Source organism: Lytechinus pictus, chromosome 3, assembly GCF_037042905.1.
Source record: "Lytechinus pictus isolate F3 Inbred chromosome 3, Lp3.0, whole genome shotgun sequence".
Lineage (NCBI taxonomy): Eukaryota > Metazoa > Echinodermata > Echinoidea > Temnopleuroida > Toxopneustidae > Lytechinus > Lytechinus pictus.
In genome coordinates this window covers 7174920-7231843 of record NC_087247.1, presented here as the reverse complement: position 1 = coordinate 7231843, position 56924 = coordinate 7174920, and the positions used below count along the sequence as shown (strand labels likewise).

Here is a 56924-nt window from a genome sequence, read left to right as displayed (position 1 = left end):
CATGCACTTTGGCCAGTGTTTTCAATCCTTCACTGACACCAGAATTATACCAGCTCGAAAATAAATACCAAATGGTTTCCTAAAACAATTTATGACCAGTTTGTCTCAAATATTTAACAGGGGCCGCGGAACCAGGGGGAGGGGCTTCAGCCCCCACTTTTTTTTTCCAAAACTGTGTACAAAAACGTATAATTGGTCATCCGATTGTGTGATTTTTTGTATGATCAGCCCTTCCCCACTCCCCCCCCCCCCCCCACTTTCAAAACCGTTTCATGGCCCCTGGTATAAACTCCAGTGGAAGCAAAGAAAGAATTCAGTTTGTCATTTGAAAGGTGATTTACAGAAATCTATAATGAATAAGTTAGGAAATTGTAATTGATCATGCATACTAATTTTCTTGCGTTCTACACTCTGAAGTAATTTTATAGTCAAATTATTTTATTTCTAAACTCTTATCATGATAAAAAATAATGTTGTACCCATGATTTAAAGTGATTGGTTAACATTGTTTTTACTTAAAAAAAATCTGAGCTAGAAGGTCACACTTGTCACCTGTGTCTGTGATATGTTACAAAAATGAATCCCAGAAAAAATTGCGTTTGAAAATAATTATTTAGTGCTTCAAAAATTGAAATATAAAGTGACCGAAAACACCATCTTAATTTCATCCCATACACTTATGTGTACTATTTAGGCGTCTATTAGACACCCATTTACAAAATCGGGGTTTGCCTTGTATGTAGTTTTAGCTTTTCATTCTCAATAATGGTTGTTTTCAGGGTTTATATTAGTTCTAATACATGCACTTGTACACATGTTTCATCTTGGTTTGAGAATTTTTTAAATCGGCTACTCACAATACCTTTAATTGACTAAACATTGGCAAGAAGATTTGTAATTTATGTAAAGTCTTGATCCATTCATGCATTAATAATGGTTCTGATATTTACCTTTGACAATCGAAAAGCATTGAATAAACATCTTTGAAAAAAAAAGAACACGTATAACCTCTATAGTACATTGTGTATCTATATACCATGGACCCACGGTCCATGCATCTACTTATCCCTGTGTATATGAAAAAAAAAACGGCGTTTTATCTCTTCTTTTCCATGAAATAAAAAGACCTCTAACCCATAAAATTTGTAAATATAAAGTTTTGGTAGGCTGATTTTTTAAAAGTAACAAGCCCTGACTATTTCTATTTATCTACTCTTTGTGAACCAAACGAGAGATTTTCTCTTAATTTTGGAGGTCCTGTAGAAAGGGGTACCTTTTGTTGGTACACGTTTTGGTGAAATTGCCGATTGGTCAATGTTCTCATCCCACATGGTCTAATCCTTATTCGTCTATATACAACCAGTTTGTCTACTAACTATGTGGTATACTTGCTATTTATTCTATTTACCATTTTGTCTAATTTCCAGTTAGGTTACATCGATTTTGTTTTTGATCTACTATAGGTCTAACACCACTTAGTCGATTACGTTTATGAACAACATTTTCAATTGATAAGTAAGATTTGATAACATAGCGCCTAAACGAAGTGAAAATTGGACCAACTAAGCATTTAAAAGTGAGAATTAGATCAAGCTGATATCATAGATCAAACGGCAATAAGACCAAATTGATGGTAGACCAAATGCCCATGTGGTATACAAATAACTGAAAAGGGTAGACCAAAATGCTTGTATATTTACCTAAACCATGGACGTTTTATTTTGATTATTATACTGATTATTGGTCCTAAATAATTTAATTGGTTTGCATAATTCTGGAGCGGATTCATTGGTTATTGATGGGGGGGGGGGGGGTGAGACGATCTAATTTTTTCTCTCAATTGAATAGAGTGTTACATGAGAAACATGACGTATACGTCTATTATCAATGTGTTTCCTTCTTCTCTATTCAGTTTTCTTTCTCAATTTTCTTCACTTTTTTCACTACTATAAAGTCATGGGGGGTAGACACTGCCCCTTTGTGGCGCCGCCCCTGTAGGTATCAATTTGTTTCTTTTAATTATTATCAAAGGAAAGAGATGAATAATTCGGATATCGACACAAGTTCAGGTCAAATATAATAACATAAAGGGTCATTATTTTTAGTTCCGACGTTTTCAGTTGATATAGAAGAGAACGGGCATTCATATAGAGTATGTTATTGTCTATTCTATGATCAGAATACTAGTAGTCCGATCAACAAGGTTATTCGATTGAGAACGAGTAGAAATAAACAATATTCTCAAATAATAACAACGCGATGCGATGAAGTATGCAGGTAGCATTATGGCGTATTGCGGTTTACTGCAATTAAGTTCAACCGATTTCATCCTATATTTTTATGATTGAAATCTTCTATCGAATACAAAACTACCTGTCACTCGAGAAGACCTTCGTTTAAATCGAAATCTAAATTTGTTTACAAAATAATGTAATATTGACAAAACGTAGAAAATTCATGTGATAAGAGGGACTAAAATTTTGTTCATTTGGGCAGATAAGAGAACACAATAATAATAATGATAATAATAATAATAATACTAATAATAATAATAATAATAATACTAATAATAATACTAATAATAATACTAATAATAATAATAATAATAATAATAATACTACTAATAATAATACTAATAAAGATTGATGCACAGTCATGAACCATGAACTATTGGTGTATGTAGTATGTATATAATCATGTATGTATGTTTCGACTTGATTTTATTACCAATTTTGAATTCGTTTTGGAAACATAACTTGTTGCTATGTCTGGTCAAATCAATATATAAATTAAAAAATCTACCTATGTTGTCTAAAGCTATTATAATATCTTCGTGAGCGTTTCTAAGACGAATTATTTCATCACTCTCTAATTATTATTTTAGGCCAAAATATAACTCTCCTGATCCTTCTCACCCAGTAATCCTCAATTTATAACCCATTAATCAGTGGTTACCCTTAAAGGGATGGACCAGACTGGAGATATTTATATCTCAATAAATAGAGTAAAGTTCACAAAGCAAATTGCTGAAAATTTGATCAAAATCGGATAACAAATAATAAATTTATTGAATTTTAAAGATTTGCATTATTCGGCTGGTTAAACAGTTAGGCATGTCTTTATGAATATTCATTAGGTGGGCTGATGATGTCATATCCCCACTTGTTGTTTTGTATTTTATTATATGAAATTAGGTTTATTCCAATTTTTTTTACCAAGAACTAAAACAATTGGATTGACAACTGATTAAGTGCATTAGTTATTTACTGCCGCAACTTTTTTCTTCATAATGGATACACATCAGTTACACATGTATGAACAAATGAAACATTTATGATTTCATGTAATAACATAAGAAAAAAAGAAAATGTGGATGTGACATCATCAGCCCACCTAATGAATATTCATGACGGTGTGCATATAACTGTAAAATATTGATAAACTTAAAAATTCAATAACTTTGTTATAATTACATGTATATATGTTATCCGATTTTGATCTAATTTTCAGCATTTTGCTCTGTGAATTTTTATTTATTTAGATATAAATATTTTCGGCCAGGACCATCCCTTTAAACGAACCCCTTTACACATGATCCATTCTGATATCAGAAGCGGAGTGTTAGATATAAATATTTTCGGCCCGGACCATCCCTTTAAACGAACCCCTTTACACATGATCCATTCTGATATCAGAAGCGGAGTGTTAGATATAAATATTTTCGGCCCGGACCATCCCTTTAAACGAACCCCTTTCCACATGATCCATTCTGATATCAGAAGCGGAGTGAGCCAACATTTTTTAGAGGACCAGGCAGAGCGTATGGAACAACTAAGTTTCTGGTTTTAAAAAAAAAAAAAAAAAAAAAGAGAAAAAGGAGAACAAATCTGCGAGCGAGTAAAGCGATATTTTTGATAAAAATTTCAATTTTATGATTTTATCTGATATAATATTCAGAAACATATCATATTTCACCCTTTCCCCTTCCTTTTCTTCATTTGTTTCCTTTTTCCTTGGTCGTAACATTTTTTGGGGCCCATGGCCCCCAAGCCACCCCCATTCATACGCCATTTGAGTGACATATATATACCCTCATGAGTGCATACAGGAAATATGACAGGAACAGTGAAGAAAAGAGACAGATCAATACACAGCCCACGTGACATAAAACTAAGACGTTGAAATGAAAACGAAACATTACAAAAAACATATTAAAATCGAAACTTGCTTTAGCGACCAACTTCAGGTCTGTAGGAGAATCACCTATCCATAAAGACCACAACTTTGGTTTCCCTATTATGTTTCCCCACTGAAATAAATTTTACAAAATATCTGCCCAGGAAGACCAATCACGAATGATGAAGGCAATTTCATCGTCTCTCTTTGAGTGGTCTTGATAAAATAAAAGCAGATTTTACTGTATATGCAATCATCGTAAACAACAGTTGAAATCAAAATCACACTCACTTAAAAGCGAATGTGAAAGGGAGGCAGGACATCGTGTCGGTGAGTCGACAATGATTTTTTTTTCCAGATAATAGCCCAGTTTGATATAAATATCAGCGCGTTTAACAAGTATGCTGTCTCTTAATTGGCTTTTGAAGAATAAAAAGAGAAATAAAAAAAATAACTGAAAATAGAACGAACCCCATAGATAAATGTGTTGACCGTAATGCCAACCCCAAAGACCTTCTCTAAAATATTGATACTTTTTAAACTAATTTTTTCTTGACATCCTTTATTTTTTTTTGAGAAATTGTCAGATATATACCAGCAAGCAACGTTTAAAGGATGGATTCGATTTCACATAATGTTGCATAGATAAAACCATACCATAGATTATAAAAAGGAATCGAAATTATCATGAATTGATTTGGGGACATAGAGAGTGGCGAGATAAGGCCCCCACAAAAGTTGTTGAGGCTGATTCCCCCCCCCCCTAACTCATCCAGTGACGTAAATGAAAAGGGGGTATCTTATTGGGTATATAATAGAGCACGTAATATAAAAATGTTAATAATAATGCGCAGAAAACAAGGTGAAATAAGAATTATATAGCTACATCATTTTAAGCAAATAAATTCGGTGATCTAGAAAACCGGATATCTTCTAATAATTACCCTTCTCCGTTTGAGAAAGACCAAGTGACGAAATAATAGTTCCACTGTAATTGAAATAATGATTTTCATCATTGCATTCGCTCGCTCGTAATTATTTAGTTAATGACCATACAATGGTAAATTTCCATATGGAACTATTCAATAAAAAGGTATACATTTCTCCAAAACTAACTCTTTTTTAATGTATATATTTTAGGCTTGCTCGCTCTACTCTCTCTCAAACGTAAAATATGAACTATCATAATTGCAAGTGACCCAAACCATTATCTTGTAATAATGACGACCCTCTATAGCACATTGTTTGAAATTTATTTTTGTGTGCAAGCAAGGGGGGGGGGTGTCTAAGCCTCAGCATGATGCATAACTATTGTCGGTACCATTGTCATAATTTTGTCCGCAAAGTTAGGTTCTTCACCCCCACCCCTACATCAAATAGTTCAGCGTTGCCCGGGCAACCGTCCCTTGAAAATAAGAATCCTTAAGATTTGAAAAACTTATTTAGAATCCATGGACTCTGCATATAGCCAATTCCACCCCTGACTGCGAAGGTCAAATTATCAATTTGGATATTTCCCACTTTCCCTTAAAATGTGCCTCCAAACACGAACTTCCACTGGGCCAAGAGGAAGGATGTATAAGAGTTCTCTCTTCAAATTTTATTTGAAATAACGTCAATTTCCTATATATACATTCAACCATAGGACGTTTGAACCCCTTGATCCCCATGTAATTAAACAATATGAGTCACTTAGTAAGTATAAGACTTTTTTTTTTATTAAAGAACAATATAAATGATTTCTAAAAACGATAGTTTGGTCAAGTTGCTATAGGATGTAGAAGCATTTAGGCCAGAGGCATTTTCGTAATTCAACATACTTATTACAAAAATGGATTGTTGTCATGAATAAATACGAATAACATACTTTTCTTTTCAATTTAAAAGAAAACAGTTCCAATGTGTTCTATGTATCTTTTTTTATTCGTCTGTTATGATAATAATTATGTTGTTTTAGATCAGGAATTTGAATGAGAAACGTATTTGATATAGAATTATAGGCTTCCGTTGAGTAATAGTCGAGCACATTGCTTAATCGAATTACATTTATCACCTGTTTATCGATAGGCAATAACTTTGAACCTTTTGTTAATACCTTGCACAAAATATTTATACGAAGAGGCATTCCAATCAAGTACTTATTACTTCATCAGCAAATTAAAAATGAGCGGTTTGTTTAGCCAGATACCTACATAATTGTAAACCGGCTTGCCGGCCCCAGCCCCCCCCCAAAAAAATCAATTTACAAATGATAAAACGTTTATTAAAGAAATTGGCTACAATACAAATCACCTGCGCAGTTAAAAATACACTAGTTGAATGTGGTTTTAGAAGAAAAAAAATCAGAATATGGATCATCAAAGAGGCTTAAAGAATTAAGATTAATTGCTTGCAGTCCTGATGAGTCAAACGAAATATCTGGCAAGTTGTGCTGACCCCTACTGGAAATACCTGTCATTAGCTATAAGCAACCATGTCACATTTAATCAAATCATCGGGAACTCACCCGCAAGCCAACGAGAATTGGAATGTAAAGAAATTTACAGTGAAAAACTCTTTAAAAATCAATATTTGACCAAAATGTTGTAAGAATAAGAACATTAAAACATTTCAGACTAATGTTGCTCTACAGGCGATCTGTAATACTACCTCTCAATAGGACCTCTCTCTCTACATTGGGAAATATGCCAACTTTTTTTTCCTAAAAACTATAAAGCGTTTTTCATAAACAATACTGAGGCCTGCGATACAAATATAGATTTGTTAAATTGTGGGATTATAGACGCGTCATCTAAGTGCCTATATAAGCCTCGACCATATACAAACTGATTTATAGATTGTATGCATGAACATGTCGAGAGGTATTTTACTTCCATATTTTATATGGGATTTACTTCATTTTAATTCAACACGGTTAACAAATAGCAAAAGAGGGGAAAAAAAGGGGGAAACATAACAAAGAGCAGAGCAACGCAAAGTGAAGCAAAAAATAAGAAATTAGGCCTTTACCAAAAACAAAAGACGAAAGAAACCACAACGTAGATATCCAAACGAAAAAAAGGACAATACCAAAGGTAATACAAAAGGAAACACAATAATGAACCCAGAGATTTATACGATGCAAACAATGATATAATTTTACAAACTTCATCATGCTATAATATATATAAAATATGACTATTTTTAGAACCGGGATTATGATCAGTTGGTCGATTGTGATGTTTGTATACGAATACAAAATCTATGAAACATCGGATGTCGTCTGCAGGCACAGACCCTGATTGATCAGGAAGTGTGTCTCCACGCAAAGACTAGCACATACAAAACTTGCTGTTTCAACACAAGGCATGAGTAGGCTTCACATTCAGACCCTTAACTCGAGTGAAGGGTTTGCACAGCAGACTACATCGGATGTAAGATAATGAGTTGACCCCATAATCTCGAGAACCCCATGGAAGAACAGCGGTATTTTATCAATACCGCTGAAATGGGCCATCCTCCATATGATCTGTATGTTATGTTAAATTGAGCATGTATATATTTTATCTTTTTATGGAAATAAAAACAAACAAACAAACAAACAATCATATCTTTACTGCGGAAAGTGTATAAAAAAATAAACAGGCAGTAAGGGTATATTAGGCCTATTATTTTAATAACGAATTCCAGAAGCGAAATGTAGTTTTCCTGAAAACCTTTTGTAACGTCTCGTCTGAGAACGGAGGGGGGGGTCGAAACTCGAAAGTATCCCATTATCACATGTTTTAACCTTTTGAGTAAATCCACAATAACAAAATATGAATACTGCTTTGTGGAGTAGTTCACAAATTCCAGCGAAAATGTGATTCGTCCTAATTAATCGGACTTCATTAACTGACCATCCCCCTCCAAGAAACAAAATGCATAGATAAAATTGTTTCCTTCTTTTAACATTTGACATTCTTTTTCATAAACTTACCTTCATATATTCTCGCCCACATTCTTCCGATTGAGGTCCAGAACTTTTTCCCGATTTCGGGCTTAAACTTTTTGCTGAGATCCGGGCTGAGTTTCAAGGAAACTTGCCGGTTGAACTTGGGCATCGTCAATCGTTTAGATAGCCGATTCGTCGGCATTTTGCTGTCTGTATTATTATTCATCTTGAATGAGAAAATCGAGCTTTTCTTTCAGGAAGTCAACACAACGAGACAAAGTCATCCAAATTTAAAGCTCTCTTTCCACTAGAATACACAATGGCTGACATTTTGTCACAGTAAAATTTACAATCATATCTCCCGATTGTGACATTGTTGATTTATAACAAATACGGTTAAATATTAATAGAAACTTAGATATGACACGTGAAGACTAATGGAGATTGTTGTCTATCAACATTCGCTGGTAGTGGTTATAGAAATGTGACCAAAGACCTGTACAGTATCACATCACTCCTTTGAACGTAATCTATGTGATTCACTTATTTTTTTTCTGTCTTGAAATTTCCGGCTGGGGATCTTGAAAAGATTACGCAACCACGACAGCAGATCACAGAGGGACCCCCGATTTGGCAACGGGGCCGGTAATGACGAGGGATCGTGAAGGCTGACCAGATATTGCCGAATCAGGCAGAGGTTATAATCCCAGTGATCTCGGAATCAAGAGACATTCACAATCGTATCCATAGGGTTTAACATGGTTCAAGTGTAATCTCATCATAAGCCCATTAGTCGGTGATTATCGGGTGTGCCACGGATCACGTGATAATTTTCTTGATAAAAGTCTGTCGTCTGCTAGAAACCTTCGGCACTCCCTATATATGCGACGTGCTGTGACTTCAGAAGAACTTTAGTTCATTCAGTACACCGACGTATATAATGATAATATTTTTTTTGTCAAGTACTTATATGAATTTTATGATTAGTATCTAAAAGCTCTTCTTTCTAGACAAGGTGACGTTAATATATAGCAAACCATTTCCTGAAAATGAGTTCCACGATTGAGTCTATTCTCTTCTTTCAAATTGGTGGTATGTCCATACGAAGATCAGATAGAAAATCTCGAGTTTCAGGGTGTTCTCTGAAGCGCAAATTATATAGCATTGCCTTGGAGTCCGGGCTTGGAGTATCGTGAACTAGCTCTCACTATTATCACGATGATCTTGAAATGTTATTGAATTCAATTTTCTGTCACCAGACTTTGCTGTTAGCTAACCTCTGAACTACGTACACCTCTCCAAAAAATTGTTTTCGTAAAGAAGATTGTTTGACTGTAGGTTGATATAGACGTAGGCGTGTAGTAGACCTAGGTTGATTTTTGTGTAAATAGTATGCTAGAACGAACCTGCATGAGCGATTGTAAACACAAACACAGAACACATGCAGAACCTGATCACTCCGAAAGGAATCCCATAATGACAGTTTGAGCATTCCAAAGGTATTTCATGGTTTTGCTATCCGATAACAGAAATAACCAACTGGAACGCGGTCAAAAAGGTGAACTCTTATGGATTTTTTATGCACAATCCTCCAGTTGCGCTCATAAAAATATCAAGGGTGAAGTCAAGTCCACATGCAAGTTTTATGTCTCGATACTGTGGGTTTTATTTTAGTATATCCTCTGATGGTGATTTAGTCAGAATGAGTAGGAAGCCAATTACACTGATGTGGGCTCATTTTAGGTGTATACACTTGAAAACTCTCTGAACTCCATGGGGGCCTCCTGAGCGTTCATGTTGAAGTTTCGCTTAAAATAAGGATCATCGCTGAAGTGGGTGTTAATCCAGGATCATGGTTAACTGGTTGTACCCTAAACATTCACGTCATTCCATATCTTCTGGCGGCACGCCTCGATCTGAAGTTAAGTACTCTGTGTACTCAAAAGACGCCGCATGAACATAATATCATAACTTTCAAATTATATATGAACACAATGTTTCCTTGCAGATTGCGTATTCATGTATTATGGTACACATTGATTATATACAGTGCATTCCGAAGCTGATAATAATATGTAGTTAACAATTATTGTTGGTACAGCTTGCTCGCTTGAGTGATTTTGTAAATACGTTTTTTGATCCATTAGACGATCGGGGTGCAAGATCACATACCCTCCTCTTCTCCTCTCTTGTTAGGGTTTGTATTCGAATCTTCTCAACCGTTTCTTGACTTTGTCAAACCCAAGAGACCTGGGATATTATTAACTTCTGGAATGTGTATGCGTAGGATGGCCTAAATTAACCAAGACCAAACTCATAACAAAAATAAAGTCAACGGTGTAGATAATACATGGCGCATGATTATAGAGGGGGGGGGGGGAGGCTTGGAGCAGTGCCCCAGATGTAATTCACCACGGGTTTCTTCAGTATGTCAATTCGATACCATGAGGAGTAGGGGTAGTGCCCCAAAGAAATTCAGTAGTTTCTTTTAATATGAATTATATTGATTATGTTGATAGCTTTTCAGCTGAATAACCTAAAAATAGCAAAATTCTTGTTTTTTTACAGACTGTTGTACTTTTATAATGTAACTACATTTTACCTTCTACTTCCTCTAATAGAAACGATGATGATGTAGCCGATATTTTGATGGGCGTGATAACCCAAATCGTGTTCTAATATCATTTTTCTTTTAAAATTCGCCGCGATTCTTATATATTTTTTTGTTTGTTTTATCTATCTATCTATCTATCTATCTATATATATATACATCTCTCTCTCTCCCTCTCTATCTATCTAATATCTACCTTTTTATCTCTCTCTCTTTCTATCTATCTATCTATCTATCTATCTATCTATCTATCTATCTATCTATCTATCTATCTATCTATCTATCTATCTATCTATCTATCCCTGATTAATTTATACTTTACATTTTTTTTGCTTTTGTTTCATTGTCATTGAAAGGTAGGTCGTCTATATTTGGTATTACATAATATATTTTGGAAATATTATGGTATCCTGTATGGATTATACAGAATAAATCAAGAAAATAAAACAAATTAACATTTTCTACAAACAAATAGGAATGATGTTTGGCCTATAACTAAGTTAAATATGTGAACATATTTCTATCAGCCCTGCATAAAGATTCTAATGGAACTTGTAACAGAAAATAATTATGATGCTCAGATATATTTTATCACTGTGATACATGGCGTCATGGTGGCGGCGGTAACATGGAATTTTGAATGGGGGGGGGGGGGCAAGACAAATGAAGTGGCATATTTTTTTCTCAATTTAATTGTAGAGGGGGGATTATGAAATTCGGAATATCTGTTTTGACACTCTTTTCCTTTTTCTCACCACTCCTTTTTTTCAAAACTCGAAAAGTTAGATATGTTTATACAACCACAGTCGCTCATATCTATTCTGTGATTGGGGAAGGAAAGAGAAAAAGTGGAAAAAGTCAGGGGGCTAGTTGATGTACAAAATATGATAACTGATCCTTTTCCACGAAACCCTCGATTTCCAATAAGCTCTTGCTACGCCCCTATAAGCTATCCTGATTTAATTATGGTAAGGAATATCATCTACAGCACCCCTCACTTTTAGGCAAACTCTTGCCACCACCCCCATATGCAACCCTGATTGATAATACTAAAAAATACGCCCCTCAATCTCATCAAGGTCTTGATACACCCCCACATGCTACCTTATTGGAAAAAACTGGAAATCCTAAGGAATCATCTACGCCCCTAAATTTCCAGCAAGTTCGAGCTACACCCCGACTTCCAAGACCTCCTCTAGCCAAGTTCGCCACACTACAGCGAATGTTTACAAGGTATTATTTGTATCGAATTAGAACTAAAAGACAAACACTCAAATCACCCAATTATTAAATTGCTTGAATTGAAGTTCAAAGTGCAACAGATTTCCCTGGGATAACGTGGGTGTGTTAACATTTTGTCAAAAGGTAAACAAAATTACACCACGATAACATTCTGGTGGAATTCCAACTTGATGTAATCCAACTTTATCTAAGCCTCACCCCAGATAGTCCAACTATCGTGAAACCCGACTATGAAGACCATCCAAAGGAGACCAAAAAGTGATCTATACAGGTGGTATTTATGGACATGTTCCTATTAAATAAATGTTCAATTGGGAAATAATGTTTTAGAGAAAACAAATTTTTGGTCCTCAAATACAAGTACTCCTTCTATAATACTGGCAGTGACTAGAAGCCCTTTTAGCCATATAATTTGAATATCTTACTCGGCAGATTATGCTTCCCAAGAAGAAATGTTATTTGGTAGAAATGCCGGTCACAAACCCACCCTTTTCTGATATTAAATTGGGGTTTATGATCTACATTACGGATGCAACCATCTTTAAAAACAAACACTTATTAAAGCCTGATTTGCACCTTAAATGTTTTCCGACAAAACTGGGGAAAACCAGACAAAAGTGCTACTAAACAATTTGATCATGAGACAGTTATTAGAGAAAGTGCATGCAGGTATTAAATAATATAATTGTACTTTTTACAGTTAAACCAAATTATGGGCAGATCAAAGGGCTTTTGGCTACAGTGAGGTAAAATACAGGGCTATTAATACTAAAGAGATACGATACCTGAAATAATAAACAAGTTTTTTTTTTCCAAATAAGAGCAAAAGTAGTAAAATAAGACACCACAAGACAGTTAAAGACAAAAGTCATACAATCATCCACAACATTTATTCAACCATTGAATTCTTGGTAGTAGCTCGATCAATAAAGAAGACACAAAATATGAAACATACACGGTATGAAGATTATCACCAAAATTGTACAAATCAATTTGATGCATGATGAAAATGTTTTACTGTAATTTTTATTTTCATTTCTTTTTTACTTATATGAAAGGAATAATTTCTTAATGTTTCTCGTTAAAGCCTGAATAGTCTTTGGAAAATCTAAACATTATTCATTTTCAAAACTCAAATTAACGGTCCCATAAAATGAAAGAACGTGCATGTAAAACGCATATTGTGTGAAAGATATGACCTCCAAGTCTGATATTTAAGGAATAAAATATTTTAATTAATAAATGGTGAGAAAAATACATATTTTTTTGGAGATGAGAACATTATGATACAATTATTGTATAATACAGCTTTCTGATATGTAATCTCTCAATTTCAGTCGAAATGTCTTTATTCATAAAGCGAAAAAACATTACTGAGAGAGTTTGCTAAATCTGAATCTGAACCAACAAATTCAAGTTGATGAAAGATGATAAAACGGCCACTCCACTTTTGTAGGATTGAAATGGAAAAATTACAGTTAGATATAACTACTGAAACTTTAATTACACTTTAGACTGGTTTGAAATGTAGTCAACAAAATTTTCTATAATCTTTATGCAAAAGAATCACACTACTTGTGTCAAATATTAAACTTACCCAACCCTTTGAATATCAACATTTAACTTTCAGGAGTTTGGTATAAGAATGATGGAACTTGTACGCAATCTGGCTACTGCTTAGTTGTAAATGTCTTTAAAAGGATTATAAAACTCATTAAATCAAACTTTCCTTTACTAAAAATGAACATAATCATACATATGACCAGTTGGGTTTTTCATAAAGCTGTTTGTAGGTTAAGAGCGACTTTAAGAACGACTGGTGATCCTTTCCGGTGGTGAATGGTATATTCATTGGCGATGGTTTAGCGCGTAAAGTCACTCTTAACTTACGAACAGCTTTATGAAACGGCACCCAGGCACATCAATGAATAATAATACATTTATCATTCTATAGGATCTCGCAATATGATCATACTTAGGCGTCTCAAAACTGATTTAAAACTTTTCAAATTTCACAAATTATGTTGTAAATGTTCATTAAAGTGATAGATAGAGCTATATGCAAATCAGAAAAGTTTACTCTATATGCAAAATAACCATTCCACATAAAGAATGAAATATGAAATGCATATTTTCCTGTAAAAAAACCCAAGAACGATTCATCAAACAATACAGTGATTGACTAATAGTCTAATGTTATGCATGTTATACTTCTTAAACAAGATTGTTTCCAATGTCTTAGAAGCTGACCCACCTTAATCAGTGATATAATATTTACGTTTATAGCGCTTCATAGGTTGGTTTATAAGCGCTTTACATTGGTATTATTATTACCCCAGTCATAGGATCCATCACTGGGTGGAGAGTGACAGACGTGGATAAGTGCCTTGCCAAAGGAAATTAGCGTCGGGTGAGATTCGAACCCTCGACCCTTGGTTTAAGAGTCAAGTGACTGAACCACTACACCACGACACCTCCACAAATATATGTGTACAAGTATACAAACTCGGGGTCCTGTTACTTTATAAACGATACAATTGATTATATAATCATTTGTTATCTCATGTCACAAACCATAATACAAAATATCTATCATAACAATGGCGACTGGTGATAAATTCTGAAACCACTTCCAGTGTCAAAAGGTCTACAGGATGGAAAAGTCCACAGGACCCTGTTTGCAATAAGGCCCCCATTCCACAGAAGGGAGACCTTTGAAGTTTTACAGCAGTCTCAAAGGTCACTGAAATTTGTCATCTCTGTGGAATGGCTCCGAAAGACTCAGAAAGACTGATTGATACTTCTTGTCTAACTGGGCTCGGACTAGTCCTATAGAGATCTTTCACTGGTCTTTCAGAGATCTTTTATGCAACAAGTGATCTTTCAGAATTCTTTCCATGGGATTTTTTCCTGGTCTTTCAATGATCTCTCACGAGTCTTACAGTGATCTCCGCAAAAATCTTGAGACTGCTGAAAGATCATGAAAAGACATAAGAACTTTGAAAGTTCATAGAAAGACCACTTAAAGACCATTTTCCTGAAATACTGTTTTGAACCGTTTAAAAAAGCTTTGGGACTCACGAGGACCATGAAGACCACTGAAAGATCCATCAGGAATAGTGAAAGACCTGAGATCTTTGAAAGTTGATTGAAAGACCTTTGAAAGATCAAGCTTCATGCTCTTACAGCAGTCTTTCAGAGGTCTTGCTCTCTGTGGAATGGGGTTTAAAGATCATGGAAAGACTAATAAAAACTTTGAAAGCTGATCAAGAGACTGCTGAAAGGCCATGAGACCATTTTTCTGAAAGACTGTTTTGACCTGTTTCAAAAAGTTTTGGAGATCATGGAGACCACAAAGACCACTGAAAGATCAATCAGGAACTGTAAAAGACCTCAGAGATCTTTGAAAGTTCATTGAAGGACCCGTGAAAAGCCAATTAAGATTCATGGTCTTACAGCAGTCTTTCAGAAGTCTTGCTCTCTGTGGAATGGTCGTATTATTTGCAAATTGGAAGTGGCCAGTCAAGATGAAGATCATTGTTGCATGCCCGAATTGCTAAACATCAATTTCTAGACAAAAATCAATAAATATATGATTTACAAAATGACCTCACTGTTTCATCTTCCTCTCCTTCATTCCATCTCTTCTAAACCAAATTGGCCCTTTTATGATTTACCACTTGGAGAACCATTACACTTTTTATCAGGATACCAATCTGAACCAGTCATAACCAGCTGAAACCAGTTGAGACATCCAGTTCATTGTCCATATAAAGATTATAAGCGTGACTTGGAGTCGGACTTAAGATTCCCATTTGTGTGCGGGATAAAAGGCACCACTGCATTGGTCAAATCATGCTAAGAGGATGGGCACAACTGCCTATTAATCAACAAGATGCACATTACAAACCATGCACACATCAGCATTTAAGCATGACCATGGTTTACCAATTAATTGCTGCACTAGAGACTTCCCAACGTGACAATGGCATATAAACTTCTGGCTTTCCATCTCTACGTCCAAGTATATCAATATAAGTACATGTATATGTAATACCCATTCATAATATCAGCACCATAACAAAATATTTTTAAGAAACCATGGTTGCTGATGCTTCAGATGGATCTATGAATTCTGAATCTATCATATTTAAAATAACAGAAAGACAAGCCATATATAATATATGTAAAAGCAAGATGTGTAATTAACTGATAAAGTGACCATTTTATGAAACAAAGTAGTCAGTGATTTTCACTGTCAACCGTTATAAGCTTTTCAAATCCTTGCATCCACATGGCCCACAACGGAAGTCAGTGAAAATAACTGATTACTTGCTTTAGGAAATACTCCACAAGTTTGAAACCTCCTTTAAATTAGTATTCCTCTTGAGTTTATGTAAGTTCAATGTTGGTGGAATCCGGCAGAATCAGAGCTGCTAGATTGCCTATCCCCAACAACATCGCAGCTAGGATCATTGGTGCTGCAAAGTAGACATCTGTAAGAAAGCGAAACAGTAGTGTTCCAAGATGGCTTCTATATCCTGTTCACCATTGACATGAAACCCAGTGAGGTACTCCTGGAAGAGAAACAGGAGAATAGAGGGATAAAACTTGTTTTGCCTGGTTCTGTTCACAGGTGATGGATTTGCCAAAGAGCGATACCTTGAATATTTGCATCCCATCCCTTAGATACGGGAACTTCCTGAAAAGATCTGTCTGCACTTCGTGCTTCGTGTGAAGGGGTGATATATATACTCTCAAATTATCATGTCTTGAATGATTGGGAACTGGACATGCAAAAAGGTTGATAATGTTATGGAATTACCAAAAGGTATTCCCCTTTAGCAGTCAACAAGAAAGAGCTAGGCAATAAACTACCACATAAAGCAACATACCTCCAACATGTAGGATAGAGTTCGATGTTGACGACATGGAATGGTGCCATGCATGCCTGACATGATGAGTACATGTGTTCTTCTTTTTAGGAACCAAATGAAGAGCAAACTGATGCCGGAGATGATCACACTATAAGCTAGGAAAAAAGAAAGAAAGAAAACAAATAAATCATCAATGTGTGTCAAAAACTAGTGATTGTTTAGACTTGTTTTGTCTGGAGTCTAGGGGGAGGGGGTAAGGTAAAATTTTGCATCATTTCACTATTATATACGGTACAGTATTTTCCCTATTGAACTGTCCTTGTTTAAAATCCCAAATGTAAAGGTTGTGTGTTTGGAAGACCTCTACTGTATGGCTTGCTAAGTTGCTCTATATCTTTTAATAAAATTTTTTAAAACAAAACACCCTTCATTATTTGACCATTATTTTTCTTCGCAAACCTTAATATTCAAACCAAGTGATCTCAGTGGAATGAAGAATATTTATAAAAGTCACCCAATATGCATGAAATTCAAACAATTGTTCCATTAAACTTACTAGATAATTGTTGGCTTTGTCTCCCTTGTTGTTCCAACGGTAGATCTTCTTCAAAATTTCAAAAAGAACAGACATAACACAATCAAAATTAATGCCCATCAAGACACCACCAATACTTGTAGCTTTTCAAAACCAGACAGACCCTGTAACACAAAGAAGACACAATTGAGCAGAACTCGAAAGTCTAAGGCAACCCATGTATAAAAACTGTTCAATCAATTGCAAATATCAATTGCATCCCTGCAATGTTACACCCCTCATAAAGTTACTCATGCCTGACAATGTGAGCCTATTTTTTTTACTGACATATCAACAAGGCACACGTGCAGGCCTACCAAAAATTACCTTAGCATCTTAGTTTTGCCACTGTCTTAAATTGTTCTGAGAACGTTAATCAAAACAAGAATCAGGCTATAACTTTGATTTATTTATTTACCAATATTCACGTTTACCGGTTATGAAACAAATTACATAACAGTTTCAGGACTACTTTCAAGAAAGAATACTCTACTCTCAAATCTCCACTTTCTCGCCTATCAATTTCTTCTCTTCTCCTATCCACTGTTTCTACAACACTTCACATGGTGTACCGTAAACCACATCAGCGATAGTTACACATACATCTATTTTTAAAAATACCATTGTAAATGGGACCAGAAAATAACACAAGTGCTAGTCGAGCCTGGCCCCACAAATATTACAAAATGCACATCGAAGAAAGAAAAAGACAAATTAAATTGCAATATACTCATTGTAAATTAAATTGGTTCAAAGGACACTTACCTTAAGAAAGTACTTAGGACTATCTGGCATCCATAGGAAAGTTATGATCGATGATGCAGATGGTATGCAATAAAATGCCACAAAGATCCCCAAGCTCTCGTAGCTAAAACAATCATCGTTGTGGAAACCAATAGCCCTGTGTATGATCACGTGAGGGCAGCAGCCATGATGTTGCCACACTTCCAGAAGGCACAGACAGTACTTATCTTTCCTCTGTGCCTGGCTGGTTGAAACTCACCAGCATAAGAAAAGATGAGGGGCATGTTTCCACCAAGCCTGGATGTTAAAGAAACAATGCCAAAATAGATTCTTGAATCACAAATTAATGAGGGATAGCTATGAATCTTACGAAGAAAATGGAAATAAATCACATAATGGCCTTGTTTATTGAGGAGCAAGTCATTAATGGTAAACTTCACTTTTAAAGTTTGTCAATATGAATATATTGATATTGATGACAAACATTTTTACATTAAATTCACAGCATAGTCATTTTACAATATCATAGAGTTTAATGATAAGCTGAGATTTAACATAGATATACTGTAAGTACATCAAGAAAAGCATATATGCCGCACTTCTATGGATTAAATATCTAGGTGTCCGTTACCCAATATATGTGCCGTGTAAGAATTTCATGAACAAAAAGAGCCAGAAATTCTGAAAGAAACTTGAAATGAGACCAAATAAAGCACTGATGGCCAAATAGAAGATGAGAAACCGACGTCACCCCAAGCATCCGCAAAGCAACCACAGACGTATCTTCCTAATGATATACCTGCATGAAAATAAAATCAAAGAAATCGAGACTTATTTGTCCAATGTACACATACATACAACAAATTATCAAGATATTTGTTGTTACAGTTTCATGAGAATAAAGACAAGAACACAGTTTTCAATTGAAAAAAAGGAAAAAGATACAAGCTCTTAGGAATCTTTTGAAAATATTTATATCCTCTTTATATCATTCATACACATGAAATAAACTTTTGATACATTATGTTTAACACATCTACAGGCTATCAGTCACAAAGCTTGCAAATTTCCCAAATCTATTATTTTCATTTAAAGGATGGGGAGGTAGATTAAGTTCCAGGCAACATAACTGACACAAGTCAGCAAAAAAAAAAAAAAATTCTAAACCATATGAAACAAATATTGACAAATTAATTTCATTAGTGGTTTTCTGGTCCATACATCAGTTATGTTTAATATCTCATCATAATAGTAATTTACACTCAATTGTAGACTGCAATGGAGCACATCTTGGAATTACGCTTTACATTGGCTGATTTCAAGCTCGGTGTTTGACCTTTTGTTTGGTGTTAGTAAGCTGCTCCTGGGGAGAATCTTACTTCTAGGTGTTTAAGGTGTTGGTGTTAAGAAAGGCAAGCTAAATTATGTTTCTAACACTAACACCAGAACCAACACCGATCTTGAACTCACCTATAATGTTGCTGAAAAAATAATGATCAAAAGGCTATCAAATTTCAAATTACCTGCTGCCTCAATTGCATCATTCAAACTTCCCATACATTTCTTTGTATTATCTGAAAAGACAAAAAAAAATAACAATACCAAAGTTATCACACACATAAGAATTTGTTCCTTTAAAGGGATTGTCCGGGCTGAAAATATGTATATCTAAATAAATTAAGTAAAATTCACAAAGCAAAATGCTGAAAATTTCATCAAAATTTGATAACAAATAACAAAGTTATTGAATTTTAAAGTTAAAGTTTATCAATATTTTGTGAAAACAGTTATATGCACATCATCATGAATATTCATTAGGTGGGCTGATGATGTCACATCTCCACTTTCCTTTTTCTTATGTTATTACATGAAATCATAATTGTTTCATTTTTTCATACATGTGTAAATGATATGTCTCCATTATGATGAAATAAGTTGCGGCAATAAATAACTAATGCACTTAATCAGTTGTCAATCCAATTGTTTTGGTTCTTGGTAGAAAAATTCTGAATAAACCTAATTTCATATAATAAAATACAAAATAACAAGTGGGGATATGACATCATCAGCCCACCTAATAAATATTTATAAAGACATGCCTATAATGCAAATGTTTATAATTCAATATCTTCGTTATTCGTTATCAGATTTTGATCAAATTTTCAGCATTTTGCTCTGTGAATTTTACTCTATTTATTGAGATATAAATATATCCAGCCTGGACCATCCCTTTATAACTTGAAATTATAACTGACTTGAGGGGATGTTTAATCAACTCATTTAAACACGGATAAGATTCTTTTTGGTCAAGCAAACATTTTGAAATTGTCTGACATCCACGCCCGCTCTGTGCTTGTTAGACTTTTATTAAACTCCAATTCAGGATTCGGAATCGCGAGAAAGGGGTAATAATATATAATGTGGTTTCCCTACTGGAAGAATTGCTAGTCTACTTCGAGACAATTCAAATACAATAATGATAAATTATGAATTATAGACTCAAAAGTATTCATAGCAATAAAGCAAATATTTTAACGTTGCACCATAATTTTGGGTACGATGATAATAGTTTCCACCTAATAATTAATACTTTATTTCAAAATATATATTTACCTTTTCATGGATACATAAATCGAAAGTCTTGTACGCGAAATATACGGATGCCAAATGTTTACATTGAGCGATCGCGATCTCTAACGAGCCGGACCCTGAACAGTGTATTTGAGGAGATGATTAAGCAGTTTTGTGTCGTTGAATTCATTTCAGAAATGATGTTTTGAACTGTATATTGATTTATGGAACTCTTGTCCGATTTTAGCCAATTTGTTGCTGTTGGCCTATCTGCATCTCGCGACCAGTGAAAGAAAAACAAAACTCACACAAGCGCAGTTGCGTTGGACTTGACTGAGGGCGGGGAGATCACCGCGGGCAAGGCTAGCGCTAGGACGAACAGACCATTTACAGGTGCTATGGCTCGGGCCAGTCTGGCCTGGGGAAGCTAAGCCAAGCAGGATCGACTGGTCAACATCTCCATGTGCCGGCAATAGCAACAACTGCTTTTTCCGGAACCTTAGCCTTAGGTGAAACTCCAGCTTCACAATTTTTCGAAGAGCCAAATGTTATCATTCAACAATCTACATAGTACATGATTTACTATCTATATCTTAGTTTAAAGAGGAAATGTAAGTCAATATTTAAACTTATATTAATTAGTAATTGAGAGAAACCAAGTACATGCATGCAACACTTGCTACAGCCCTGGGGGGGGGGGGGGTACTCAGTATATAATGCGTGATGGGTATGTGCCGCGGAGGGGACCCCCATTTTTACACTCAAATTTCCATTCCAAGGCATAGCATTTTTAATATCTTATTGACAAAAAGAACAAAGAAAGCTGCTCCGAAGCATAGTGTAACAGTAAATTTTGCTAGGTTTATTTATTTAATCTGTACTCTTACATTTGGCTTTCCATACTCATCTCATCCTTCTTTCCATCCTCATAATCCACATACATTGTCATGATCTCATCTTTCATTCCATCTCCACAATACATCTCACATAGCAACACAGGTTCATTGCATTTCATTCTTTCATTCAGTTTCCCCTCACCTCAGTCATGCTTTTTGGTTTTCCATTAGCTTTCCACTCCACATGGTCTTATTGTTTAATTCTCATTAGGATTCAGTTTAACTCATGATCACCCCTCTCTATTCTCTGATTGGTTCCTATTTTTAAATAGGGTTAGTTCATTTTATAGTTCATACCATTTTCCTTTTATTTGATTTGTTGATTTCTATGATTATCCAATGTGGGTACATTGGCAGAACTTCCCAGAAGATTAGATTGGAAAGTAAAGTCAGTGCTGATCTGGACTTCATCGTGTTAAGTTCTAATTTATTGTGTTCACCCTATCTTCAATTTAATAATTTTAGTTTAATTAAAGTAAGGAGAGCTTTGGAGATTGAATTTACAGGAGAGCAAAGGAGACTGAGTGTACAAACGGTCATGTTACAATAGCATTTTCTTCTTATCGAGAAAAAAGAAGGAAGAAATCTATTCCACAGCTTTGCATATTTTTCGTTATATGCCGTTCCGGCCGCATTGATTCGCTACAGTGAGCTGCAATTTTGGTGGAAAGCGGCTGCAGAGCAGAGTGCTGTCCGACCATCGCCTCTGCGCGAGCACACCTGGTGCCCGTGCCGCCGGGCTAGCTGCATACACGCCCGTTCCATAGGGATGCATATGCACTCACACGCAGGCGACCCGTTTTACAAACATTTGTAGTTCAGAAGCCTTCCGAGGACCCTCCTTTTTACAATAAGCCTGCTCCAAAGCCCCCGTTTTTGTCTCGCCCATGGCACATACCTACCACCTTTTTGGTCGAGTACCCCCCCCCCCCCCCCGCCTCGGGGCTACAGCCACCCAAATTGAAGAGAAAATATGAATTAAATTAGTTTATACATCATGAATTTATAGAATATGACACTTCAATGTTAGAGTTTAAACTAAAAACTTGTCGCTTTCTTTCTTTTTCTTGTGAAAAAAGAAGAAAAACTGCCCCCCTTGCTGGAAAATCCTCGATCTATGACTGGGTCTATATTTTTATTTCTTTTTTATTTCCTTTTCATTTTGACAGATTAAGAGTTACATTGTAAGTTCGGCCAACTGCTTACTTACCAGTTCCAGTGATAGAGTTAAATTACATGTACATGTATTTTAGTGACAAAACTCAGCAAGATGTCAGCTGAACATAATAAATCTGTGCCTTACACAAGATTAGAGGTCGATGATGATGTTGATCAAGATGAAGTTAACTGCAATGAAACAAGTAAGTTCTATGGATTTTTTTGTTAATTCAACTCCAAATATAGCACCTACTGGCATAATATATCAAGGTCCATATGTTTGATTGGAAGCAGTCGTAAGAAACTAATATTCAAGTCAAGCCCTATATAGATAACAAAAAATAATAATCTATTTCATTTTATTTCTACTTTTGCCACCAAATTGTAAAAAACTAAGTAATGAAAAAACAAAACTTCTGGAAACTACATACATGTAATCAAACCAACATACTATGCTCTATCTATATTTGGTGTATGATCGAAGTTGCACGAATTGCTTTCAGTGGGTTTGTGAGATAGGAATATTCACTTAGTAAAGATTTCAATACATGTGACACTTTTAATGGGTCTTTTTTTTCACAAGTTCCTTGACATTGAATGTGACTTGTGATTTTCCCAAATTTATTGCTGATTTACACAAAGAATAAGATTACATATATGGTACTCTTTTATTAAAAAAAAAATACTGACATTCTTTCAGCTTTTTGCTTTCAAGAACACACCCATATTGGATCCACACAAATTCCTCAAGTTTGGTTTCATGGCTTCTGAAATTGGTTATTGATGTTGAAAGGTCAGCAACCTTAGCCCACCCCCCCCCCCTCCTTTCCTTGCCCCCTCCAGTTAATTTTTTTTGTATCATGATAGCACATGATGTGTTACTTACATCAAGAGTTCATGTTCCAGACAGTAATTTTGTGTCATATCAAAGAATAAAATTTCTTCATTTAAAAGGGTTAAAGTCAATACCATTACCAATTTCCAATCAGATAGAAAAAGTAGACCTACATGTCCATGATATTTACCGTGTGATAGTATTAGAATTTAGAGAAAGACACATTATTTTGCATCATGATATTGTTATTAACAATAATTCAAATACTATGTATTGCTATATATGTAACAATGATTACAATTATATTAACAATGGAGTGTTGGTATGTATGTCGGTGAGATTTGGTAATGAATTCCATTCAATTCAATACAATGTATTGCTTTTATTCCCAAGAGTCCAAAGTCTGCTTGTCGGAAAGGCCTTTGATATCAGTTTTGTAACATATACAGTAGAAGCAAAGACAAGATCAGCAATATATCCATTGACAGTCATTCTCTTTTTCTTACAAATGGTTCATTCATGGGCAGTTTCAGGATTTCCTAAAGGAAGGGGCAAGCAAATTTAGTTATAAGACAAAAGAGAAATAGTCAGGGGTCACCACTGCTTTCAGATGAAAATATTTCCATTGATAAATTTTCTGCTAAGCAAAAAAAAAATCTTCACAAAGGGAGGGGGGGGGCATGTCCCAACTTTGCCCCCCATTTGTTCATTTTGATAGCCTACTAGCTTTTCTCTTTTTCCTGTTTGATTGAAAATTCATTTGATGAATCATTAAGCATTATTTAGAGTGGGGCACAGCATGACAGTCTACGACTGGTTCAGTTTTCTTACTTTACATTTTCAAAATCTAAGAATCATCTCTTTGTGTTATCATTACCTGTCAAATACAGATTCTCGGGCTGCACAGTATTTTAATGATTTGCTTTTTCAATTTTTTACAATTTCTGATGGGTGATATATCTTGGACCCATTTAATATCTGTCATGAAGTTCCATTGTCTCAATATTTTGATATTATCATTTCGTGCAGTCCTAGTACATTCGCATGTCTTCTGATATCTGCAGGTTCCCTCGTACAGCATGGCACGGGAGGTGGAGACTCGGCCAAAATAAAAAATGGCATGTATTTTGTTTTCCTTCTCCAATATATCTTTGAAATTGCCAAAATCAAAACTCATCTCAAAATAGTTCATTTTCTTGTTTTTGCTGTGTCTTTCTATACTCATTATTCCCCATGTAGCCTTAATTGTGTTCATCTATATTCATCACATCTAGATGTATGTAGACCATCATCTTAAATCCTTTTGATACAGCACCTTTTTTTTTCATTTCTACTTATTTTCACCTTGATCTCAAATTTACTGGTCATTACCTTAAATCTCAGTATCATGAGGGACTAAATTTGCATGATTATTACTTGAATGAGGCAAATATACAATATAAAAGTGTATTTTGTCAGTCTAAATGATTAACTTGACACAAGGTATGTCAAAGTGGCCTAGTTACGGTTAAAATGTACTAGGGTCCAAAATAATTGTATTCCCACTTAATCATACCCAAGCGCAAGTTTTAAGTATATTTCCACGCCGTGCATGATGTGCGCCTGTACTGTATACACTTTATGTCAAAATTAGCCAGGATTACTGTAGGCCTATAGGTAATGATAATATTGACTGAAGTTAAATGTCGGGAGATACCACATTATATTCCCTGTTTTATTTGAATTCAATTTCAACATAAAAACATGTGATAGACAATGCATTTAACAAAAACTATACATTTATATCATGCATCACTGGAGTACCCCACATGAAACAACATCATTTTGAATTTGAAATAATGATATTCTTGATTAAATGCTTCTCAGAATGAATATTTTTCTTCATTTGACTTTGTAACATGCCTTCCAGATGAAACATTTAAAGGTAACTATTATTTTGTAGAAAATTTTACAAAACAAATCAGTGAGCAACAACAACTTGTTAATGTTACTGTTGCGAATCACAAATATGTGGCAACAACTTTTTACATTTTAATTGGTAACCAATGTATGAACTAGTAATTAGTTTGCACATAGATGCATTATTTTTTTTTCTCATGCCAATACATGGACTCTTTCAAAGGATTAACTGTAAACATACAAACACATCTCTGTATTGTATGATATGAACCATACCATACTAAGCACCTGACTGTGGTTGAGATCCATAATATATTATTAATTATACCATCATATGACCAGATTAAATATCTGAGCTGATATGAATGGGTGCTCAAAGGGTACTTGAAGCACAGATTATAAATATGGGTCACTTCCTCAGTATGCATAAATTATGAAAACATGCAGTTGAACTGTAAGGTGAACAAACTAGCCCAAATGGTAAAGTACAACACTTGAGGCTCTACTGTACAATTATATTTCAGTTTCCTTATCGCACTTTTGGTCAGTTTCCATGGTGTTGGTCAATAAAGTGCCTGTGATCATAACATCTCATTGATAATTTGAATAGTCTTTACTTTTTAAAAGGCATGCTATAAAATTGATATGACTGATCAATATCAATTGATATATATAATTGATATAAAGTATGATAAAAGATGTTTCAACCATACAAATATGAGCTTTTGAATTAATATAAATATATATCATACTTTACACACTAGATTTGAAAATATGAGTTTAGGCATGTTCAATTCATGCATATCATGTATTATGCAGAATCCACTGCACTATTCATATAAATAGGGCCTACAAGTTTGGGGTTGGCTCCTCTGTTTATTGGTCCATTTGCACTCCCCCAATTAGTTATATCAAGAGGAGAGACCTGCAGGTCACAAGGTGGTTTCAAACCGCCTCGATCACAAGAATCCCCGTTAAATTACCAGAACCTTTTTCAGGCTAAAAAATACCTGTTATTTATTTCTGCATTCACACCGCCCCGAAACATACCCTTCGGGATAAGTTCCTGAAGTTACGAGGATGCGCAGTATGGTCTGATAAGCAGGTAAGGTGCAAGATTCTGAAATTGCTAGCTCAGCAGCCACCCATGGTGCCCATGCCCAACTACACGCTGAGCTAAAAGTTCTCGTAATTTGCTTTCACACTGCCAAAATACCTGCGACCTTGGAATAATCCCTGCGAAAGTTCTCGTAATTTTGACAAATACCTACTTTTTAGCGGGTATTTTCTTTCGGGGAGATTACCCGTAATTTGCTTTCACACTACCAAAATACAGTCTGGAACTGACAAACTTCGAGGCGGTCTGAAACCATGCACCTACAGTGATTCTGTTTGCTTTGTGGGTTCCAGGCACAATGAATTTATAATGATAATAGATGCTCACTTTGTAATAGATAAATTGAACTAAATTCACTCAATAACTTAAGCTTTGAACACTATTTTTTTTGTGAATCTTGTCTGTGTGAACCTACATGCAGGCCAATGTTTTCCTTAATATTCTTATCTGTACCTTTATGCTCCTCATTTTTCTCTAATATATTCCAAGTGCTCTGTGTTCAGAGACCCTTAATGATATTCATCATTTCCACTGCTATCTGTTTATCTCATTTTATTTCATTTTTTTAGGTTGATAAAGTATCACTTGTTATCAAGTAGTAGTCCTTTTTACTGGAAATTTTGTATTTGTTGGTGGGAGACACATTCATATATTTAGAAATTAGAATTAGGTTATGTCATGAACGCATTCATGAAAGATGTGCAAAGTTCATAATTAATGCTCGCCAAACTTGCAGGGGATTGGAAGTGCCCCCCCCCCCCCATGTCCATGGAATGCAGGGCAGGATATGTTTACCAAAAGTTTGATATTTTTTAAAATTATGTTTACCTAACTGAAAAAAAGTAAAAAGAAAACAAAAGTAATGACCTTTCCAAGCCCCTGCACAAGTATTGCTAACTTTCGGATCATAAAATGCAATTGTAAGGTTTTGCCACTGTTTATCTCCAATTGAATGATCACATAAAAAACAACTACATGAAAGCTGGTATAACATACAAGATTTTTCATCCACGCATGAGTGAGTAAAAATATTTTGAAGAAAGGAAACAAAAAAGTCACTTGGTGGGCGGAATCTGAGTTTTAAAAAGAAAATCATATTTTTAGAAAGTTCAATATCTGCTCTTTAATTTGATACCTCAATTACAGAAAACGGTCGAGAAATAACAAAGTTCTGTTTATTTGAAAGAAGGCTTGAATTCCAGTAAGTTCATAAAGTGAAGAGGTTTTACAGGATAGCTTTTGGACTAACTCAACACGTTTTGTTGACGATCAGCCATGCAGAAAGTCTTTTGTTAACTGTGCGATAGCTTCGTTGGGAAACCAGTGAAAGCATGTATGTTTCATGAAATTATGGAAATACAAGCATTGTTTCGAGGGAACATAAATTTTCTTATTTCTTAACCATTTTCTGCGATTCAGCTATCAAATCAAAGAGCAGATATTGAACTTTTGAGGCATGTGATTTTCTTTTTGGAATTCTGATACCCCCCCGCCAAATGACTTTTTGCTATCCTTTCTTCAAATTGTTTTTACTCACTCATGCGTGGATGAAAAATCTTGTATGTTATACCAGCTGAAAGAGGACAATCTATGCTTTACAATGATACGTCTTTTGTCTATTATATTTGTGATTAAGTTATGATAAATAATCTCTAAACCTCGGTTTCGTTTTTTTGTGGGACGCATTGTATAGGCCTTTCATGAGAACTCGGCCTCAAAAGGATTACTATATAGGTACTCACACACCAACTCACCAAACCTGGGTTGCCAAATAATGAGATAACTGCTCAGTGTGAATGGGAATGATAACGGTTTATCCCTGTATGTTGCAAAAACAAGCTCCTGAACATACCATAGAATTTGAAAGGAAATTTTTAATGACAGCTCAGAGGTGGGAAAAGGTAGCCCCTGTATTTTCCCTTTCCCCTCCCCCCTACATACATGTGTGCTACTGCTGTACAAACTAAGTTGACATTCTCAAACAAATATTCATTTTTATCACCCTTTATAGAACTGCACTGGCTACATATGAAAAGTGATTATATTTTATTAGCAGGGAAGTCAAATGCACAAATCTACCGCTGCCATATACGAGTAATTTATTTCTACCCAGGCTGCAATACATGTGTATGTCTATATATTTTTACTCGCGGGCCCGTTGCATAAAAGTTACTACTATGGTAACTTTGCCATCCGATGATAACTACCGTGGTTATGCTGATCACCAACCAATCAAAATCTAGGATTCCATACAAGTCACCATTGGATTGCAAAGTTACCATAATGGTAAATTTTATGCAACAGGGCCCAGGAGTAGAAATATATAGACATACACATATATTGCCGCCTGGCCCTGCAACTGCTTCAATGCATGTACAGTACAATTCTGACCATTTGGGCATTGTATCCAGGGGCGGATCCAGGATTTTCCAAAAGGGGGGGCACATTTTTCTGACGAAAAATTTGACAAGCAAAAAAAAAAAAAAAGGTCTTCACTTTCAAAGGGGGGTCACACCTCTGTTTTAATGGCATTTTCACATTACAAATCTTAATTTTGCTTCTCAAAGGGGGGGGGGGCACGGATCCGCCACTGATTGTATCATAAAAAGATACCATAAGAATGACTGTATTTCAAATTGAGTGTCATTTTTACATGCTGTGCAATTGATTTACCTTCAGGCTAAATTGCGCCATCCGTATTTAATAGCTAGTTTTTAAATCATTACTGATGTTGTCATATTATATTGTTTTATCTTGACTTTGTATTTTGTTCTGACAGGATATACAAAAGATGGAGAGGCGACCTACAGTGATGCTGTTGAAGCAGCAGGTAATAACAATAATAGTAATATGTCCATTTATATAGCGCAGTTACTATGTGCATATAATCAACTGTGCTTTTGATACTTGGTATCATATTATTACCCTAGCTGTAGCTGACCCACCGTATTAATAGGCGCTAAAGCGTTCAAGGAATAAACCCTTCCAGGTACCCATTTACCTCACCTGGGTCAAGTGCAGCACAATGTGGATAAATTTCTTGCCGAAGGAAATTACGCCATGGCTGGGATTCGAACCCACGACCCTCTCTTTTAAAATCTGGAGACTAATCCACTGGACCACAAGGCTCCACGAATATATTTATATCGATTTTATTTTCTGCCTGGCTTGAAATATTTTTTATCAAATAGAAGGGTAGAAGAATGAGTAGATTAAAAATGGCATGAGTATAAGTACATGTAAATGAATCAAGTGGTTAAATTCTGATCTTTATCTTTCCCACAGAAATCATGCAAACAATCTATAAGAGATGCCTTTTTTTTACTAATAATCCATGGATGTGCATGATACATGATTGAAACATTAAACAAAATACCGTTCACTAATACTATTTTATCTATTTTGTTTAAATTTTATTTTGATCAAACCACTGTATCAACGTACCCAGGGATATATATATTTTTTTTTTTATAGCAAAGTTGAATTATTGAAGATAATAATAATAGCTGGATTTATATTGATAGCACTTTTTGCCTGAGGATACAAAGCGCTTGCTATTATTACCCCGGCTTAAGCTCAAGCTACCATCACCGGTGCTCAGTGCATGCAAGGAATTAATCCTGCCGCATACCCATTCACCTCACCTGGGTTGAGTGCAGCACAATGTGGATAAATTTCTTGCTGAAGGAAAAAACGCCATGGCTAGGATTCGAACCAACGACCCTCTGTTTGAAAAGCGAGAGTCAGAACCACTAGACCACGACGCACCCACATAATAGATGCCTATATGTTGCATTCAGTCTCAGAATGTCTCATATCCTGTTCCTGATAGTTTATGGATGTGTTTAACATATTTTTCAAAAATTGATTTCATGTGGTGTAATTAGTTACCAATGCCTTTAATGATAATTTTCTTGTTACTATTAAAGCTGTTTGCTGATTCTACAGCGTATCTCTATTTTGTTCCATGTAGGTTTTGGAAAGTTCCATGCCCTGTTACTGATAGTCTGTGGCTGGGCTAACATGAGCGATGCAGTGGAGATTCTCAGTGTATCCTTCCTCCTACCCAATGCTTCGGTGGACATGAACATCAACAGTGTAGAGAAAGGAGCTCTCACGTCCATCATCTTCGTAGGTCAGTATACAGCCTTTTCTTTTCATGTCTTTGTGCACTGCAGGTGGTTGCCCAAGCAATTATACTTCAGGGTCATCCGTCTGTCCGTCCCATTTTTGTTCTCGCTGTGTACTTTGGATCTGGTTTGACTGACCAACTTATCCTTTAGGGTTAGGGGTGCTAGGGGTTTCAGAATGCATGTCTAATAAGATATGGGGATTTATTTGTATTCAATACTCTACTTGAGAAACTATTGAATGCAATATCCAGAAACATAACATGATCTTCACACTCAGTCTTTGGAAGTAATTCAGCCTTTTTTATTGCAATACTCGTAGACCCAGTGCCCTTAATATATAATAATATATATAAATAGCGATTGTTTGTTTGGTTGAATTTAGTGATTGATTATACTCAACATTCAATGCATCAATCCCAGAAACCAGCCCTAAATTAGATCGCTAAGCTTTATATTACATCTCCTGGGCCCCGTCTTACAAAGAGTTACGATTGATCAGATCAATCTCAAGTATATGGAAATCCATCAATGTCATAATTTTTTCTTTAGGAAATTTGCTCAATGTCCTTTGAAAACAAAGAGAAGCATACTGAATTGTCAAGAAAACAGTAAATATATGAATTTACGTCATTTCTAGAAAATATTTTGAACAAACATGTATTTTAGATGTTTACGTTGCTGGCTTTCCATAGTTGCGAGTGATTAGATCAATCGTAATTCTTTGTAAGACAGGGCCCAGGATTGCATGCATCACCATGATAATTGTAACCTCAGATCGCACCATTCTGACTGTCCACTGTATTTGTGATTTTGCAGGTATGTTAGTAGGAGGCTACCTGTGGGGCTCCTTGGCTGATATCCGAGGACGACGTCAGATCCTCATCTACTCCTTGACCTGTAATGCTTTCTTCGGTGCTGCTTCAAGCGTCTGTCAAAACTTCTGGCTCTTCCTCGTCATGAGATTCCTCAGTGGTGTCGGGTGAGAAACTCCTACTTCTTTTTCGAAATCTACCTCTTGTAACTCTGCAGAAATTTCAACTTTTGATCTCAACACACGAGAAAATTTACCTCAGAATTTTCTGCTACCCTCTGCTGCCTGTGTGACCTTATTTGACCTTTCTGATATAACGGCCAATTATCATGTTCATGTTTCACCAGGAGCTGAGAGTTACTTTCATAGAGTTGTGCTTAAATACTAATGTGTACACGTGTATCGAACACATGACTTTATTGATGGACTATGAAGTATTCCGGAAGTCCAACTTTTGTGGCAGTAGTCCACTTCCTCTGAGCATAACCTGACTAGTGCGGTGATGCATTTTATGCCACATGCAACTTTGAATTTAAGAGCAAATTTTAGTCGGACATAAATCTCTATGAAACACCCTGTAGGTCATAGACATTTAGAGGCTTGTATCAGCCTATCCTATCGAGAGAAGACTGTAATTTGTTAAGATCAAAGATTGAATTCCAAATATCTTCACCTAACACAAATGAACTTTCATGATTGTAACATGTATGATAGTTTAATTTTCAGGGAAGCAGAGAAATACAAGAAAAAGAATGATGAAAGAATAAAAGAAGTTTGTTATTGATTATTTACAACTATTTGATATGTATATATAGACTGACAGTATAAACTGTCTTTCTGTTTGCTTTATGTAATGAAATTTAATGTAATGAAAAGCTGTACAAAAGTATTTAGAGCATTTCTTTTGAATTGCTTCCTTTGCATCAGTGTCGGTGGATCTATCCCTGTCATCTTCTCCTACTTTGGAGAGTTCCAACCCAACAACCATCGGGGCAAGATGATCAGTGGCCTCTCCACTTTCTGGATGGGAGGCAACATCCTGACTGCTGCCCTCGCTTGGGCTATCATACCCAGGGATATCGGTTACCACAACGACGATGGCTTTAGCTACGAGAGTTGGAGGATCTTCGTGGCAGTTTGTTGCGTACCCGCTGCGTCATCGGTCATCACATTCATGATCATGCCAGAGAGCCCAAAGTATTTGCTGGAGGTAATTAATTTTTCCTTCAATTTGTTTGTTTTTTATATATGTGCTGATATCCTGACATAACGTTCATTAAAAATGATTCACATGTGATGATATTATATGCCATTCACTATCATTCAGTAAAAGTGTTCTCAGCAATTGAACTAAAAGTTAGTTTCAGAGATGCGATGTACAATATTCTATTTTGTATACTACTACAGCAAGGAAATGAGGAGAAAGCCCTTGCCATTATGAGGAAGATCTATTCTTGGAATCATAAAGGAGCCAAGCCCAGCGATTATCCAGTAAGTTATACTCCTATTTCATATTTGCATGATTTTAGTGATCAGATAAATGTTACCATATTGAATTGTCTGAATATAATTCAATTTGACAGAGATAGAATTTTTAACTGATTTTCCAAAAATGTATTTCAGGTAACTCACCTCATACCATCAGGTACAAACAAAAGACAGCTCTATGCAGAAGATGGTACCAAGTTATCCTTGTGGAAACAGTTTCTCGCTCTCTATCAAGCGACAAAACAACTCTTTAAGAAACCATTGACTGGAATCACCATAGCTATGCTTGTCATTATATTCAATCTTTCATTTGGGTAAGTAGTGCATTTTCTGCCAGAGAATGACTGGTGCAAAATCTTGTTTTTATTATAAAAATCTATGGTTGTCAAGTGAATGTAAAGTGAATTTGCAGAAATGGGAAAATAAAGAAATAGATGAATAGTTATATTAATATGTTTGTGAATGAATGAATGATAAATAGATCAATGAATAAATGATGAATCAGATTAAATGAAATAAATTGTAGTGAAGAATGAATTAAAAACTATTTATTGATTGTTTTTGTTATATGTGAACCTTTTGTGAAGTGCCAGGAGTGCCATATTTGACAGTCTTGAGCTCTTTACAAGGACATACTGTTATCATCATTTGTCCATCCACATATAATATGTCATATATGTAATAGCGATGCAACATGGTACTTCACTCTGTATTCCTCTTTGAGGAATGTTAAATGTAGAATGTAGATTTACCCAAGTTGTTTGTAATGTTTCAAGTATGATATGGTGGCAGCGGTGGGATCAAACCCATTGTCATCAAATTATTTGTCACATAATACCTCCTGTATGGCAATTATTATCCAATATTTTGCTATTTATGTATTCTTACTCCATTCCAGGTATTACGGTTTGTTCATGTGGTTTCCCGAGCTATTCAAGAGAGTAGAGTATGGTGGTTCGGCATGCAGTACTTTTAATGAATCGACCAACATTACCGAACCAAGTGATCGTATATACGTGGATGGGTTCTACACAGCCCTATCCAACCTACCTGGAAATCTCTTGACAATAGTTCTCATGGATAGACTGAGTAGAAAACTCCTTATAAGTGAGTGCAATGTGGACTATTTTCCATGTATATTACCTTTCTTACGTTTATGGACAAGATGAAAAAATGCAGAATTAATAAATACGTGGAAGCGCCGTGGTGTAGCGGTTCTGACTCTCGCCTAGTAATCAGAGGGTCGTGTGTTCGAATCCCACCATGGCCTAGCGCCCTTTGGCAAGGCGTCAATCCACACTTTGCCACTCTCACCCAGGTGCTCATTGGGTACCGGTAGGAAACAACCGTCATTGTGGTTGGTTTAGCAAGTGTGCGCCTAACAGGCGGCTTGAAATGCTATGAATCCAGTGACTGGGTAATAATAATTGTGAAGCGCTTTGAACAGTCGTAGATTGATAAAGCGCTATATAAATGCCAATTATTATTATTATTAAATGATAATATGTCATGCGAATATGGATCAATAGAGAAGTTTACTCAAGTGTCATGGAATGAATAAAAGCTCACGCATTAAATTATTGCTAATGTACGAGGTTGAATGACTTAAAGCAGTTGGCCCATAAGGTAAGAAAAGCTGAATGTTCTCTTACTCATAGACAGGCACCATTGTCTTCCAAAGGATATGTTGATGGAAAGTATAGGGAAGCAGACTCAAAATGAAAGCCATAGGCAGTGTAGACGGGCTTAAACTGCAAAAGTGTAATATAATTGCAGAGGAATGCTAGATATATGACAATACATTGCTGTCATCTCTTAATTACAAGAAAATACTTGGGGTGCACACAAGGCAGTTCCCTTTGAAATGAATTGTAGCAAGTAATCATGGGGCTCATTGTATGATTGATTTCATTCATGTTAGTGTGTGTGGTCAATCCTAAAAATCAGCTCCATGACCCCGATGTCTTTCCATGGGAAGACATTGCCTCTCTCAACCAAGGTGAGGTGTGTGATTACCAGGCCCTAACAAATAGCCTAGTGATTAATCCTACAACTAAATTTTCCACTTGTTTACGTTGATCATTATGTACCATCAGTGATAAAATCATTCATATAATCAATTGCTATTAAAATTTGTTTTTTACTCATAGGACTGAATTCCTAAAGAGGACTTATAGTAGCATTCTTTCACTTCTAATTGAATCATTTCTGAATCTTTGGGATGTATGAGGATGGTATGACATGATATTCACTGACACACTTCTACACTTTGCCTTATCACAGCTTCTAGTATGATCATCTCCGGCGTCAGCGTGTTCTTCATTTGGTTCCTAGAAACGAGAACCCATGTACTCATCATGTCATGTTTGTTTGGCGCCATCTCTGTCATAACTTGGAACACTCTCAACGTGGTTGGAGTCGAGCTCTATCCTACTAGCTGCAGGTTTGTGACCTATACACTCAATTTGAATATGTTGCTTATCTTAACTGGATGACCTGTGCATTAACATATGGGCTATGGAAACTTGATTTTTTAAATTGGGGTAATTCAGTAGTACAGGGTTAAATCCTGTAGGAATGACGAGAAATGAGTCATTGTGAATTCAAATCATTTTGTTGAAAGTAATCATGAGATTTCAATTATTTTTGTTGAGTAAAGGGGGGGGGGGTGGTTAAGACAAAAGTTATAATCTAAAAGGTCTACTGAGAATGATTGCTGGTCAGATGCCACCCCATTCAAAATATGACACCCCCCACAACAACAAAAAATGATAGTTTTGCTGACCGGCGACTTGGAATATTATCAGTAATGTCAGTAGACCACTCGAACTGGAAGAAGATAACATATTGAATGTGCTAATCATTTATGTTTTCTAACATGTATCTTTTATCTTGTTGACGGTTGACAGGAGTACGGCATTGGGAGTTCAATCAGTACTGAACCGACTGGGTGCTATAATAGGAAGCCTCATGTTTGGTGTTCTTATAGATCTGAACTGTGCCATTCCCATGATTTTGATAGCTGTCCTACTCGCTATTGGTGGTCTAACAGCGCTGGCTCTACCCAACACTAGCAAAAAAGAACTCAAGTAAAGTTGAGTGGAGTTGTCTTATATTTTGTATAACCACAAAGCCATTGTATGAAGCTTTTGAAATATTGGGGCCTTATTCATGGAACTTGTATCAATGGAATATGGTATGCTGCTGTGATAAGCTACTGAAATTGTGAAATTTAATAAGCTGAATGTGGGCAAGGTATAGAGGTCTAACATACTTTATTGACTTTAGATTTCATTGAATGGAACCTATCTCTGAACATTACCAGTATATTCTTAAATTATTATTACTTACGACTTCAGGGTCCTATGAGGTTAAGAGATACAATCAATTGTAACTCCTAAAGTACAAGGTTTGCCCTAGATATATATACTCTAGCTATCAATCATTAGATTGTATGGCCAGTATTCTGAAATCAGGTTTAACTTAGACCATGGTCTAACTCTGTGCTAAAATTATGGGAAGCCAAAAGTGTCAAAATTTTTATTAAGTTGTATGTTTCTTATGTTTATTGTGCTCTTTCATGATTCATCGATGGTGTGTGTGTGTGTGTGTGTGTATTTGAGTTTTGTCAGACGTGTATCAATCAGATATGATTATTTACGTCTGGGACCGACCTTTAACGTCACCATCCGAAAGACGTGACCAGGGCTCGAACCTCGAACCTCTGCATCAATTTGTAACTTCCCCACATAGCTTGGATTACAGGCGCACGCCACAACGCCCAGATGGTGAACACAATCATCTATTTATACTTCCTAGACAATTATGAATAATTTGAGAGCCAAATGAGCTGAAATATGATATCTCTACCACAACTTTAAACCTGAGTTTAAGTCAAACTCGACTTCAAAATATGGGCCTATGTTTTTTATGTCACAGGGCATCTATCAAATGCCCTGTGTATGTCCCTTTTACCCTGTAGTCCTAGTCCCAAGTTGAATTGGTGACAGAGGGTTGAATCCCACTGCTGCCACCAAAATAAAGTCTTGAAACTCTTAATTTATTGAAACGTTGAATTGCTCTCACAATTAATGGAGAACAGGGTGATTGCATGTGCACAATTCTATCACAAGGTGGCAGCATAACACAGCTCAATGCAGTCCCATACACTGAGAGAGACTGACCCAGAGCTGCCAAGTATACTGATTTTCTGTATTTTGTACTGAAAAATGAGAAGAATACTGATGGTTTCTTGAAAACCACTGATTTCTAAAGTCTCACTTTTATGTGATGTCCAATGAAAATACTGAATTCCTCACCAAAATATTGATTTTCAGCTTTTTACAATACTGAAATGTTCTTGTTCGTGTTGGCAGATCTGCTGACCAAACTGGTTTTAGTTACGGGTTACAACTTGGCCATTGTTTTGACAGACAAAGACAGGAGAAAAGAATATCAACGTAGATGTTGTCACCAAATTTAATCAAGCTGGTTAGACTGTAATTCAGGTCACTAATGAGGTGTTGCAAGAAACTTGCGATCAATTGCAAGTCTATTATTGGTCCCTAAATCAATCATATGTCTTGCAATTGATTGCAAATTCGTGATTGATTGCTAATCTGCTCCTTGAAACAAGAAGTTGAATATGATTTGCTACAACTATCGTTGATCTATCAGTTGTAAAATTGCAACAGTATATTTGCAACTGATTGCAAATATTTCATTGCAACACCCCCTAAGTCATTGTAAGTTGAAGTCATTGGCAGAGTATGCCCCCCCAAAAAATCATTACTGACAAAATGAAGAATGTTATTGTGAAATATTTAGTACTAAAGAATGATTATTGATATATTATTGATGTAATAATGTGTGACTCAACCGTTAGGCTTTCAATGTTCTGAGGTGTTGAGAAGTACTCAATGATGGTGGATGAGTCAAGGTGATTAGGTGACTAGCTCAGGAACATTTTCAATTAGGAATAAAATGAGAATATGTTTTCTACATTTAGTGTTTTATATCAAACACATATACTCTATAATTACCTAAGACTTTTTTATGCAATAGTTCATGAAGTAAAACATTGGGTTTTTACTATGAAATGATCTGAATGGAAGATCATTACTGATTAGTACTACTTTTATAAAAAGTAGGCCATTATTCGCTTGGGTAACCAAGTTAAAATTGGCCATTATGTGAAGTGTTGGCTCAGTTATATGAGCCCTAAACAAAGTCTGTGTACTTACATATAATAATACTTTAACTATGGTGTGTCTTGAGGTAATATAGCCACTCTATTTTTTATTTCTTTAATTTGATTTTGATACCCGATTTTGAGATGTACACAGAAAATATGCATTTAGAAACAAGTGTAAAAAGCACTCAACAAACATTTGATATTGTTATTGTTGTTAGGAGTATTTTTAGTATTATTTCTCAAGCTAGATTATAGGAAAAGTAAATTTATCATGATTTTGTTATTTTAAGAAAAAAATCACAAGAAGAAATTAATGTCCTGATTTTGTTATTTAGTATTGGAATCTTGTTAATTGGTTAATAGACACAAACGAGGGAATAGGTTTCAAATGTGTAGGTATTATGTGATTTTAAGTTGTAAGGCTTATTTTGGTATTTGATTTCTTTCATATAAATGATATTATAACTACTATTATCATTATCTTATTATTATATTATTATTAGATTATTATAATATTGTAACTCCTATTTATATGAATGGAACATATTTAATCCTAGAATTCAGAATAATCTTCTTTAAGTATAATATGCATGTAATTGATATTGGAGGAAAGAGACTTGGACTTAAATATTTTACTTATAAATCTAGTTTGCATGATATGCACAGAGGCATTATTTTCATACAGAAGTTGGGATAACATACTGTGTGTGTGTTACTTTTGTTTTAAAGGGATGCGCTTCCAATTTTTATAAATAATATTCTTATGATCATTCATGACAATTTGTTTTCATGATTTTGTACTTCCTAATTTTCTGAAAGCTGAACCAAAACATTGATAATTTTTGTAATGTATGTTTCCTTTTCCATAGAATTTTCTATGAACAGAACATTCCTATGACCTAATCATAATCCAAAGAGTTTTAATGTGAATAGCTTGGCCATGTGGAAGTGTGCCATTACTTTTTCCTCTTTTTGTAAATTCTTTGAGCTAAAAAAACCCCGAACACTTATGTATTTTCACTTAGAGAAATTCATTTCTGAAGTGTGATTGCTTATACTGCACTTTCAAACAATCAACCAATATTTGTCTGCATCATATTTGAATACTAGTATCATATCTGCATTCAAACATATCATACAATATAGGAACATCAATAGTTCATTTTGCAAGACCATGACATGCAAGTAGATTCAGATGTAGTTTTCTTGATTGTATGAAAAAATGAACATAGTGTGCAATGGCAAAGGATTATGTTTTTAAAATATTTTATATGATAATTTGTGCAAATACATAATTTAAACATTGATTTATAGAAAAGTGTGAAGATGTAGTATCATAACCTAATAAAAAAAATTTGAATGTGCAATGTCATATAGCTTTATTTGTTTCTTAATGTCAGTACAATTATTGAATAGGAAAATTAAATCTTGATTTGAAATTGATTTGCAAAGATAATTATTAAATATCTTAATTCATCATAGTAAATGAAAGTCTGTTGAGAATCTATTGTTGTTCTGCAAGTATTATCATCATTCTTTTTAAAAATTGGTGCAATTAATGATGAGGCCTATTTTTGCATTAGATTGTTTTGATTATTGATGAGTGATCGATCGTTACAAATCAGTTATAAGATTGATCACTCAGCATTGGGCCCTGAACCGCAACTGGATTATTCAATAAGATAAGGTCTTTATATACGTGTATTTCTTCCATTATTTATTAATTAATCACAGCTATTCTCGAACTTGCAATTGATTGATTGGGCCGTACATTTACATGTTAATTAATGTTCTTTAAATATCTGAATAATTTTGATATCTTTCTGAACATTGAATCAATGATGGTATTTTTTCAAACCTTGTATTATTTTTATATATAGAATCATGGTTAGTTGTAATAACATGCTGAATGTATCCGTTGAGAACATAAGATACATGCATATATGAAATATATATTGGCAAATATATATCTTGAAACTTTTGTTTCTATACAGTGCTGTTTTCATATAAGTGGGTGTGTGAGAGTGTGTGAAAACAAAGGGAAGTATATGTCAAGAGACAATCAATGCATGTTAAACTTGGAGGTGTGTGGACATGGGTGTCAGGCTTTTGAAATATAACAAACTAATAATTACTCTATGTGTAAATGTGTTATGATGATCCCCTTTCCAGGTGTAACAGTTAGGCATTTCATATTCTTTGGAAAGTATTTCACACCAAGGATTTTCCCGTTTTCTTCAAATGACATTAGGTCAGGTTTGATACCAAGAAATTATAATTTTTTTTGTGGGGGGGGGGGGGGGGTAGGATGATGCAAAGGGCTATTTTAATTTAATTTTGAATGAATAGTGTTACTATTTCATGACACAACCATAATGTCTCTCTACTTTGCTCTTTTTTTTCAAATTCTTCCGATTTCTTTCAAACTTTCGACATTTTTTTTTTAATTGTTACATCTTTACGTGAATTTATGTACATACATGCATGTACATATTGCACCATAAATGATGACAAGTGAAATAATGACGCAAAAGATAGAGAGATTTCCACCAGTAAAGTATATTTCAAGTTTTATTTTTATCTTTAATTGTATAAATATTCAATCATCAACTTCATACATGTACTTTTTGTTACAAAAACATCATCATACAAACATAGTAAAGTACATAAATATATTGCCACGCATGAAAGAGTCTGTTTCAATCATAATAATGCCCAGTCGGTGGTGAATCAAAGAAAATGAAAAAAATTCTAATATACAAATAATCATGATCGTACTAAAAAAAAAATATTGGAAATAGATCACGATGCACACACTAATTTCTACGTTAAAGTCGGCATATAAAGTCATATGTAGTAACGTAAGTGAAATGAATAAGGAGATTGAATGGGAAGAATAATGTGAGAAAGAAAAGAAGAGAGATTGGGGAGAGTTTATGTGATAGAATCAGACTTGCAAAATAGAGAGGGAGAATGATCTGAGGGGGAGGGGGTGGGAAGAGAGAGAAAGAGAAGTGTGGGGGCAGGGAGGGGCCAGGGAGAATGCGGATGGGTGTGTTTGAGTGTGTTTGGGTGTCAGAAAGAGATTTGTATTTGGCGGCCTACTCGCACGGATTTGAAAAACAAAGGTGTAAATTTATATTTTCTTCGAATAAATTAAAGAGAGAGACAATCACAGAAGTTGATAAAAAAAGAATGGGATACATCACCTCTTACTGGGCAGAGTCAAAGAATACTTCATCGAGAGAGTAAAGGGGCGATCATACATCACCGGCTTAGACCACAGCACACTACTTTTTACGAGTGGTCTAATTTCCGATTTTGGACAAAACTGAAAATTTGATTATTTTTATTATTAATATAATGATCTTATTTGAAGTTCAGGATGAATATTAGAATACTAATTTCAACAATTTAAGTAGTTGCAATCCTTTTGTTAAGAGCAATGACCAAATTGGCTAAACATCTTAGCTAATCCTTATGGAGTCCTTTGGTGATCTTCGCACTTTGCTTTAATCGCAATATTTTTTTATGACGTCATTACGATTTTGAATTTAACTTAATATGAGGAGGAATGGAATAGCCATTAAAATGGATTGAAGTATTCATACGACGATTCAGAACTTGGACTCTAGTTTGTTGCATGGTTTAATTTGATTATTGATTATTATAACGGTATATTTCAAATTCGGGTCGACGTAGCGTAAGGTATGCTGTGGCATTTGGAATGATGGCGGTTCATGCTCGAATATTGCCTCGAATATGGATGCAATTAGAGTACTTTATTACAGAGTATGGCCAATTCGTTTTCAGTGGGTTACATTAGTGCAAGTGTTGCTTTGTTGGGCAAGTACAAATTAAAAGAAATTGCGAAACATAGTAACCCACTGAAAGCGAACTGGCGGAAAGGGCTCCGATGATTACATCCACAAACCGCCGTGCCCCGCCATCTAGACCGTTGATGTGTGGTGTAGGGAATGGATGTGGGTTGAATATTGAGAGCTCGGCCTCATGCCGATGATCTAATATTCGATTAATAAAAATAACACTCAAATACAGAATATCAATAATTCGAAATAGAAGAATATTGATACCATGATTTAAGGAAAATAGTCATACTTAGATTAGTTCCATCGCTTAACTTGAAAATTTAATACTACCTTTTTTAAATGAAGCAAGGTTTATTTCACTGAAGAGAATATGATTCCTATTGACAGAATTCGATTGTTCATTTTTGTTAGCTTAGTCCAATATTGAGCATTCTTTTTAACGAAAAAAATCTTTTTCGGAATGTGCTCTCAGATCTAGATAGGGATAGGTTTCCATTGCTGATGTTTGGACAGTCATAGCAATATACAGTATTTCACGGGTCGTGTGGTCTAGTGGTTAGCTAGAGCATTGGACTCATAATAGCAAGGTTGTGAGTTCGAACCCCACTCTGCCATTGTCTCCACTTTTATAACAAGGCCCGAGAGTAATATCTGTCGTCTATAAGGTCAGCCACCATGACTGATTAAACTAGACGTAAAATGTTTCCTAGGTAATTAGTTATATACCAGCTTGGCGTTTACCAGTTCCTACGGGAGTTACCATAAACAGTAGCATCTCAACACTGGATTTGTTTCTCTTTTTTCCGTTTTACCATTTCTCTCTCGAGTAAACCTGAAATTTGGTAATATAATTTACTATAATCAGTTCTCCTAGATACTCGGGACTTTTTTCAATTAATACATTAAGCCGTGATTGCTTTGTATTGCAAAACCCAGCCCTTTCCGTCCTTTAACACAGAATATTATTTTGTGAAAAGGAGGCATTAATTAAGGAAGAAGTGATGATTATGAAAACTTAATTCCATAATGCCCCATTTGCAGCCCTTCATGTTGTGTTTTATCAATTATTTTACACCTTTATCCCACCCACAAGTACAAGGTTAAACAGTTCGGCAAAAGCTCTTCTCTAGTAGTTCAGGAACGGGTAAGTCGCGTATTTGGATCGAACAGACCGTTTATGGCACACTCGGTCGGATCGAGTTTTCGACTCCCATTCTCGACGCATGGTATCCACTTTTATCTTGCAAAGTATTATTCTTCCAAATAACCCATGGATAAGAAAATACTGTTGTTAATCATTCAAAACTACACATTACCGGGGAGGAAAGTTGTCACGAAGATATCTTGTAGTTCATGTCACCATTATATCATCAGGAACTCAACTGATCTGTACTCCGTGATTTATTGGCAAATCTATAGCATGGTTTTCGAATTTGTGAGTTTTCGTAAATATGGTCATCCGAAGAAGAAAGAATATCTTCTCCTTCATCGTCATCGTCTCTGTATTTTAACGGACTCGGGACTGTTCCGGGTCGTTCTTGAATGACAGGCTTAAGCTGCTGACACGAAATCTGCTTTGGATTGCTATTTGAGTCAGTTCTCGTATCAGGGTTATTGTTCCGTCTATTCGTGCCATTCGTTAACGAACAACCGTTGAGGATCACGTGTTCACTTTCTGATTCTGTACTCTCGGATTTCTCGAGGAGTCTTTGGTGAGGGCCAGACTTTTTGCTGGGAGGGACACGTTTCAGTACGTCTGGTTTCGGCTTAATGGTCGGTTTCCCGTTTCGCCGGAACGCAGATTGGAGAATCTCCCTTGCTTCATTTCGACCACGGTTTGCCGCCGCGCCGACGACCACGGCTGCAGGCGTATTCGAGTTTATGGGAAACGGCGCCTGCCCAAACGGAAACAACCTCTTGCTGATATTTCTGTCCTGCCACTTGGCTACTGAGTCGTTCACGTAACCATGTGGAGCATTGTTCAGCGCCCTCATCTGTCGTTGGACCATGTACTGTAATAAAAAACACTCCGGCGACATTTCGAGAGGATCGTCGCCATTTAATCCACCTCCCAACAACCCATTCTCCCCGTTCTTGTTAAGGTATTCGTATGGGTGTGAATAGTCAATGCTATACATGGAATCTTCGCGGTCAACATGATCGACGTTCAGGTATACGTGTGAATCATCACTACTGGTTGAGGATTCCAAGCTTCTGGAGTCTGACGGCTCTGGTATCGGAGGGTCCGGAGGAGGACTGTGTTTAAGATGCGGGGAGGTGCTCCCAGCGAACCGGACGTGGTGCTTGTTGACATCCGGAGGTCTCATGGGTAGTGCCGGTGACGATGACGATGATGAGGGCGGTAATGATGCCGGAGGCGGTGGTGGTGGAGGTAACAGAGAAGGCGGAGGAGACGACGAGGATTCGTTCGCTGATGTGTTTATCTCAGATGCAGTAGTTACTGTATAGGGTATTGGAAAATAAGAAAGGAGCGGCACGTTAATTAACTTAAAAAACGACAAGTAGAAAAAATTCAAAGAGTAGAACATGTTTCAAGGTTATTCACATATAACCACGTGTCTGAAAACTACATAGGACCTGCAGAGTGACAAGCAATCACAGATGTCATAATTGTTGACAGAAATATTGGAAAATGCCTTAAATTTCTTTGTATTGTTCTGACTTGTACGAACATTGATGAAGGTGAAGTATTTGTGGAATGCTGTCGTCACTTCGAAAGTATAAGCAGAGGTGCCATGACCGAGTGGTCTAAGGCGCCTGACTAGTCATCTTTGAAAGTCTGGGGTTCTATTCCCGGCTACGGCACCTATGTCCGTGAGCAGGGCGTTTAATCGACAGTGCTCTTATTATATCCTACATTCAAATAAACGGAAATGCTATATTCTTGGTAACTAGGTGTGCACTTCTTTCGAAAAAGACATATCTTCATTTATAAGGGGAAAAATATCAATGGGTCAAAAAATCGTTTAATTCTCAACAAGTCTATATCGTAATATAACTTCAAAGTTTAAATGATGCATGAAAGAATATCATATTCGGATCCTACTATATGGTTTCCGTTACAAATAAGCATGATACATACCTGTTGTAGGTTGCGTGCTGTTGGTCCCTAGTTCTGTCTCTTCATCTGAGTCCAATTCCTCACAATAATCCGAATCTCTGAAAGAAAATAATCATAAAAGACAAAATGAATAAATAGAAATTTAGATTGAAAGCCTGTAAACAATACAGGCGAATTTAATGATTCGATTTTCGATCCCAAAAAAAAACATACGGAGAAGGTAGACGGAAACGCGGACACAGCAGAAAAAAAAATCACTTTACCTCACGATTTCACGAAATATACGTACGAAATAGCACATAGATAACTTGAATACTGTTAAGATCAGTGCTTCGAAATATTCTCTGACATATTGCGTTCAAACGATTTACGTAATACTGCTAAAACGTTCTAGAAAAAATTAGCGTCCGGTCCGAACAAACGGCCTATTTAGGATCAATATTCCAAATCTCATTTGAGTGTGACCTGGTTGAGGCATGTGATGATCAGAAGAAATATTTAAGAAGTCGATTTTGTATGCAAGAACAGACAAAGAAATGTGCATATGATCATTAAAAGAAATTAAAGGCGTATAAGAATTTGAGGGGGTGGGGAGACGCATATACTGATTCATCCAAATCTCATTTACATCAGGGAATTCCCCTGAATATTCAAACATTGAAAACGTGCCACAACAAAAAAAAGAAAGAAAGGAATAATGATAACTTCGATATCATGAGGGGATAAAAAAAATCCCAGGGATGCTCCAAGCTCTACTTGGCGGGAAAACTCGAAAGGGATACCCACAATCTTTGAAGATTAAACCATGAGGGAAAATAATGGTAACGAACGGGATTGGGATTTAAAAAAAAGGGTAGAACATAAAGCTGATGTGAGAACCCAAGACAAAGTAATACTAGTAAGCGTGGGAGGATGAGGAGGAGGAGGAGGGGAGTTTCCCTTGATGCTTGACTCACCGTTTGTATTCAATCTTAGACTTATAGCGCCTCCTACGGATACTGCACACCACACAGACGCCCCCTAGTGTTATCCAGGTTGTTATGGAAACCACAAATAGGGCGATGACGTAACCTGTAAAGAAACATTCGAAGAAACACAAAGAAACAAATGTGAAAATAAGTGATGTGATATATGAATCGATCTTCGATTATTGTAAGAAATACGAATCCGTGGGAAGGCTTTTGATGAAAAAAACATAGAGCAAATGATCTCATTGTCATCTTATATACCCGATTTCGCAATTGGGTTTTTAGAAGAATGGTTTGTAGATTTCATTCCCACTCAGGTGTCTAAAAATGATTAAATGGCAACATCATGTATCGCTGTAACAACAATGGTTTTGAATTAACACCACCAAGTTTGGTGTTAGTCATGGTAAAACTGGTGGTATCCTCTTTCCACAAAAGTGGTGAAGTTCTAAGACCGTGTTTAGGCAGTGGGGGAACAGCTTTGGTTTTTCCAGGACTTAATCTTGTTACAAGTCACTTCACGTCAATTTGTCAATCGTCGAAACTATAACAAAATCCGAAAGACGTGCTTGCGGTTAGTCTAGCACAATCACCAAACATTATGATCAATGTATAGCTTAGTTAAGTCTTAATTCCTTAATTAACAGTCATTGACGTAGAGAAGGTGTCTCCGCATCGCAGGTGCCTCCAGCCAGTCGATTTTTTCCGAGTGATAATTTCCTGTGTTTTATTTGACAAGTTAAGGTTAAAGGTCAATGGCAAAATTGAAACTAATAATCTGATTTGTTACACGTTATTTTTTTATCAAAATGCACTTGCAGAAGTGAACCTGATTGGCCATTGCAGTTTTTGCCATTTGTGGCTAGTTTAGTGCCACGGCAACCGGGCCCGGTTGCCTGTCACAACAGGCATTCTTCGGCGAGAAATTTAGATATCGAATTCCAGGTGTGAACGGGCACATGGTCACAAACACATATAGGAAAGTGATTACCTATGATAACTGCAGCTGTACAAGCTGTATAACCGTTTCTGATTGGTATAAATGGTATAACAAATTAATATTACAATTCGTAATCAAGGTAATTTTCTTAAGCCTTAGACGGTTAGGAGTTTCTTCCTCTTCCTTTAAGATTGGGACGATCATACCGGCTTGTCCTTTTATATTTCATTGTATTTAGAAAAGATAATTATGTGACGATCAAAGTAATGTGGTTCTATTTTTTTTTGTCACAAAGGGCCTACATGGAGAAGCAATACACACAAAACCAAGCTTCAATATCTCCAGAATTTGCCACTGACAAATTCGTCGTCACACGACTGTCACAGAAGAAGAGTGACACGGTTCTTACACAAAGTCATGTTTATTTATTCTTGGACACTCATTTTAAAGGTTCCGACATATTCCCAAGACAGAATTTCCATTTTTATATGTAGTCGGTTGATTCATGCATAGGCCCTATATAGGAATTAATTTTTTCAAGGCACCGATGTATATAGACCCTGGAGGGAGTTTTCAAAACGGTCAGTTTTTCTTTTAGTTCATCCTAAACCACAATTGTTGACGATTTTCCTGGTTTGGTCATTCGATGATACATTTCTAGTCATGCCGGGGGCACCAACGCAGCTCGTCAGGCAAACCATTTTTATTTATAGTAAAAACCAAAATTTCATCATCATCATACAGCCAGAATTCTAACTGAATCTGTCATTTTGTTGTCTAGATTCTCAATTTAATATCATGTATATACCTATTATGCATCTATTACAGATATCAAATATTTTACAGTGTTTTCATTGCATTGACATTTTCATTCTCATGTAAAGAATTTTATACAGAAAGCATAACAGAACATTTAGAACGAAAGACATGAAATAAACGAAATATTATCTTGATTTACCACAAAGCTTTTTTTGGAGTTGTTTTGTCACGTTTGTCACCTTTCTTAAATAGAATCTTCTTTATATGGACCAACGCGGACAGAAAACTCATGCATGATTTTATCATTAAATACAATTATTGGCAAGGTCATAATTGAAATAATATCTCATTTATGATTGTGAAATTAAATCAGAATAAATCTTGCTGGTTAATTGTCTGGAAAATTCGGCAGTAAAAATCAGTATATCAATTTTACCCATCTAACGAACATGACAATTACAATGAATTTCATCTGAAAAAATGATTATCGACATACCTAAACTTATAATTAAGTCGCCCCATGAACTAAATTAAAACTATGTATAACGCATGGTCCAAAATCTTGAATAATCTATATTTAACTTGCTTCTTAAAACTTCAACCCATTTACCAATTGCCGTGAGAGGGGTGCACGCACCTGAAATAGGTCACCCTTATACCTTTGCAGTTGGTATTAATAAAAATGAAGTTTGAAAGAAAATAGATGATTGCCTTGTTTCGTTGAAGTGTGGTTTTAATTACTGAGTATGAGTAAGCATGATTGACGACAAAGTAACGGCTCTCTGACATATGATAGACGCAACCTTTTGAGTATTGTTTAACAGTGTTGTATAATATTGCCGAAGATCAGCAAAGAAGAGCAGAGAAAAACATAGGGGCCATTTTGAATCGCCTTACGTAACACAGAGCTTATGAAATTTTGATGAAATGAAACAATTTATCGTTTATGAATTTAACCGGTGCCAGTGAAATACTGCGTTTAACAGAGCCACTCTGTTCCTCCTTGCCTGTAATTTGATACCTATACAAACTTGATGAAATTATCTACCTTTTCATAAACAGGTTTATCATAAGTGGATTTAACCGGGTCGGTGAAATAGTGCTGTGTCACAGTATTGAAGAACGTGTTCACGGATTACTTGAGGTATAGGGTGTATCTGCGCGTTGCTCCTAATACCGAAGGGGAAAGATCTGCCCTTTCTTATTACCGGGCTGGTCTGCCAAAAATGTTCAAAACTATTTCAGTGTTGGTAAACCAACTTAAATTGAGTTTGTCAGACTCCGTTGATTTGAAAGGAGATATCAACAGTAGGGTATCTAAACTGTAGACGACTACAAAATTGTAGTTTTATCATTGAAGTGAAGCATATATTCGATACATTACAGACGACTTAAGTGAGTGTTGTTGTTTTTTCTTCCCAGTGCCAAACTACATGGGCGTATTTGCAGTTGAGTGTTTAGAGGAAATGATATCCAAGGAGTATCTTTTCGAACAGAATTCATGAAAATCAGATTCAGGTTTTCCAAATACTTGTTAAAATGACACTATGCATTACGATTGTGTTAGACCGATCTTACATAATTCCCTAGGGCGAATCTTGATTAATGTTTTTTAAACAATGACCAATTTGAAGGTTTGCATGGTATAATACAGATTGCGTACATTCTTAAGGTTCACCATGTGATTATTCTTGAAAGGGCTGAATAGTTAAAATGACGAAAAATAAGTTGATAAGAAATGAAAATGGAAGCGATTGAGGTGAAATTAGAAAGCCAGGAAGAGGTACCAGAAGATGAGAGAGAATTGTATCCGTGAAATAGGGATGACATCCTTAAAAGGACTATAAATGAGACGAAATGTGATGACTTGAAGCTAATAGTAGATGAGCTGAGGGGTCTGTGCAGCTTGACCTTATGGACTCTTGTCCCGATAGTCCCTACATTCCTTTTCAGGACTAACTACATGCTGACCCGTACGCGATTTTTTTCCCCGTCAGTACTTGTGTACCCGACGCGAGAGGGCAGTATACCGTAACCGCAAAAAAACCGCGACCTGGGGAGTGTTTCATTAACATTTTCATCCGACAAGTTGTCAGATCTGACATCTTTCTCTGATGTTGATTGGCTGAGAGGTACTGTTACTATGGTAACTGTCGGATAAAATAGGACATGTTGGATAAAACGTCCGACAAGTCCTTTCATGAAACGCCCCTAGTACCACTCTTCTACACAAACATACAGAGTTTGGTTGAAAATGTCAAACGCTGTCACAGGGCTAGAATGGCTATAGCATACTTATGACTCGATGTTATGAAATGACAACATAGTTTGAATGAATATCATACGATCATATATCCCAAATGCTATAAGAAGCATTTCAGATTGTTATGAAAATATTGAACCATCTTGTTGACGCCAAAATAAATAGATCCACACGCGTTGGATAATGAAATATGGTCTGATAAGATTTGAAAATACATGTGAGGGAAACATGGCGCGTAGGAGTAAATAAGTATGACACCTTAACGGGCAGATTGTATATCGTCTTGACTGTTTGGGGCCCCCCGTAAATGGTTTGGGTTATCGCTGATTCAAATGTTATGAATTGTGGCGTAAATATTACTGCAAGTCATACATCTTTCACGAGAGGATCTGTAGAATGTATATTGGCTAATACCTAGAATACGTTCTATTAAAGAATAAAAGTGCCATGGGATCTCAAGCAAAGTAAAATGGCATTCGTAAGAAAAAATAATGTTTATCGTTAAGAAGCCTGTAGATTCGAGGGGAATCTCGGAGAACTTTTTGACGATTCATACCATAGTCTAAAATACATAGGCAATTCAATTTATGTTGTGCAGTATAGAAAAATGACAAATCAAGCATGAAGGGGGGGGGGTATAGTTTATCCAAGTTGTAAAAACAGGAACATTACAAATCGTTAAGAGTTCGCTTGGCTAGTCGGCCTACTTATTTTACAGAATTGTAGGTAGGGTTTTTAATCTTCAGATCGACGTCCCATCCGGGTCCATCACTACTAAAGGTGATGACTATACCTGTAATTATACCACTATCTGAACACAACCATCTTTTCTTTGACCCGTGTCATAAAGAATTAAAACTATTGTAGAGCTCGTTATGGCAACTACCATAGTGACAGGGCTCAGTAGCCACTCACAATGTAGCCATTCACAATGTAGGTTTCCATAAAAATTACAATGCAAAAAAAAAAAAACTTGCGAAAAAAGTCATTATGTGAAAGGAGTCCCAGTAATCAACTCATCCTGTGCTCAACTCACCTGGGCATTTACACGTCCCTCCATCCAGGGCACACGTACATCCTATCTTGCTAAGCACACCACAAGACGACCGGCACATGGCGGTTCCATTACCCGGTGGTAGCCGGTCGTACGGCCGTAGCGGATTCATCATCTCTTCACCGTCCGAATCATCCTATGACATGGAAAAGAATGGCGTGGGTGGAAGATATAAGTAAGCTTGGTTCTGCTCCTTGAATTTCCAATCGAATCCATCTTTATATGCCCATGTCATATTTTTCAATATGCAATCGGTTTGTTAAATTGTGTGATGTCATTCATGTCGCTAGCTTATACAGTAAGTAGGAGCATTAGAAAAGATGCAGGTTACATCATCATAAGATGTGAAAGAAGTGGCATTGCAAAAGGTGATAGGTCAGGATTGGGTCTGCTTCCTAAATTTCTAATCGAATGCATTTATGCCATGTCATATTTGCAAAAATTCATTTGGTTGATAAAGTTACGCGATGTCATTCACGTTGTTCGATCCTTTGTAAGAGCATTATTACGTCATCATTAGATGTGAAAGAAGTGGCGCTACAAAAGGTTAAAGGTCAAGCTGGAATGGCATCCACTTAACGCTACCAAATAAAGATGAATTGGGCAGTTAGTGTATTAAGACCTTGTGAATGATCCTTTAACAAGGAAAAGGGGCTGGCAATAAGACAGTTAACTTACCTGCGAAGAAATAATCTTTAGGGAGACATTTTCCAAATTTCATGAGAGCCTTTTTCAATCTCATACAGTCATTTTCAACTGAGGTACTCTTAGGTCGTTAAGGCAAAAGTGCTGTAATCAAAGCCTAATTTTCTCGCTTATGGAGGGTATATAATTGCGACAAAAAGGCACTTTCCGAGTAATAATAAATCAAAGATTAACCTAACGAAAATAACTGTCACTTAAAACAAGGATTTTTTTCCAGAAAAGTGAATGGACTTCCCTCACTTAATTAATGAAGGCAGAAGAATTTCAATTGTACAATAGCATTCTTCCATATTCAATTATGATTGAAATATAGTGCTACATTGTGCTGTATAGTCTGAATCAGTTTGCAATTTTCAGCCAACAAGAGGCCGAATGCCCGGAGACCGACAAATGGCCTGCTTAACCGCCAAAAAAGTCAGTATTCTACTGGGACTTCCCCGGCTATTTTTAAAACCCACCTCTGATGAGCTACATGTGCCAGTGACGTGGTGACACACCTCGTAGTGGCTGCACACGCACAGTCCCCGGCAGTCCACACCGTAGTGACCCACTTCACACTTGCGGTCGCATCTCGGTCCGCGGTAACCCGGTTGGCAACCGCAAGTCTGGCTCTGCTCGTCGCAGATCTGACCGCGGTTACAGGTGACTTGACCGCAGCGGACGCGGTAGTTCGTAGCTGTAGAGACAACAAAGGAGAATGGCGTGTTAAGATCATACATATATGAATACATCTACAACATCATCATGAAAGGACATAATTCAGTCATGAAAATGAATTGGGGAATACTCCTAAAGTCTTAATTCATAAGTATTAAATAACTATTTGGTTTCATTAATCCAGTTTTTGTGGAGCGAAATTGACATTTCTACAAGTTCCCCAACTACAGTTGATTCAGACATCAAGGGGTAATACAAAGTTCACAAAGAGGTAAACAATTGTTCCGATGTATAAACGTTATTGCCCCTTGACAGTCCTCGTCGATTTAAAACTCCGAAAAAGAACCGTTCGCTCCAGCCCCCGACTCCTCCGAGTGTTAAAAATGAGAATCTAACGATGACAGATCCGACACACTTATAGGGTTCTGATTCAGTTTGGAGTCATTGCATGTGAATTCACTCATGGTTTAAAAACGTGCTGGAAAAAAAAAGTTTCGTTGCCATGGCATCTGCAACTCATGTTCCCGCCGCATCCGGCCAGGGTAGCCTTGCGCTGCATTTTTAGCTCCATATTCGTCCGTTCTCGTGCTTTCGCCTATTGGATACAGGTTATGTCAGTCAACAAATAGCTTGAGTATTAATATAGTAACGAGAATGATCGGCAGAACGTGAATGATATTTGTCCTGTTACCGGAAAGTAACTTGTTGCTTTTAATTAATTTTACCCTTCCTTTACCCTGTCTCTCCTGCAACTGTATCTTGTTAATTTTTCCCTTTTCTATTCTAAAACCCAACATAATCTGCTCTTACATATTCCTTATTGTAGAATCTCGCAATAGTTTTCTTGTCGATACATTCAGGCCTGTGTCAATTAAGAAAGAACAAACACCAAATAAAATTGGGCAGTCCTCAAAATAAAATAACTGAACGCTGTGGCCCTGTTGTGGCCTGAACCTATAATCCAGTTGCGTGTAAAAATACAAATCTATTCAGAGCTTCAATATTTAAATTATCAACTTAACAAGATCATTGCTAAATTAGTAATGTTGACCGATTCTTCTCACTACTGTAGCCGCAAATAATCACGTCTGATTTAAATCCAGTCATACTCTCAGTCCCAAATAAAATGTACACGAAATACAAAAAAGAATAGGATCCTTAAAATCAAACCATACAGTCGTGAATTTCAATATAGGTGACATCTAATTTCAGATAGTCATAAATGATCATAGTCTTTGACTAACAACAAAAATCAATTAGTATTTACGATGTATTTGTTTGTTATTTTCATTTTTGTATTAATTTACTTGAAAACGCTTTTTGTCTTGAATGCTTATCTCTCTATTTAACTCTGTCTACCTGTCTCTCGTTTCCTGAGTGCCAATGTCTCTCATTCTCTCTGTTTCATTATCTCGCTCTCTATCTGCATTTAATACTTCAAAGTTTCCCTTTTAGCTTTCATTCCATTCCTCTTTCCTTCCACTTTTCTCCACTGGGTTCGATCAGCGGACACGAGCGAGGCAGGTTCCTAAAATTATCCCACCGTGAGTCATTAGTTAAATTAGTGAGTTAGGGCAGACGTTATAATTTCACGTTGTTCTTGCTGTCAGTCCCTTGATGGACCGCCGTGGTGAAGGGTGAGTTGTGTAAGGGATGTAGTAATGAAGAGAGGAAAAGAGGGAGAGAGGGAGGGGAGAGGGAGATATATACAATATACAAGATACAGAGATGATGAAAAGTAGGGGAAAATAAAAAGGGAAAAATAGAGGGAGAAGATGAAACAGAGAGAAGAGTGTGACAGAGAGCTAGAGAGAGCTAGAATATTAAGACCCTGCGCTGGCAGAGTGTAGGTGTATGATGTGCGTGTGAGATAGTGGGTGTGTACGGAGAGTGTGGGTGAGTAAGGAGAGTGTGGGTGAGTGTGGGTGTATATGCGTGTAAGGGTGGGTGTTTTGGTACGCGTGTGCGTGAAATCAGCGTGCAAGTCAAGTGGAATAATGCATGGGGAAAGTGTGCGTGTGCATGTCTCCATTGTGTAGGTATATGTGGGGTAGAAATGTGCAGCATGGCGTGAAAATGATAAAAGACAACTTTGATAAACTATCAATAATGTGTACCTCGGATGTAGAGCAAGAATATCAATTCAACATACATAAAACTAATTTAGGCTTCAGTCGTAAACTTACATTTCACGTACTCACATCTACTTGAGCATCCCTAATAAATGCAAGGCAAATATTCAGATGTCCATATCAAATATATACATTTTCTAAATCCATCCAAGTCTAAGTTTGATACATTACATTTTTTATTGAGAATGTGAGATCAACCCAAGACGCGACTTTGAGTATACTCTACTTTGACTGCACCCCCTCATGTTCAATACTTAGCGTTCAATATTTAGAGTATGATGTATGGGCTATTTTGAACGTGTTCTAGTTTGATAATAAAAAGACAACAAGATTAAACCTTCATCTGACCTCGACCTTCAACAATTGGGTCAAGCTTCCAGACCCGATGACATTTTGATATGGATATGGTATAGGCTTAGTAAACGATGAGGGAGAATGGTCATTACCGTGGAGAAAGATGGTCAATACAAGGGATCTGTTACACAAAGCCGTTCCCTACTGGAAAGAACGAAGTATCACAGTGTGGACTTTGCGAAGATGTGATACACACTTGTTCAAATTTAACAATGTACACTATACAGTGTGTGTGTAAGTGAGTGTGTATGTGTTCACTCATTATAGATATAATTTACACTGTTAAAATTGTCAAATTCAACAGTGGACACACTGCGGAACACACTGTGGAACACATTGTTTTTTTTTCAGGATGTGGAATCAATGGCGATTTGAGAGCTATTGTTACCAGCTACAAAAAGGTGACATTTTTATGATGGACGAGTTAAAAAAGAAAATAATTAAGCATTTGCTGTAAAAGATCCTATAGATGAGCGATCAAAATTCTAAAAAAATATATATATAAAAACATAGATAGATGGCAGGGCACTGTGACACAAAAGCAGAAATCAACCGTAACATTTGCGAGGAGTGAACAGTGGCCAATCGAATTCGTCGTAACAACTTTTCAAAAAGTTGCACGTCCCTGTGTAACAGGGAGGGCCGGCCTCGGATCTTGAAAACATGATAGAAGCAGGCCAGGCTATCGTGGAAGGCGACCTGTTCCGGTTGACTATATTCCTTACGTCTACATGCAGGACTAATTACCAACATAATTTCCAGGGGATATCTGTGATGTACGTCGGAAGGAAGTCAAAGACAGCACACTGACCGGTCTTGACGATGATAAATCTTTGAAAAGAAAGTCTGTGATGAGATCATATAGAGATGAACATTAACTCGATCTAAACCCATTCAGCACACAGTGACCGTTCTCTGGTTGGGTCAAGTATCTTCCGATGAAGATCGCAAGAAAATCACGCACAATATACATCAGATGATAGAGGAAGGGAATTCGACCAATAATTCTAAGCTAATTCTTATATTCAACATTAAAGATATTTGAATTAAAATACTGATTTAAAACCAATCCTTTCGCAAATATCGTATCTTTTCTGAAAAGTAAACAAAAAGCGCTTTAACTTTTTTATATTTTAACCATAATCAAATGTCATTTTGGTCCGTTTTAGGCAATTTCTCATTTAAGCACATGGAACTGTTGAAAAGATTCACGGAATTATCATAATGGGGGAATTTAAATTCGGTGCTTATGTCAGTGATGATGATTGAAAGCTCATACTGTTATTCCTTGCATGCACTGAGTGCCGTTGATGGTAGCTCGAGCTAAAGCCGGGGTAAAATAGCAGCGCTTTGTATCCTCTGGCAAAAAGCGCTTTATAAATCCAACTATTATTATTAAGACATCAGTTGCAAAAAACGGCTTCGTTTCACGTTCAGTGCTGTGTCTGGTGTAAATATCAGTGTAACACTAACACCAGCTGTCAACACCAAACGTAAAATCGGCCAATGACGCCCATGAATCACTGTCACGTGGTTAACCATTAAATGGTGATTCAACAATCAATTAAAGACAACTACAGACAGAAGATGACGAAGTAACGCTGGAGGTGATATATTTATGAGAACAGCCCATCTAAATTAAATCATTGAGAATGCAAAAATGCACAAGGCAATGGGGCTTCTACTTTCTAGTAAGAGAAATTATTAAAGTAAAGAATATCGATAATAATTTCTCTTATGGATTTTTTTTTCAGGGACCTTGTTCTCTGCTGTGTTCTATGATGATTTCAAGTATGAATTCGCAGGTCTCGGAAATATATTTTCTACAACTTGTTCAAATTTAGAAATAATTACATCGACGTTCTTATGACAGGATGAAGACATTTTCTGGAGGGGGGATGGGCAGAATGTCCAAGGCATACAACTAAGCTAAGCGTTTTA

General features: G+C 36.1%; 2 protein-coding genes and 1 long non-coding RNA gene across 6 annotated transcripts; 1 reads left to right on the top strand and 2 right to left on the bottom strand.

Moving 5' to 3' along the window:
* Positions 1 to 12811: 12811 nt before the first annotated feature.
* LOC135153723 (uncharacterized) lies at positions 12812 to 18287 on the bottom strand. Its single transcript, XR_010293234.1, has 4 exons — positions 18159 to 18287; positions 17376 to 17518; positions 16838 to 16974; positions 12812 to 16519 (listed from the first exon to the last, which is right to left on the bottom strand). It is a non-coding gene; the product is annotated as an uncharacterized LOC135153723 (long non-coding RNA).
* A 2523-nt stretch (positions 18288 to 20810) lies between these two features.
* On the top strand, positions 20811 to 38526 carry LOC129257910 (synaptic vesicle glycoprotein 2C-like). 4 transcript variants are annotated; one of them, XM_064096252.1, is made up of 12 exons: positions 20811 to 21217; positions 22774 to 22965; positions 24662 to 24715; positions 29393 to 29443; positions 30587 to 30748; positions 31563 to 31725; positions 32485 to 32767; positions 32965 to 33048; positions 33181 to 33359; positions 33944 to 34152; positions 35329 to 35488; positions 35955 to 38526. In XM_064096252.1, the coding sequence occupies exons 2-12, from the start codon at positions 22875 to 22877 to the stop codon at positions 36136 to 36138; spliced, it is 1620 nt and encodes a 539-aa protein (XP_063952322.1). In that variant the 5' UTR covers positions 20811 to 21217; positions 22774 to 22874; the 3' UTR covers positions 36139 to 38526. The 4 variants fall into 4 exon arrangements, with proteins under 4 accessions (XP_063952322.1, XP_063952320.1, XP_063952323.1 ...); XM_064096250.1 differs by having other exon boundaries at positions 20811 to 21319; XM_064096253.1 differs by lacking the exon at positions 24662 to 24715 and having other exon boundaries at positions 20811 to 21319.
* Positions 38527 to 40791: 2265 nt separating this feature from the next.
* LOC129255966 (scavenger receptor class F member 2-like) lies at positions 40792 to 52961 on the bottom strand. The gene is made up of 6 exons (XM_054894281.2): positions 52913 to 52961; positions 52299 to 52516; positions 51118 to 51271; positions 46108 to 46222; positions 45173 to 45249; positions 40792 to 44530 (listed from the first exon to the last, which is right to left on the bottom strand). The coding sequence occupies exons 1-6, from the start codon at positions 52959 to 52961 to the stop codon at positions 43440 to 43442; spliced, it is 1704 nt and encodes a 567-aa protein (XP_054750256.2). The 3' UTR covers positions 40792 to 43439.
* Between the last annotated feature and the right edge of the window lie 3963 nt (positions 52962 to 56924).

What these genes read in the sequence shown, in the direction of transcription:
- LOC129257910 (XM_064096252.1), top strand. Translation starts at nt 22,875, where the DNA reads ATGTCAGCTGAACATAATAAATCTGTGCCTTACACAAGATTAGAGGTC. An exon ending in CTCGGCCAAAATAAAAAATG is followed by an intron (nt 24,716 to 29,392) that starts GCATGTATTTTG and finishes TTGTTCTGACAG; the next exon opens with GATATACAAAAGATGGAGAG. An exon ending in CACGTCCATCATCTTCGTAG is followed by an intron (nt 30,749 to 31,562) that starts GTCAGTATACAG and finishes GTGATTTTGCAG; the next exon opens with GTATGTTAGTAGGAGGCTAC.
- LOC129255966 (XM_054894281.2), bottom strand. Translation starts at nt 52,961, where the DNA reads ATGAGTGAATTCACATGCAATGACTCCAAACTGAATCAGAACCCTATA. An exon ending in ACTGAATCAGAACCCTATAA is followed by an intron (nt 52,517 to 52,912) that starts GTGTGTCGGATC and finishes TTGTCTCTACAG; the next exon opens with CTACGAACTACCGCGTCCGC. An exon ending in CAGCACGCAACCTACAACAG is followed by an intron (nt 44,531 to 45,172) that starts GTATGTATCATG and finishes TACCCTATACAG; the next exon opens with TAACTACTGCATCTGAGATA.